We start from the raw sequence: 72,089 nt of genomic DNA, 5'->3' as shown, positions 1-72,089 counted from the left end.
GTTGACAAACCAATGGGCACCAAAGTTGCAAATCCCACGGATTGCTCGTGGTTCTTTATCTGCATCAACGGAGAACCGTTCCCTTCGCCCTGTCCCGAAGGCATGGAGTTTGACGCACCGCTACGCCAGTGTGTTCCTGCCGGCGAAGCCGAATGCTCTGACTCGGTGACCACCCCGGCAACTCCGCATCCATGCTTCGAAGAGGAGGACTACACGCTGGTGAGGAGTCCGTACAGCTGCGCTGGATACTACGAGTGCATCGGAGGCTACGGCCGGCCCTCGTTCTGTACGGAGGGTGAGTACTTTAGCGAGGAGCTGCAACGCTGTGATGCTGCGGAAAATGTGGACTGCAGCGTGGAGGATTCGTCGTCGGAGGAAGATTAATTAATTGGAATTGACGAAAGCTCAAGCGGTTTGAATGATGTGAATGCTGTTCAATAAACAATTAATGATCAAAATAAGCTTGAATTTAGCTTACTCCATAATTTAATCCCACTTCAAATCTACCAAAGTGTTCAATCAATTCCCTTCTGATATCAATTATGTACAATAGTCACTCAAAGCATGCCAATTAAAAAAAAAGTTGCTCTTCTGTCGGCCATCGGGGGAGCAAACTCGTGCAGCCACAGCTGGGCGAGACCACAATTGAAGATATAATATGCGATGACCACGAAATGGCACCTCCTCTGGCACCACAGCTTTGTGGTTGCTAATTGAAGACAATCACCTGATTCTTGCTGTTTAAAGTTGGCGAACAATCGATGCCAATTGGACGGAATGTGTCGTGTCGCCAGATGGTCACAGTCAATGACTTTTTGAAAAGACTGTTTGACAATCCATCGATGCACAGAAAATGTGAATGCAGATATAATTTCAACTAGAGAGTGACGATTCTCGAGATTTTCAATTTCCCGGGAATTGAGAGTAGAATTTGGACATTTCCCGGGAATTCCAGGGACACGGGAGTTTTTTTTTGACTATGCCAATAGTGCCAAAAATTTAAAATGAAAAGTAATAAATTTGTTTGTTTTCAATGAATTCAGTTACAATTAATTCATACTAATTCTATGAAACGTTAATTTAAGTAGCCTCATTATTTTGAGGAACTATAAAACTTTTTGTAAACTTCTGCAAATAAACATCGTTTCTTGAGCTTTTTAAGGCTCGAAACTGTAGTTTAAAATATTTACGAATCCTCATTTCAAAATTTGCACAAACTTGTTATTAGATTTTTATAAAAAGTTACTAATACAGCTTATATACAGCTTATATATAATTTCCCAGTATCGGGAATTCGGCAATATGATAAACAACGCCTCAAAACAACAAATTAAGCTGTTTTTTTTTGCAATTTTAAGGTTAACTGTAAATATTCATTGAAGAAATATTTCAGTTATCAGGAAAACCCAAATGTTCACAAAAAATAGATTATGAGGATTGATATGCTCGAGAGATGATATGGAAATCGAACTTAACTTGAAAAAGCTTTTCCCTCTTAGAAATAATTTAAAAAAATAATATTTGAAAATAAAACATTTGATTTCATTTCTGGGTGTAACTGCTTAATATTTTTAAGGTAAATTTTGGGGTCCACATTTTTTTTTGGCTTCTCTCAATTAGAGTTATTGGAATTTTTGACAAGTTAAAATTTACACTTTCTGAATAAGAAGATTAGAGAAGCATTGGTTTATTCGAACTTGAACATCGAACATTGAACATTCAATGTTCTAAACAATTTTGAATTTTTCAAATGTTTTTCTGATTAGTTTATATAATTTTGCTTCGATGTTTATAAGTTTAAAATTTCCCGGGAATCTCGACCGAATTTCTAGGGAATCGATGGGTCCAATAATTGTCGATTTCTCGGGAAATTTTTCCCGGGAATTCCCGCTCGTCACCCTCTTATTTCAACGTTCTTTAAATTCTATCTAGAATTGCCATATTATCAATGTATATGTCTCAACTAACAAAAACTATACTTAGTCCAATGCAAATTTATTTCAAGTTTATGTCTCCCCATCTTAAAAAATTGGACAAAAATGTTTTTTTTTACTTATTTAATAAATTATAAACTTTATAGAACATATTTTATAGCGTTTATTTATAGAAATTATTTATAGAAATTTTTAAAATAAAACTCATGATCTGATTTTTTGACACTACAGGATTTTTTTTCTCACAAACACTGTAGCATCGAAATTTCCCGACCTTTTCGAAATAGTAGTTTATGCAACAAGTTGCAAAAAGAAGATTTTTTCAGCACGAGTTGTACATTTATCCAACGAGGTTTACCGAGTTGGATAAATACGACGAGTGCTGAAAAAATCAAGTTTTGCAACGAGTTGCTTACAACATTTTTTGCAATTCCGAAAAACGCTTATTTAATGGAATTTTATGTCAAACACACATGTGTTTAGTTAATTCATCGTTCAAAACAAAACAATATTGAAAAATGTTACTTTTCGATACTAGTGCTGAAAAGTTCAACTTTTCAGCACCCATTTCAGTGCTGAAAAGTAGAACTTTTCAGCACTGTTATTGAAAGGTATTAATTTTCTTAAATATTTTATGTTTTGTTCGTTTGAGAGTGCATGGAAGAAGTTTATATCAATGTAAAAATTACAAAAAACAAATCTAAAAAAAAAAAATGCGAAATTCTATAAAAAATCTCAAGCGGATTTATGATTGAGATTGCTCTATTTCGATCAAATTCATAAGCATTACTTGGAGAAAACGCCCAAAGTATTTCATAACTGGTTGTCGAAGTTTATGAAAAACACATTTCTTTTAAATTCAATGTTAAATGTTGAGTTCATTTTAATATTTTACTCAAATAAACTAAATTAATAAATCGAGCGTTAGGTATTTCCCAAAAGAAAAAAAAAAAAATCGGTAAACATTCAATGTGGTGTTAATATCGTTAAAAAATGCAAAATCTGGAAACATCAAACAGCCTCTACTGGAATCAATACAGAACGAGAACAAACAGCCTGAAAAAAACAACAAAATAAATAAACGGAAGGGCAGCGACGAAACAAATAGATTGCTTAATTGATATCATGTAAATATTGCGGTTTAATGAATATGCAAAAATTTAATTCAATCAAATATTCATAGCAGCTTTTTGCCTTTGTGCTTCGGTGTCCGTGTCGATCCAACACTGCGTTGGAGCTTCGCTTTTTTGTGTGTTCTCGTTTTCTGGTCATAACTTTTTTCAAAGAGTGGAGAAGCGGGTGTGGTGGTGCTGCTGGAGATGGACATCAGTGAGATCTTGTCAGGGGGGTAGCTAACATTCCTCAATTTCCACTCTCTTTTCCCCGTTTGAACAACTGTGGAAAACTTTCGTTTCATTGTCGATCGAATTCTCGATGGCTCGAAAGGGATGAATTGGCGCTGTGATATACGTCACTTTACCCATTTTGGACGCAGTCCCTGTTATCTGTCTATGGGGGAGACAAAAACGATACTCTGGCAACACTGCCCTAATAATGATTGAACGGGAGTTTTTTTGTCCCGAACATTCTGGCAACACTGTTTTCGGTTTGAGCCTGGCAAACATGTAAATTTAAACCCGTCGAGTTGCAGATTCGAACGTAACTTATACGCCATATTTCAGCATGACATCTTGTCAATTTATTATTCATATTCGTTTCTCTGTCGGCGCTGGGATGGTGGTTGCACTCAATTTACAGCGTGGTGTGAAGGTATTGTCTATCCAAAGCTGGTTCTGGATCGGTGTAAATTTTCAATGATGCAGCGGCGCTCCGAACAGGTCCGACAGGTGATGGATCGGGCTGAAATTGAAAGTCTCTGTGGGCTAAAAGAGTCACGGTGGTTGATTTTGAGGTTTTTCCGGACGGTGAGTGGTGCCAGCCTGGAAAGAAGACTTTGGTTACATAATTAAGCCATTTAGAGCTGACGTTGACGAACACCGGAAATGTCGTAATTGATACTGGATGCTGTGTGGATATCGATTTGGTCTTACTCACTGAGGTAGACCACAAAATTGCTCAAAAAATGATCTGCATCATCATTCTTTCTCAGCTTTTAGGAAAACATACATACCTACTAAGAATCCGAAATTCTGGCAGACTCTGTTTAATTTTATGAGCATTCAAGTTATTTTTTTAATACCGGATGTTTTTACGTCTTTGATACCTTTCCGATGTTAGAAACTCTGAAGATTTGATAACCGTGTCATTTTATATCATCAGATAATAGATAAAATATTCATGGCTGATTGTCTCCATTTTCTCAAATCGACTTCGACTTTTTTGCTTCTTTTCTTTTATTTTTGCTCCATTTGATTAAAAATACAAAAACAAAACGTTTGTGACGTTTTTTAATTAGCTTATAATCAACTGTACATGTTTTCCAATGATAATTTTCAGCAATTTGTATTTGTTTAATGAAATATAAAATGGATTTCGCCGAATATTTTTTTCAGGGGTAGCTATCCTTCTTAAAATATATACCAAAAACGAAAATGTCAAATTTTCGAAAAAAATATAACCTAAAAGTAACTATAACTTTAAAACGGTGCATTTTAGAAAAAATTAGGCATGTTCTTTTTTTTTTTTTTTTATTATTATTATAGAGACTTTACACCATTGTGCATTCATCTCTTCAAGGTGGATAGTGAAAGAGGAAATATTACAGAGTTTAAAATCACTTCAATAATTATTACCATGCCTTTTTTCTAACGATTTCTCTCTATGTTTCAAATATTTAGCAGAATATTTAAAGAATGAATTATCAAGTTCTTCAAGTTTATCTTCGTCCTCTTCTTCCAGGGATTTAGAAGTTATCTCACAACACTTTTTCTTATAATATTTTGCTTTTATGACATCTTCATCTTCTTCATCTGTTTCTTCTGCAGCCATCTCTCTTCGTTTTTTTGTTAGTTCTTCTTCCGCGTCCAAATATGCCTGTAAGCGATTTCGGCGGCGGGTGTGCTTAGAAAGCACGGTCTCGAATCCATCGTTGTCTTCTTCGTCGATTTCACTTGTTTCCATTGCATTTTGTTCTGGTTTACTATTGTTGCTTTTACTGCTGCTGCTGCTTGGCTCGGGTTCAATCGGTTGTGTACTGCTTTTTTGGTTAACCTTTTTACTCGAATCCGCACATTTTTTGTTCTTTGCTTTGAGTTTGCAATGCGATTTTTTGCCTACAATCGTCACTGTTGCAGCAGCATTGTTTACAGTGATTAATTTCGGCGTTGGCTGTTTCAGCAACATCCGCAGGGTCCGAACTCCATTTGGGATCCCTGGGAAGAAGTTAATCCAGCGGTCGTTGGTGATGGTCAAAACTTCGCCGTATTTACTCATCACTTTGACTACGTCATCATTGCTTATGCCTAGAGGTAGGTCAAGCACACGAACTTCCGTAGCGTTGTTGTCCAGGTAAATCGGGATTTTGCAACCCTGATATACCAGAGGTTTGTCGATGATGGACGAGGCCATTGCTGAGTCGGCGAACTGCAACACGGCTATTTTTCTTCTATTGCATAATTGCAATGCTCGCAAGTTTTCTTGGTTTACTTGAAGGTCTGCGAGAAATTTTTTTACAAGCTTTGGGCTTGGTTGGTTTTGGAGTTGACAAAAGTCCAGAACCACACTGTTTTTGTCTACGGTGCACATTTTAAAAAAAGCGGCGACGCGCACACAAACTGCGGACTGGCGTTGAGAATGCGACTTGTAAGGTCGGCGGTTACTTTGCAACTGCATGTTCTTTTTGATTGCAAATTTCCGCAACCTTTTAAAAATATTTGTTTGTTTTGTTGTCACATTTTCGATATTTTTCGAAATCATAATTATTTTTTATAAAGAAATCGAAAATTTATAATATACGTATTTTGAGAATTCAACTTGTAGTTAAAAGTTAAATAAAACAATCGGACTATGTTTAGAGTATAACAAAATCGACCAGAAAATCTCATGGATGGAAAAACAACAACCTGATGGTAAAATTTGTTAAACTTTGTTGTAAATTATTGTTTAAGACATTATTTTAGGGCCTAAATAAAAAAATACCAATAGTTCCCGTAGTTTTGAAGATAAGAGAAGGTGGGGCAAGAGGAACAAACGCTCGTACGGCCGTAATTTTTTTACGATTTTGGTATTTTCAGTACCGTCAGTGGGGGTGACTATGGGTCAAAAAACGATACACCTCTCGTAATTTCTTAATAACAAAAACAATTTAAATAACATTGAAAATTTTTCAACGTTGATTTGTTCTTAGATAGTTCACTAACATTTTCCCAAAATATGGTGGATTTTGATGAACACTACCTTAAATGCCAATAGTTTGAAAATTGACCCAATGTCACCTTTTAGAGGGGGTCAAATGAAACTAAAATGATGCTCAAATACAACGATTTGGTAAAAACAATTCATCCAACAGTGTTTCGTGTTCGAGGGAATCGTATTGACATGCTACAATGTTTGAAGTGGAGATTTTCAAAAAATTGGGTAGTTTTTGAGCAATTCCAACAAAAATATTAGAAAAATGATTTTTCGAGAGGAAATTTTTGGCCAAAAACGTACCTCAACTTCAGACAGCTGCCAAAATAACAGGATTTGTTCTAGGAATGAGATTTTTTCAGCGAAGTCATCATAAGATGTCTCCTACACAACCCTTTTAACAGAATCCAGTTTCATTGAGAATAACCTGAGAAATGGTAAAATCCGTAAAAAATCAATTTGACCCAATCTCACCCCCACTGACGGTATGAGGAAATGTTGCTAGCAATGCAATTAGTTGATTCTACTACCACATAAACGACGTATACGCCACGGGACATAAGGTTGAATAAAGTTTTTTCAAAACCTTAGTTTTCTTATAACATTGCTTTCCACAAAATAAGGCAAAGAGTTTTTTTTTGTGTTATTTATATCAAAGTGATTTTTTTTCTTGATTAGTAGTGCCCCTTCCAATGACTTAAAACCATTTTAAAGTATGGTACTATATCATTTTGTAATTTTGTTTCATATAAAAAAAAATACGCCAATGGCAACAACACAATTTGGTGAGTAACAAATACATAAAATTGCCTCAAAACTGATAAAAAATTGTTTGAAGTTAAATTTTTGTGAAAAATTAGCATTTCTCAGTATCATCTAATTTTCCCTTTTTTTCAACTTGCGATATGTCGAAAACTATTGGTTCAATCTTTTTATGTTAAAAAGTTTGTGTGAAGTAATTCAAAAAAAGTATAACTAAATCGAGAGTTGGTTATGTGCAGTCCCTATTTTTCCTTATTTGTTGGCTTGTGATATTTTCAGATAACTAAGATTTGAATGCCTCAAATTGCATATTTAGTTGAACAATATATGAAATAACCAAATCAATTTGAAAAATAGTCCAGTTATTCGGCTCAATAAACTTAAAAAAAAGCTCTGCAATTATTTGCCAACATTTTCCTACAGAAAACAAAACCATAACCTTTAAATATTTGAGTAAATTCATTCAGTTTGATTAATTATTAAAAAAAAGTTGACTACCGAACCAACATGCTTTAACAGAACGTTTTTTTTGCCTTCCACACGCTAACTGATAAATAAATATTGAATTTTGATTCCAAATGAGAGTGTTTGAAATACCGTTCACATCGCTCAGTACATTCCAGTTTTTTTCAACTTTCCACAGCATTTTTTTGTTGTTTCCATCATTTTTCCAACCACCACTTTTGTTTTTCATCAGTTTCAGAGTTGCTACAACAGCAGCAGCCAGATAACACCAATGGCAGTCGGAGCGGGAGAAAAAGAGCAAAAACTTTTCGACCAAATAAATTTCAATAGTCAATGTTACCAAAAGGCGAACAACTATTGCTCAATTCAACCGGGCTGGGCCGGCAAACTGGCACTGAATGTAGTTCGACATGACGTTCCAGGCAATTGATTTCGAGTAGTGATGCTGCTGCTAGTGCTTCAGGCTGTCTGTGTGTATGTGAATGGGATGTGATGCTTCTGAATGGAAACAAGGGATTGCATTCATTGTTCAATTTATTTGGAAATTCATTTCACCAAAGTGGTACGCTGGAAACGAGTTGCAGCAAAAGCAGCAGAAAACTCATCGATTGGTCGACCAATTGGTTCGCCATATGGGGTTGCAGACAGATTGCAGAGTTCGGGGCAGCATCAACAAAAATAAATGTATGGCTTTCAATTTATTTCGTAGACAATCGAATCGACACATTTAAGCTATTTTCAATAAGGTCTCGAGAGTGCATCTAAATCATTCCTGTTTCGAAGGTCAGCTTTTATTATTTTATTGAAATTCAAAATTTCTTTGATGATTGGAAATGTTGCAAAGCTCTCCACTTCCCAGAAATTCCATCAAGCAAAACACCACCGATTGTCCAAATTTGTAATCAATCTCAAATAACATCTCTAATTCCCTGATTCGAGCCCACCTCCCGGGGGCGTCTCAAGTTGGCAGGAAATTTCCACCTCCCCCAAAGGCAACAAAAACAAGCCAGCAAAACAAAGCCCTGGATAAATCCTAAGCTGAGACGACGATGATTGAAGCGACTGTTTGTTGGTGGAAAATGGTTCGAGTTTTCCCGCCCGCCCAAGAGGCAAACAAAATCTAAAAGTCACTTTTCTCGGGCCATAAAATCTGTCAGGAGTGATGGCAGCAGAGAGAAAACCGAACAACCGTGAGTTATGCGATGACATTAAATTAATTAAAAGCCAATTTAAGTTCCATAAAACGCGCCAAAAGTGAGCGATGAAAGGAAAAAGTTTTCTTTTCCAATGAAGAGGGGTACTTAAGTGCAGCTTTTGCGCCGAAATTAAGTGACGATGGCAAAGTTTAAAGCTTCCGCGGCGCCATCTTTCGGCGGAGGAGAGGAAACCCCTCGAAGAAGGACCGACGACGAGACGTGATTATGAACGCTTCGGTTGGTTTAATCTATTGTGGCAGCTAATTTTAGCACGACGATGAAGGCGAAGGTGAAGGAAGGCAGCTCTAATATTAGCCAAGTGTAACAAATTGCCAGTCAATCGGAAGGATGCTTCTTGGATGGCTTTAGTGGAGTGGGGGAAGGTTAATGGAGTGCAGTTAAAAGTTTCGGTTATTGTTTTTGTGTTCGAAGGTTAATCGGGAAAATTGATTTGGTGCAAACAGGGTTCGAGAACGAAAACATTTTTGCATCTAATTAGTTGCAAGGTGGTGTCTCTATTTAATTACAATTCAAGCTTTTAATTTGAAAAAATATTGAAAAGATCAATTTTCGAAAATTGCTTAAAAAAAGAAGTTTCAATTTAAATCTTATACATGGTCAATTTCAAGAAAACGTAGTAAAGACTTGTAACACGTTAAGCTCCAAATTTGTCAGATGCATTGATAGTCAATCCGGAGTTAAAGTTAGAAATTTGTTTTGAATTATCATCAAAAGAACTATATAAGAAATTCCTACGATTCTGTAAATTGATTTTTGCAAATTTTGGCAGTTGAAACCTTAGAATTAAATTAATTATTTTACATCGGCATTTTATAAGCCATGTTGGGCAGTTGCAATTTTTTTTATAGTTTATGTCCCTCAATGTCAGAGTTGCCGGAAGCCGAGGAAAAAATAATGTTAAGCTATGGTTTCAACACTTGTTTATGCAAAAGTGTTTGCAATAATTGTTCTCAAAATATCAAAATATTGAAAACATTTTTATTTCGTGGAGTTTCTTTACTATGGTTTATGGATTAGTATGGAAAAACCTGAAGATTGAAACAATAAAAATTGAAGATTTTTAAGAGTCACTCAAACAGCACTCAGTTTGATACTGTCGATATCTCATAAAAAAAAAGAAAATTTATTTCAAGCTTTTATCCCTCCACTCCTCATAATTCATCAAAAAAAATCCGCTAAAAACGATTGCTAAAAACTCATATTGTTATTGAAAATAAATTTCAATCAAGTGTTAAGTATTTCAAACACATTGCAAAACATTCAACTAAGCATTAATAATCAAAAAAGAGATTTTTGAGTTTTATACAAATTTTTAAATCATCTTTTTTTTGTCTCTCCCTCATCCACGACCGGAACAAAAACTTAACCCTCTTGAACCCAACCCCACCTTTAGACGGGGTTCGATTTAAAAAATCGCCAAAAATCCATTTTTCAACCAATTTTTGATCTTTAAAAAGCATTGGAAAGAAGAACAATTAAAATTTAAGAAAGTTTTAGGGATAGAAGTTTAACTTGTTTTTTGTGGCTTTGTCAATGTATTTAAAAACGTAATTTTTTTGGGGTCAACTTTGGCTATTTTGACAAAGGACTTTGTCTTAAAGCTCTATCTGCGGTGTCAATGCAAAATTTTTCGAAAATGTAGCGTTACCGTCGCATGCCCTCGGCGTGACATTCTGTTTCTGTTGCGTGGATGCCGTGAAAACTATTTAAGCTAAAAGTTAGCCTCTGGAGGATTTAGTGTCCATCAGACTTTCATCAAAGAAGGACCTTACGTTGGGAATTTTAATGCTCACACACACACACGCACACGTTGAAAGAAACAGGTGGTGCATAAACTTGAGGGAGGTCCAAGAAGATATTGACGGTTGCCAGAACGGTCACCGGAATACCGAAATGATTTTGAACAAATTGGTAGGATATCGGCCACACCCGGAGTGGCCAGTGCCCTGGGGAAGGTTCTACCGGGAGGACATTTACGGAACCATGCAAATTGGGGCAATATGGGTATTAAAATTCATGGTTTTTGATACTGGTGATTAAAATGGCCATTTTGACACGATTGGCCACACCCGGAGTGGCCATGGCCCTGAGGGAAGGTTCTACCGGGGGGACATTTATCGAACCATACGACTTGGGACAATATGGGTATCAAAATTCATGGTTTTTGATACTGGTGATTAAAATGGCCATTTTGACAGGATTGGCCACACTCGGAGTGGCCATGGCCCTGAGGGAAGGTTCTACCGGGAGGACATTTATCGAACCATACGACTTGGGGCAATATGGGTATCAAAATTCATGGTTTTTGATACTGGTGATGAAAATGGCCATTTTGACAGGATTGGCTACACCCGGAGTGGCCATGGCCCTGAGGGAAGGATCTACCGGGGGGACATTTATCGAACCATACGACTTGGGACAATATGGGTATCAAAATTCATGGTTTTTGATACTGGTGATTAAAATGGCCATTTTGACAGGATTGGCCACACCCGGAGTGGCCATGGCCCTGAGGGAAGGTTCTACCGGGGGGACATTTATCGAACCATACGACTTGGGACAATATGGGTATTAAAATTCATGGTTTTTGATACTGGTGATTAAAATGGCCATTTTGACAGGATTGGCCACACTCGGAGTGGCCATGGCCCTGAGGGAAGGTTCTACCGGGGGGACATTTATCGAACCATACGACTTGGGACAATATGGGTATCAAAATTCATGGTTTTTGATACTGGTGATTAAAATGGCCATTTTGACAGGATTGGCCACACTCGGAGTGGCCATGGCCCTGAGGGAAGGTTCTACCGGGGGGACATTTATCGAACCATACGACTTTAGGCAATATGGGTATCAAAATTCATGGTTTTTGATACTGGTGATGAAAATGGCCATTTTGACAGGATTGGCCACACCCGGAGTGGCCATGGCCCTGAGGGAAGGTTCTACCGGGGGGACATTTATCGAACCATACGACTTTAGGCAATATGGGTATCAAAATTCATGGTTTTTGATACTGGTGATGAAAATGGCCATTTTGACAGGATTGGCCACATCCGGAGTGGCCATGGCCCTGAGGGAAGGTTCTACCGGGGGGACATTTATCGAACCATACGACTTGAGACAATATGGGTAGTAAAATTCATGGTTTTTGATACTGGTGATGAAAATGGCCATTTTGACAGGATTGGCCACACCCGGAGTGGCCATGGGCCTGAGGGAAGGTTCTACCGGGGGGACATTTATCGAACCATACGAATGGGAAAATATGGGTATCAAAATTCATGGTAGAATGGCCATTTTGACAGGTTTGGCCACACTCGGAATGACAATGGCCCTGAGGGAAGGTTCTACCGGGGGGGACATTTATCGAACCATAAGACTTGGGGCAATATGGGTATCAAAATTCATGGTTTTTGGTACCGTCCCAAGTCGTATGGTTCGATAAATGTCCCCGGTAGAACCTTCCCCAGGACCATAGTCACTTCGGTTGAGGCCAATCCTGCCAAAATGTCCATTTTCATTACCAGTATCAATATGGTTCGATAAATATCCCCCCGGTAAAACCTTCCCTCAGGGCAATTGAATAAATTGATTACTCCTTTATTTGACCTCTTAGCCAAATGGTGTCTTCGGAAGAGTTGTTGTACTTGATAAGGGCTATCTTTTGAAGATATTGACATACAGGGTGACGACCTTCCAGGGTGTCAACCATAATTAACTATGTTGGATGACGTTGTAGGGCTTTGGTGTATTGCGCAAAGTTGTAGAGGAGAAAATTTCATGAAAGTTTGTCAAAGGCGCCAAATTTGTAGCTCTTAATCTACTACGTCATTTTTGCAAAAATGGTAAAAAAGCACTTTTTTGTGATAACTTAAAATGTTAGCAATTTAGCGGCCTACTATGTTCTGAAGAGTTGTTTTTGACATAAAATTACACATCTTTGCCCAAGACAGCAAAATGTTTTGAGCCTTTATTGAGGAGTTATAACCATTTGTAAGTGATTTTGAGCATATTTTCAAGTTGCAATGTTTTCGAAATGGCGAATTTTGGCGCAAAACCGAACAATGCACATGAAAGTACACACTTTCAACTACATTTTCTGAAAATATCTCCGTGTCTATCGGTGTCGATTTAGAGATACAGTGGACTCTCTCGTTGTCGATCTTCTCGATATCAATATTACTCCAGCTGTTAATAAATTGTTCAGTCCCTCCAAATAGATTGCTTTGATTTTTTGTTCTATAATTTCATAACTCCTGCTCTCGACGGTCCCTTCAATATCGACAACGAGAGAGTCCACTGTATCTCAATTTGAATTTAACGGTTTTTATTAATCAATATATTTATAATTTTTAAGCGGAATCTTATTGAAACGTGGTAATAATCAGTAAATTGAAAGGGTAAATTGATCGATTTTAATATTGCTTATTGCGAGATAAAATCACGTTTCTCCTTCGCTGTGATTGACTGAAGATTATTGCCGCCTTATAAAAATCAGCAAGTTGAACTGAAATTCTGGTTGATTTGGCTGTCAACTTGGTTTGTTTTGAATATTTTCCAAAAAGTCAGCTCAAAACTCAAGGCAACCTTTGACAACAGCCAAAAATTTGTTCTGCGGTTGTCTTGCGGCTGTCATGCTACCATTATCTTGCGGTCGTATCACCGCGCGTGAACTCTAATTATTGACGCCCTCAGTAAAACATTGTTCATGCTTAAAACTATGATACACATTTTAAAATTATGAATAAATACATGTTTTTCCCAAAAATAATGTAAGTGATAATTTTAAATAATTGTTCGTATTTAAAATTAAGTATTTCCTTTCATATGTGGTCACTCTGGAAAGGTTGTCGTATTTTTTCATAGACAATGTAATTTCCATAAAAATCGATCAATTTACCCTTCAATTTACCGATTTTCACCTTGTATTCATTATGATTTCGAATAACATTTATAAATAAATTGATTAAAAATCGGCAAATTCAAATTGAGATATCTAAAAATATATACACGGAGATATTTTCAGGAAATGTAGTTGAAAGTGTGTACTTTCAGGTGCATTGTTCGGTTTTGCGCCAAAATGCGCCATTTTGAAAACATTGCAACTTGAAAATAGGCTCAAAATCACTTACAAATGGTTATAACTCCTCAATAAAGGCTCAAAACATTTTGCTGTTTTCGGCAAAGATATGAAATTTTATGTCATAAACAACTCTTCAGAACATAGTAGGCCGCTAAAACGCTAACATTTTAAGTTATCACAAAAAAGTGCTTTTTGGACCATTTTTGCAAAACTGGCGTATATCTCGAGTAGATTAAGAGCTACAAATTTGACGCCTTGGACCAACCTTCGTGAATTTTTCTCCTCTACAACTTTGCCCAAGACACCAAAGCCATACAACGTCATCCAACATAGTTAATTATGGTTGACACCCTGGAAGGTCGTCACCCTGTATGTCAATATCTTCAAAAGATAGCCCTTATCAAGTACAACAACTCTTCCGAAGACACCATTTGGCTAGGACGTCAAATAAAAGAGTTATCAATTTATTCCACTTAATTTTGCCATTCCGAACACTGTGCAATGGCCACTCCGGGTGTGGCCAATCCTGTCAAAATGGTCATTTTCATCACCAGTATCAAAAACCATGAATTTTGATACCCATATTGCCCCAAGTCGTATGGTTCGATAAATGTCCCCCCGGTAGAACCTTCCCTCAGGGCCATGGCCACCCCGGTAGAACCTTCCCTCAGGGCCATGGCCACTCTGGGTGTGGCCAATCCTGTCAAAATAGCCATTTTCATTACCAGTATCAAAAACCATGAATTTTGATACCCATATTGCCTTAAGTCGTATGGTTCAATAAATGTCCCCCCCCTAGAACCTTCCCTCAGGGCCATGGCCACTACGGTTGTGGCCAATATCCTACCAGTTTGGTCCCAACCCCATTGCCTTGAATCATTCTGGTTTCCGAGTGACCGTTCTAACAATGTTCTTTAGAACAGAATTCCTCCCAAGTTGGTGCACAACCTGTGTCTTTCAATGTGTGTATGTGTGTGTGAGCAATAAAATTACCACCGTCGATCCGTCTCTGACGGATTTTCAGTCAGAACTAAATTGTTCAGAGGCTATCTGTTAGCTTATATAGTCCGCATGAAATGTGGCAACAATGGTGCAACATTCTCGCGTGACAGTTCCAAGAAAGCAGGAGACGAGGCAAAATTTGCACCATGTTGCCACATTTCATGCGGACTATATAAGCTAACAGATAGCCTCTGAACAATTTAGTTTTGACTGAAAATCCGTCAGAGACGGATCGACGGTGGTAATTTTATTGCTCACACACACATACACACATTGAAAGACACAGGTTGTGCACCAAATTGGGAGGAATTCTGTTCTAAAGAACATTGTTAGAACGGTCACTCGGAAACCAGAATGATTCAAGGCAATGGGGTTGGGACCAAACTGGTAGGATATTGGCCACACCCGGAGTGGCCATGGCCCGTAGGGAAGGTTCTACCGGGGGGACATTTATCGAACCATACGACTTGGGGCAATATGGGTATCAAAATTCATGGTTTTTGATACTGGTGATTTAACTGGCCATTTTGACAGGATTGGCCACACCCGAAGTGGCCATGGCCCTGAGGGAAGGTTCTACCGGGGGGACATTTATCGAACCATACGACTTGGGGCAATATGGGTATCAAAATTCATGGTTTTTGATACTGGTGATTAAAATGCCCATTTTGACAGGATTGGCCACACCCGGAGTGGCCATGGCCCTGAGGGAAGGTTCTACCGAGGGGACATTTATCGAACCATACGACTTGGGACAATATGGGTATCAAAATTCATGGTTTTTGATACTGGTGATGAAAATGGCCATTTTGACAGGATTGGCCACACCCGAAGTGGCCATGGGCCTGAGGGAAGGTTCTACCGGGGGGACATTTATCGAACCATACGACTTGGGGCAATATGGGTATCAAAATTCATGGTTTTTGATACTGGTGATTAAAATGCCCATTTTGACAGGATTGGCCACACCCGGAGTGGCCATGGCCCGTAGGGAAGGTTCTACCGGGGGGACATTTATCGAACCATACGACTTGGGGCAATATGGGTATCAAAATTCATGGTTTTTGATACTGGTGATTAAAATGGCCATTTTGACAGGATTGGCCACACCCGGAGTGGCCATGGCCCTGAGGGAAGGTTCTACCGGGGGAGATTTATCGAACCATACGACTTGGGACAATATGGGTATCAAAATTCATGGTTTTTGATACTTGTGATGAAAATGGCCATTTTGACAGGATTGGCCACACCCGGAGTGGCCATGGCCCGTAGGGAAGGTTCTACCGGGGGAACATTTATCGAACCATACGACTTGGGGCAATATGGGTATCAAAATTCATGGTTTTTGATACTGGTGATTAAAATGGCCATTTTGACAGGATTGGCCACACCCGGAGTGGCCATGGCCCGTAGGGAAGGTTCTACCGGGGGGACATTTATCGAACCATACGACTTGGGCAATATGGGTATAAAAAATCATGGTTTTTGATACTGGTGATTAAAATGGCCATTTTGACAGGATTGGCCACACCCGGAGTGGCCATGGCCCGTAGGGAAGGTTCTACCGGGGGGACATTTATCGAACCATACGACTTGGGGCAATATGGGTATCAAAATTCATGGTTTTTGATACTGGTGATGAAAATGGCCATTTTGACAGGATTGGCCACACCCGAAGTGGCCATGGGCCTGAGGGAAGGTTCTACCGGGGGGACATTTATCGAACCATACGACTTGGGACAATATGGGTATCAAAATTCATGGTTTTTGATACTGGTGATGAAAATGGCCATTTTGACAGGATTGGCCACACCCGAAGTGGCCATGGGCCTGAGGGAAGGTTCTACCGGGGGGACATTTATCGAACCATACGACTTGGGGCAATATGGGTATCAAAATTCATGGTTTTTGATACTGGTGATTAAAATGCCCATTTTGACAGGATTGGCCACACCCGGAGTGGCCATGGCCCTGAGGGAAGGTTCTACCGAGGGGACATTTATCGAACCATACGACTTGGGACAATATGGGTATCAAAATTCATGGTTTTTGATACTGGTGATGAAAATGGCCATTTTGACAGGATTGGCCACACCCGAAGTGGCCATGGGCCTGAGGGAAGGTTCTACCGGGGGGACATTTATCGAACCATACGACTTGGGGCAATATGGGTATCAAAATTCATGGTTTTTGATACTGGTGATTAAAATGGCCATTTTGACAGGATTGGCCACACCCGAAGTGGCCATGGCCCTGAGGGAAGGTTCTACCGGGGGGACATTTATCGAACCATACGACTTGGGGCAATATGGGTATCAAAATTCATGGTTTTTGATACTGGTGATTAAAATGCCCATTTTGACAGGATTGGCCACACCCGGAGTGGCCATGGCCCTGAGGGAAGGTTCTACCGAGGGGACATTTATCGAACCATACGACTTGGGACAATATGGGTATCAAAATTCATGGTTTTTGATACTGGTGATTTAACTGGCCATTTTGACAGGATTGGCCACACCCGAAGTGGCCATGGCCCTGAGGGAAGGTTCTACCGGGGGGACATTTATCGAACCATACGACTTGGGGCAATATGGGTATCAAAATTCATGGTTTTTGATACTGGTGATTAAAATGCCCATTTTGACAGGATTGGCCACACCCGGAGTGGCCATGGCCCTGAGGGAAGGTTCTACCGAGGGGACATTTATCGAACCATACAACTTGGGACAATATGGGTATCAAAATTCATGGTTTTTGATACTGGTGATGAAAATGGCCATTTTGACAGGATTGGCCACACCCGAAGTGGCCATGGGCCTGAGGGAAGGTTCTACCGGGGGAGATTTATCGAACCATACGACTTGGGACAATATGGGTATCAAAATTCATGGTTTTTGATACTGGTGATTAAAATGGCCATTTTGACAGGATTGGCCACACCCGAAGTGGCCATGGCCCTGAGGGAAGGTTCTACCGGGGGGACATTTATCGAACCATACGACTTGGGGCAATATGGGTATCAAAATTCATGGTTTTTGATACTGGTGATTTAACTGGCCATTTTGACAGGATTGGCCACACCCGAAGTGGCCATGGCCCTGAGGGAAGGTTCTACCGGGGGGACATTTATCGAACCATACGACTTGGGGCAATATGGGTATCAAAATTCATGGTTTTTGATACTGGTGATTAAAATGCCCATTTTGACAGGATTGGCCACACCCGGAGTGGCCATGGCCCGTAGGGAAGGTTCTACCGGGGGGACATTTATCGAACCATACGACTTGGGGCAATATGGGTATAAAAATTCATGGTTTTTGATACTGGTGATTAAAATGGCCATTTTGACAGGATTGGCCACACCCGGAGTGGCCATGGCCCTGAGGGAAGGTTCTACCGGGGGGACATTTATCGAACCATACGACTTGGGACAATATGGGTATCAAAATTCATGGTTTTTGATACTGGTGATGAAAATGGCCATTTTGACAGGATTGGCCACACCCGAAGTGGCCATGGCCCTGAGGGAAGGTTCTACCGGGGGGACATTTATCGAACCATACGACTTGGGGCAATATGGGTATAAAAATTCATGGTTTTTGATACTGGTGATTAAAATGGCCATTTTGACAGGATTGGCCACACCCGGAGTGGCCATGGCCTGTAGGAAAGGTTCTACCGGGGGGACATTTATCGAACCATACGACTTGGGGCAATATGGGTATCAAAATTCATGGTTTTTGATACTGGTGATTAAAATGGCCATTTTTACAGGATTGGCCACACCCGGAGTGGCCATGGCCCTGAGGGAAGGTTCTACCGGGGGGACATTTATCGAACCATACGACTTGGGACAATATGGGTATAAAAATTCATGGTTTTTGATACTGGTGATTAAAATGGCTATTTTGACAGGACTGGCCACACCCGGAGTGGCCATGGCCCTGAGGGAAGGTTCTACCGGGGGAGATTTATCGAACCATACGACTTGGGACAATATGGGTATCAAAATTCATGGTTTTTGATACTTGTGATGAAAATGGCCATTTTGACAGGATTGGCCACACCCGGAGTGGCCATGACCCTGAGAGAAGGTTCTACCGGGGGGACATTTATCGAACCATACGACTTGGGGCAATATGGGTATAAAAATTCATGGTTTTTGATACTGGTGATGAAAATGGCCATTTTGACAGGATTGGCCACACCCGAAGTGGCCATGGCCCTGAGGGAAGGTTCTACCGGGGGGACATTTATCGAACCATACGACTTGGGGCAATATGGGTATAAAAATTCATGGTTTTTGATACTGGTGATTAAAATGGCTATTTTGACAGGACTGGCCACACCCGGAGTGGCCATGGCCCTGAGGGAAGGTTCTACCGGGGGAGATTTATCGAACCATACGACTTGGGACAATATGGGTATCAAAATTCATGGTTTTTGATACTTGTGATGAAAATGGCCATTTTGACAGGATTGGCCACACCCGGAGTGGCCATGACCCTGAGAGAAGGTTCTACCGGGGGGACATTTATCGAACCATACGACTTGGGGCAATATGGGTATAAAAATTCATGGTTTTTGATACTTGTGATGAAAATGGCCATTTTGACAGGATTGGCCACACCCGGAGTGGCCATGACCCTGAGAGAAGGTTCTACCGGGGGGACATTTATCGAACCATACGACTTGGGGCAATATGGGTATAAAAATTCATGGTTTTTGATACTGGTGATGAAAATGGCCATTTTGACAGGATTGGCCACACCCGGAGTGGCCATGGCCCTGAGGGAAGGTTCTACCGGGGGGACATTTATCGAACCATACGACTTGGGGCAATATGGGTATAAAAATTCATGGTTTTTGATACTGGTGATTAAAATGGCTATTTTGACAGGACTGGCCACACCCGGAGTGGCCATGACCCTGAGAGAAGGTTCTACCGGGGGGACATTTATCGAACCATACGACTTGGGACAATATGGGTATCAAAATTCATGGTTTTTGATACTTGTGATGAAAATGGCCATTTTGACAGGATTGGCCACACCCGGAGTGGCCATGACCCTGAGAGAAGGTTCTACCGGGGGGACATTTATCGAACCATACGACTTGGGGCAATATGGGTATCAAAATTCATGGTTTTTGATACTGGTGATTAAAATGGCCATTTTTACAGGATTGGCCACACCCGGAGTGGTCATGGCTCTGAGGGAAGGTTCTACCGGGGGAGATTTATCGAACCATACGACTTGGGACAATATGGGTATCAAAATTCATGGTTTTTGATACTTGTGATGAAAATGGCCATTTTGACAGGATTGGCCACACCCGGAGTGGCCATGGCCCGTAGGGAAGGTTCTACCGGGGGGACATTTATCGAACCATACGACTTGGGACAATATGGGTATCAAAATTCATGGTTTTTGATACTGGTGATGAAAATGGCCATTTTGACAGGATTGGCCACACCCGAAGTGGCCATGGCCCTGAGGGAAGGTTCTACCGGGGGGACATTTATCGAACCATACGACTTGGGGCAATATGGGTATCAAAATTCATGGTTTTTGATACTGGTGATTAAAATGCCCATTTTGACAGGATTGGCCACACCCGGAGTGGCCATGGCCCTGAGGGAAGGTTCTACCGGGGGAGATTTATCGAACCATACGACTTGGGACAATATGGGTACCAAAATTCATGGTTTTTGATACTTGTGATGAAAATGGCCATTTTGACAGGATTGGCCACACCCGGAGTGGCCATGACCCTGAGAGAAGGTTTTACCGGTGCCATTGATTGAATAAATTTAATTAGAATTAATTATTCAGGATTACATAAATAGGCAAAGAATTAAAAAATATAAATAAAAATAGCATGATTTTTTGAGTTTTGTACAAAGTTCTTTGTCATATTGGTCATGTAGAACATAACCACCTGCACCTTTTTTACTAACATTTCCTATATTTGTAGTAAAAAGAAGTATGCAGTAATTTTTGTAGTGTATCAAACTAGGGGAAATATACCCATTCTAATCACTCTAAGCCGTTTGACCAATTCTCATCACTTTTCCGTTTTCCGCTATTAAATCAACATTTTCAGATGTTTCAACAATGGAGAGTTGCTTGCTCACTTTTATTTGAGCTATTCATTACTTTGGAACAGTCAAAAACACTTTATGAAAGCTGTAATTCATGATCAAAGTGCTGATAGGCCGATAATAGAAATAGGCTGAGAAAGGGTATAGTTCCCCTATGCCTCTACGCAATGTTTTACAATTTAAATGATAATGGTGCCATTTTATAGCAGTAAATGTGAAAAACAAGCTAAAAATTGAAAAAAGTAGCTGTAAAAAACATGAAAAAATTAGATAGGCAAAATGCAATGATAGGAGGTGGTAGACTAGGCCAAATACTACCAAAAACAAACATAAACTAAACAAGATAAATGCAAATTCAAATACTAAAAATGTAACAAGAAAAACATAAAACAAGAGAAGTAAAGTTTTTTGTAGAACAAAAGTTGCTCAAAGGGAAAAATAAATATTTTCGAAAAAAATTGGGCAGGGTTAAAATAAAATTTGTACTTGCCTCGGTCCAACAGCGATTTTTAATGCTGAAAAATTACACTACACTTTTCCATAATTGCTCAGCCAGTCTAAAGGTATTGGCATACATACACAAAAAAATTAACCTTCCATCAAAATTGCCGGATCCTTTCAGACATTTGAGCCTCATATTGAAAATGTTGTCCTAATAATTTTTATTTTGTTAACATAAAAAAATCAAATCATAAGTTGAAAAATTCTGTAAAAATCAGAAGATTTCCATTTTGTTGTTGATTTTTTTTTCTAAACTCTTTCAAACAAATTTTGGATAATGATTGCGATCTTTTTGATTAAAAAAATTTTTTTTTTGAAAAATCATATTTCGAGAGGTAGTTTTAGTCTCATATGATAAAAGATAAAAGATAAAAGATAAAAGATAAAAGATAAAAGATAAAAGATAAAAGATAAAAGATAAAAGATAAAAGATAAAAGATAAAAGATAAAAGATAAAAGATAAAAGATAAAAGATAAAAGATAAAAGATAAAAGATAAAAGATAAAAGATAAAAGATAAAAGATAAAAGATAAAAGATAAAAGATAAAAGATAAAAGATAAAAGATAAAAGATAAAAGATAAAAGATAAAAGATAAAAGATAAAAGATAAAAGATAAAAGATAAAAGATAAAAGATAAAAGATAAAAGATAAAAGATAAAAGATAAAAGATAAAAGATAAAAGATAAAAGATAAAAGATAAAAGATAAAAGATAAAAGATAAAAGATAAAAGATAAAAGATAAAAGATAAAAGATAAAAGATAAAAGATAAAAGATAAAAGATAAAAGATAAAAGATAAAAGATAAAAGATAAAAGATAAAAGATAAAAGATAAAAGATAAAAGATAAATTATTCCATCGTCCTATGAGTGTGTGTCCCCACGTGGTCTCAACAGCATCCCGCTCTGGTTTCGCTGCGATAAACAAAATATAATACGATAACGAGATTTTGACTTGATGTTTATCGAAGGGAGTTAGTTCCATTCCATTCCACGAGGTTTGCTCTATCTTCACTGTTTTTCGAGGATGCTCTTCTGCCCTGAGCTCCGTTTGCATGCCGAAAGGACCAACCGAAATCGTGACAGTGATGTCTGCCTGCTGGTGGTGCGCTGCTGGTTGCTCTGCTCGATTTTCCCGATATTCAATTTTCACCACCTCCATCGGTTCGGTGGTGGTTACAAGTGGAAACTTCAGTATAGAGTGACGGTTCAAGGGGGATGAGGGAATTCGTTTTGTTTTCCCACGCTGTCAACCACGTGGTGGGAGGTTCGATGGTTTGGAGTTACGATACGTTTGCTGTTGTGGATTGCGGGAAGTTTCATTTTTTTTTGAACAGAAAGTTTAAAATTTATTATTAAAAATATTGTAATCAGGAAAATAAATTTACGATTTTTTTACTTTATAATTTTATCGGAAAATATTGTTTTTGTTTTTTTTTAATTGGTTCCACAAATTGCGTCGTCACTGTATCGATCGGTCGATGAAGCAATTTGATTCTGGCGTGGCGCACATATTTGCGTAAGATATTGAAATCTCTCCACGTCTGTCACAACACAACCGGTGTGTTGGATGATACTTTCCGCTTTCAGTTTTTTGAAGAGTTATTCGTGTGACAGCCGCGTGACACCGGTGTGACGCGTTGGTTATTTCTGGAATTATGTTACTTTCAAGGAGATTTCTCTTAAACAAAAATTAAAGCCAACTCGGTAGGTTCAAGCGGAAATTTTATTCTAGTAATTATTCCCAGCTAACTTTTATGTACAAAATTAGTAAATTTACAATCACTCTGTTGATCTTTCAACGTCCTACTGCGAAAATTGCCCCTAGTTGTATGTACAGTGCAGTTTTAATTCACAATTTTCTACAGAGCTTCCCTCGACACTTTTGAAGCTTCTGCTGCTGCTGCTACAAAAACGGAACAAAAACTTAATCACAAAACTAAACTTGGAAGAAGCTATTTTCCTTCGCTGTCAACGGTCTCGGCTATAAATACAATCAAGTAAATCACTGCCATCTCTCTTTCGTTCGTGGCGTTTTTCGCTCTAGCTCGTTAAATACAATATTTATACTTTCTCAAGTGTCTCCCCTTAGCTTTATATTTCGCTCTCGCTCTTTCTCTTTCACTCACCCGTCCTACTAACACTACTTTTGATATAGTTTCGCAAAACTTTCGTCCTTTCGTTTTTTGTCGCGGGCTTCCCTGCGTCACCGGAGAGTGTCTCATAATTTCAACTCTAGCACTGGAATTGCTGGCTGGCTGGTGTTCGTTGCTCAAGTTGGCGCCGTCCTCTTGGTGTCATGGCCGCGCTACTGCAGGACCATCAGCTGAAGAAGGTGGTGGCGGTGGCGGTGTCCCTGACTGATGATGGTTGCGAGGGAACCACCGACGGTGCAAAGAACCAGCAGTGTCATGCTGACCAGGCAGCTAGGTGAGCCACTTTTCACTGGGTTGGGGAAATGAGAGAAGAAGAAAGAAGTTTTATAAAAATCAATTTTGAAAAAGCATGACGAGCGAGAGAATCGGTTTTGTTTTACTGGGTTTGAGTTGGTTTTGATTGGAGAATGAAATCATCTTGGCCATCGTATTGCTATCATATCATAGTACAGATGGGAGAGGTCTCAAGAGATAAACAAGATTATTAGTTCGGAGAAAACTATCGATACAGAATACTCTCTACTAGAGAGTCCCTAGTCAATCTAAAAACATAAATGTGATAAAATCATTGATTGCACGGATAAATTTTATTACAAATATATGCTTTAAATTATTTAAAAAAACTGGTTGATTTTGACTTTTTAATTCCAGTATTAGATGATGACATCTAAAATTTCGACTTTTTGAGATTTTGCTCAACATATTCTGAGAAAATCGCAGAAACTCTGTTGATCTGAAAAAAGCAACAATTCATCATTCCGGACAACTTAGCTAAAACATTTCAAAGTCATTTCATAATACATGGTGCAAAACTAAATTTTCAGCACTCGTCCTATTTATTTAGGAAAGCTTCGTAGAGTAAATGTACGAATCGTGTTGAAAAAATCAACATTCTGAAACTAGTTGCACAAGCTTCTTTGAACCCTTTTAAATCCGAGTTTTCTTTGAAATATTTTGGAATTGTTGACTTCTTTTATGTATTTTGATCGATGTCTGTAAAGGTTAAATTTACAGAACAGGAAAATGTCAAGGATTGATCTAAATTCCTTTTGAATTTTGGATTTGTTACTTTCTTTGGTTCTACTGAGCCTTGTATTTATTGAGAGTTATCATAACCAGTACAGCAGCAAAAAATTTCGGTATTTTCTTTTTAAAGATGTTTTGTGGAATGTTTCTTTAATTGCTTTTATGTTTTTAAAGAATAGAATGACAATCATAAATATTACATCAAAAATTGTGTAACATTCGAGCTACATTTAATTTATCGCTCCATACAAAATAGTTTCAGGGTTCAAAATTTCCTTAAAACGTGATTTACTCTTCCAATAAGGTGCCTATATTTGCCTTCTTTAAAAAGATATATTTTTGAAGAGTTATAAAATTCTCTATATTTTGCTCTATTGCTTTGCTGAGATATTGCCATGCAAAAATTTAAAAACAGGAAAATTGATATTTTCTTAGTCTCACCCAAACAGCCTTCAATTTTTTTCAGATCGGAATATTTCACGAATGTTTCATATTTTAACATTGAAAATCAGACCATTAGTTGCTGAGATATTGAATATCGATACATTAGAAAATTATGGGTTGTTTGGGTGAGACTAAGAAAACATAAATTTTCCTGTTTTTTTAATTTTTGCATTGCAGTATCTCAGCAAATATGGGTCGTATCAACAGAGCTCAAGGCACTAACTTAAAAAATAAATAATTGCGACTGTTATTAAAAAAGTTACCTAAAAATGGCTATAACTTGAAAACGGTGCACTTTATCAAAAAATTTTGCGATCAATATTTCAATTTTTTTGTAAAAAATCAGTATTGATTCAAAAATTCATAACTCGGTTAAAGATTTTTTGCCCAATTTTTTAAATTTCTGAAATGTTGGCATTTGATGTCCCCTAAAAAAAAATAGTGTTTTTTTTGCAAATCAAGTTTAAGCGACAAAAAGTGAAATTAAAAATCATCAAAAAATTTTTTTATCGTGTATCATTTTTTTCAGTGTAGTCCTTATCCATACCTACAGCTTTGCCGAAGACACCAAATAGATCAAAACATTACTTCAAAAGATACAGATTTTTGAATTTTCACACATCATTTTTGTATGGAAAATTATGAGCATGAGCATGAGCATGAGAGACCACCCATGGTTGCCCCTCCGTTGCTGAACAGAACCGTAATATCCTTTCAGCACTACTGATCATAGGCTTCGACGATCTAGTGGTGTTTCCCTTATTAACAGCATGTATGAATGAACCGAAAAGATAAAACACCATGATTGCTAAAACTAGATCAGTTGCGAATAGGTAACAGTCATTGAGAAATTGCTTCTTTGGGCATACCGAAGGAACCAAAAAAGTTTCAGCAGGATTAAAAAATACAAAAATAAAAATAAAAGACCGATTCCGTAGAGATTTGCTCATAAACAATTAAGGTTGCCCAGCAAAAAAAAATAAAAAAATAAGATAAGAATGCGGGAGTTGATGGTCAGAGAAAATGTAAAACTCATAAATTTTTCTTAAATTTACACATTTTTACTGCTAATATCCTGGATGTTATATTTTCTAGATTTATTAACAGTCAGGACCCGAAGCCTGATTTTTCTGTTACATTCTTATTGGAATTCCATATAAACTGTAACGGGGATTGCAGGCACCGGGTCCTGACTATTAATACAACAATTCCCCACGAAAACAGCATGAAAAAAAAACAAAATGCTCGGATCGGGCTCAAAATTTTTCTGGGGGTTCCCTGGCCGAAATAATTAGACCCGTATTTTTTTGTTTGGCCATTAGGGTGACCTACGCCGTGTTAGGGTGGTCTGAAAAATGGCCATTTTCGTCGATTTTCCCAAAAAACCAAAAAAAAAACAAAAAATCATATCTCCACGTCATTTCATCCGATTTTAGCTGTCTTAAACGCAAAAGAAAGGTGATAAGTTGGTCTTTCAAAGAAAAATAAAATGAAGTTTCAAAAATCTAGCCTAACATATGAAAAGGGTGTATGAAACATTAAAATGCCGTTTTGACGGTGTCTGGACCAAAGAGCCTATGTCTGTAAATATTTGGAAAAGTTCATTAACAGGATTCCGAGATATGATTTTATAAAAATAAAATCCGTGTTTTTCGACGCGCCGCGCGCAAAAACCGGAAATAACGAAATTGGCAAAAAATCAACTTTTTTCACTAAAACTGCGATAACTTTAAAATTTCAGCGATGACTTATACATATCTGGGTACCAAAAGTTAATTACGAAAATTTTGGTACCCAAACATATGTTAGGCTAGATTTTTGAAACTTCATTTTATTTTTCTTTGAAAGACCAACTTATCACCTTTCTTTTGCGTTTAAGACAGCCAAAATCGGATGAAATGACGTGGAGATATGATTTTTTGTTTTTTTTTGGTTTTTTGGGAAAATCGACGAAAATGGCCATTTTTCAGACCACCCTAAGACGGCGTAGGTCACCCTAATGGCCAAACAAAAAAATATGGGTCCAATTATTTCGGCCAGGGAACCCCCAGAAAATTTTGAGCCCGATCCGAGCACTTTAGTATTTTTCAATGCTGTTTTCGTGGGGAATTGCTGAATAATGTGTTGTACAGTGCTCCTTATAACCCATTTTACAATTGAATTTTGATAGTAGATACCATCGCTTTTAATTCAAATGAGGTTCGACTGTGGTCAGATTTGAAGTGTATAATGTTAACATATTATTTTCTACGACTTTATTAAACATTGATGAAAAATCAAAAATATAAAGTAAATTACGAGTTTTTAAAATTGTCTACTTGAAACCTTCAATATTTACAGCCATAAATGACAACCATATCGTTTAGTTCCAAATAATCCAGCACATTTGAATCGCTCTTCTCCAACTTTGCACAGAGCTCAACCAATCAATAACCTAATTAAAAGCAATAATTCACGGCAAAAGCAACTCACCGAGCAGCATGGCCACTCGATTATCGAGGCCGGGTTGTTCCCACTGGACGATGCTTTCCTTGCCGTTCCGCCACAGCACCGGCGACAGACTGGCCACGCATTTGATCCGCATCAGGCCGTCGATGTAGTGCTGGGGCTGGACCACCATGCTGAGCCCGAGGTAGCTCGTAATCAACCCGTGCTGATTGACCACCCGCGGGTACTGCACGATGCTGGCCGGGTCCGTGACGGGCTGGTCGTTGAGGTGCCACTGGAGCGTCGACGCCGGATAGGACCGGCCGGAGGTACAGTTGAGTTCTATCGTTTCGCCGATGTGGTACGACCGCCGCTCGCTGCCGTTGATGTGCGGCCCTTCCCGGGGGACATCTGGAATGCGTTCAACATTGTAGTCACACCGCGGCGGTGGAATGTACTCATCACACACTTACATATCACATCCATTCGGCCTTCACCTTGGACCGAGTCGAAGTTGGGCGCCTCGGCCGATATCTCGCACCGGTACACGCCGGACGATTTGAGGGTCAACCCCCGCAGCTGGACCTTCGAGCCGTCCGAGTGGTTCGGATCGACCCGAATGCCGTCGATTTTGTAGCTCTTGATGGGCTGCACGGCCGACGGCACGTACCGGTAAAACTCCTCGTTGTCCTTGTACCACTTGATGGAGTACAACCGCTCTTCAGTGCCGCCGCCGCCGCCGTCGGTGTCTGCGTAATAATCGTCGTGGTACGCGTACTTGAAACCCCCGAAGGAGTCGTTCCGTGTGCGGCCACGTGACGATTGGTGATGTTGGTTGTGGCCGCCGCCGCTGTGGTGACCACGACCGCTGCTGTGGGACTGCTGGCGAGCGTTGAGTTCGTACTGGCACTCGAGCAGGGCAGATTCTCCGCGCATCTTGTACGTTGGGATGCGGACCGTGGTTAGACGCAGCGCTAGGGATTCTGTGAAGGGATGGAGAAGGAGAATAAACATTGATTAAAACAAAAAACGTGTGCGTTATTTATTTATAAGTGAATCAACGATTTCGATACAGTAAAAAAAAAGGTGCAGGTGGTTATGTTCTACATGACCAATATGACAAAGAACTTTGTACAAAACTCAAAAAATCATGCTATTTTTATTTATATTTTTTAATTCTTTGCCTATTTATGTAATCCTGAATAATTAATTCTAATTAAATTTATTCAATCAATGGCACCGGTAAAACCTTCTCTCAGGGTCATGGCCACTCCGGGTGTGGCCAATCCTGTCAAAATGGCCATTTTCATCACAAGTATCAAAAACCATGAATTTTGGTACCCATATTGTCCCAAGTCGTATGGTTCGATAAATCTCCCCCGGTAGAACCTTCCCTCAGGGCCATGGCCACTCCGGGTGTGGCCAATCCTGTCAAAATGGGCATTTTAATCACCAGTATCAAAAACCATGAATTTTGATACCCATATTGCCCCAAGTCGTATGGTTCGATAAATGTCCCCCCGGTAGAACCTTCCCTCAGGGCCATGGCCACTTCGGGTGTGGCCAATCCTGTCAAAATGGCCATTTTCATCACCAGTATCAAAAACCATGAATTTTGATACCCATATTGTCCCAAGTCGTATGGTTCGATAAATGTCCCCCCGGTAGAACCTTCCCTACGGGCCATGGCCACTCCGGGTGTGGCCAATCCTGTCAAAATGGCCATTTTCATCACAAGTATCAAAAACCATGAATTTTGATACCCATATTGTCCCAAGTCGTATGGTTCGATAAATCTCCCCCGGTAGAACCTTCCCTCAGAGCCATGACCACTCCGGGTGTGGCCAATCCTGTAAAAATGGCCATTTTAATCACCAGTATCAAAAACCATGAATTTTGATACCCATATTGCCCCAAGTCGTATGGTTCGATAAATGTCCCCCCGGTAGAACCTTCTCTCAGGGTCATGGCCACTCCGGGTGTGGCCAATCCTGTCAAAATGGCCATTTTCATCACAAGTATCAAAAACCATGAATTTTGATACCCATATTGTCCCAAGTCGTATGGTTCGATAAATGTCCCCCCGGTAGAACCTTCTCTCAGGGTCATGGCCACTCCGGGTGTGGCCAGTCCTGTCAAAATAGCCATTTTAATCACCAGTATCAAAAACCATGAATTTTTATACCCATATTGCCCCAAGTCGTATGGTTCGATAAATGTCCCCCCGGTAGAACCTTCCCTCAGGGCCATGGCTACTTCGGGTGTGGCCAATCCTGTCAAAATGGCCATTTTCATCACCAGTATCAAAAACCATGAATTTTTATACCCATATTGCCCCAAGTCGTATGGTTCGATAAATGTCCCCCCGGTAGAACCTTCTCTCAGGGTCATGGCCACTCCGGGTGTGGCCAATCCTGTCAAAATGGCCATTTTCATCACAAGTATCAAAAACCATGAATTTTTATACCCATATTGCCCCAAGTCGTATGGTTCGATAAATGTCCCCCCGGTAGAACCTTCTCTCAGGGTCATGGCCACTCCGGGTGTGGCCAATCCTGTCAAAATGGCCATTTTCATCACAAGTATCAAAAACCATGAATTTTGATACCCATATTGTCCCAAGTCGTATGGTTCGATAAATCTCCCCCGGTAGAACCTTCCCTCAGGGCCATGGCCACTCCGGGTGTGGCCAGTCCTGTCAAAATAGCCATTTTAATCACCAGTATCAAAAACCATGAATTTTTATACCCATATTGCCCCAAGTCGTATGGTTCGATAAATGTCCCCCCGGTAGAACCTTCCCTCAGGGCCATGGCCACTTCGGGTGTGGCCAATCCTGTCAAAATGGCCATTTTCATCACCAGTATCAAAAACCATGAATTTTTATACCCATATTGCCCCAAGTCGTATGGTTCGATAAATGTCCCCCCGGTAGAACCTTCTCTCAGGGTCATGGCCACTCCGGGTGTGGCCAATCCTGTCAAAATGGCCATTTTCATCACAAGTATCAAAAACCATGAATTTTGATACCCATATTGTCCCAAGTCGTATGGTTCGATAAATCTCCCCCGGTAGAACCTTCCCTCAGGGCCATGGCCACTCCGGGTGTGGCCAGTCCTGTCAAAATAGCCATTTTAATCACCAGTATCAAAAACCATGAATTTTTATACCCATATTGTCCCAAGTCGTATGGTTCGATAAATGTCCCCCCGGTAGAACCTTCCCTCAGGGCCATGGCCACTCCGGGTGTGGCCAATCCTGTAAAAATGGCCATTTTAATCACCAGTATCAAAAACCATGAATTTTGATACCCATATTGCCCCAAGTCGTATGGTTCGATAAATGTCCCCCCGGTAGAACCTTTCCTACAGGCCATGGCCACTCCGGGTGTGGCCAATCCTGTCAAAATGGCCATTTTAATCACCAGTATCAAAAACCATGAATTTTTATACCCATATTGCCCCAAGTCGTATGGTTCGATAAATGTCCCCCCGGTAGAACCTTCCCTCAGGGCCATGGCCACTTCGGGTGTGGCCAATCCTGTCAAAATGGCCATTTTCATCACCAGTATCAAAAACCATGAATTTTGATACCCATATTGTCCCAAGTCGTATGGTTCGATAAATGTCCCCCCGGTAGAACCTTCCCTCAGGGCCATGGCCACTCCGGGTGTGGCCAATCCTGTCAAAATGGCCATTTTAATCACCAGTATCAAAAACCATGAATTTTTATACCCATATTGCCCCAAGTCGTATGGTTCGATAAATGTCCCCCCGGTAGAACCTTCCCTACGGGCCATGGCCACTCCGGGTGTGGCCAATCCTGTCAAAATGGCCAGTTAAATCACCAGTATCAAAAACCATGAATTTTGATACCCATATTGCCCCAAGTCGTATGGTTCGATAAATGTCCCCCCGGTAGAACCTTCCCTCAGGGCCATGGCCACTTCGGGTGTGGCCAATCCTGTCAAAATGGGCATTTTAATCACCAGTATCAAAAACCATGAATTTTGATACCCATATTGCCCCAAGTCGTATGGTTCGATAAATGTCCCCCGGTAGAACCTTCCCTCAGGGCCATGGCCACTTCGGGTGTGGCCAATCCTGTCAAAATGGCCAGTTAAATCACCAGTATCAAAAACCATGAATTTTGATACCCATATTGCCCCAAGTCGTATGGTTCGATAAATGTCCCCCGGTAGAACCTTCCCTCAGGGCCATGGCCACTTCGGGTGTGGCCAATCCTGTCAAAATGGCCATTTTAATCACCAGTATCAAAAACCATGAATTTTGATACCCATATTGTCCCAAGTCGTATGGTTCGATAAATCTCCCCCGGTAGAACCTTCCCTCAGGCCCATGGCCACTTCGGGTGTGGCCAATCCTGTCAAAATGGCCATTTTCATCACCAGTATCAAAAACCATGAATTTTGATACCCATATTGTCCCAAGTTGTATGGTTCGATAAATGTCCCCTCGGTAGAACCTTCCCTCAGGGCCATGGCCACTCCGGGTGTGGCCAATCCTGTCAAAATGGGCATTTTAATCACCAGTATCAAAAACCATGAATTTTGATACCCATATTGCCCCAAGTCGTATGGTTCGATAAATGTCCCCCCGGTAGAACCTTCCCTCAGGGCCATGGCCACTTCGGGTGTGGCCAATCCTGTCAAAATGGCCAGTTAAATCACCAGTATCAAAAACCATGAATTTTGATACCCATATTGTCCCAAGTCGTATGGTTCGATAAATGTCCCCTCGGTAGAACCTTCCCTCAGGGCCATGGCCACTCCGGGTGTGGCCAATCCTGTCAAAATGGGCATTTTAATCACCAGTATCAAAAACCATGAATTTTGATACCCATATTGCCCCAAGTCGTATGGTTCGATAAATGTCCCCCGGTAGAACCTTCCCTCAGGGCCATGGCCACTTCGGGTGTGGCCAATCCTGTCAAAATGGCCATTTTAATCACCAGTATCAAAAACCATGAATTTTGATACCCATATTGCCCCAAGTCGTATGGTTCGATAAATGTCCCCCCGGTAGAACCTTCCCTCAGGCCCATGGCCACTTCGGGTGTGGCCAATCCTGTCAAAATGGCCATTTTCATCACCAGTATCAAAAACCATGAATTTTGATACCCATATTGTCCCAAGTCGTATGGTTCGATAAATGTCCCCTCGGTAGAACCTTCCCTCAGGGCCATGGCCACTCCGGGTGTGGCCAATCCTGTCAAAATGGGCATTTTAATCACCAGTATCAAAAACCATGAATTTTGATACCCATATTGCCCCAAGTCGTATGGTTCGATAAATGTCCCCCCGGTAGAACCTTCCCTCAGGCCCATGGCCACTTCGGGTGTGGCCAATCCTGTCAAAATGGCCATTTTCATCACCAGTATCAAAAACCATGAATTTTGATACCCATATTGTCCCAAGTCGTATGGTTCGATAAATGTCCCCCCGGTAGAACCTTCCCTCAGGCCCATGGCCACTTCGGGTGTGGCCAATCCTGTCAAAATGGCCATTTTCATCACCAGTATCAAAAACCATGAATTTTGATACCCATATTGCCCCAAGTCGTATGGTTCGATAAATGTCCCCCCGGTAGAACCTTCCCTCAGGGCCATGGCCACTCCGGGTGTGGCCAATCCTGTCAAAATGGCCATTTTAATCACCAGTATCAAAAACCATGATTTTTTATACCCATATTGCCCAAGTCGTATGGTTCGATAAATGTCCCCCCGGTAGAACCTTCCCTACGGGCCATGGCCACTCCGGGTGTGGCCAATCCTGTCAAAATGGCCATTTTAATCACCAGTATCAAAAACCATGAATTTTGATACCCATATTGCCCCAAGTCGTATGGTTCGATAAATGTTCCCCCGGTAGAACCTTCCCTACGGGCCATGGCCACTCCGGGTGTGGCCAATCCTGTCAAAATGGCCATTTTCATCACAAGTATCAAAAACCATGAATTTTGATACCCATATTGTCCCAAGTCGTATGGTTCGATAAATCTCCCCCGGTAGAACCTTCCCTCAGGGCCATGGCCACTCCGGGTGTGGCCAATCCTGTCAAAATGGCCATTTTAATCACCAGTATCAAAAACCATGAATTTTGATACCCATATTGCCCCAAGTCGTATGGTTCGATAAATGTCCCCCCGGTAGAACCTTCCCTACGGGCCATGGCCACTCCGGGTGTGGCCAATCCTGTCAAAATGGGCATTTTAATCACCAGTATCAAAAACCATGAATTTTGATACCCATATTGCCCCAAGTCGTATGGTTCGATAAATGTCCCCCCGGTAGAACCTTCCCTCAGGCCCATGGCCACTTCGGGTGTGGCCAATCCTGTCAAAATGGCCATTTTCATCACCAGTATCAAAAACCATGAATTTTGATACCCATATTGTCCCAAGTCGTATGGTTCGATAAATGTCCCCTCGGTAGAACCTTCCCTCAGGGCCATGGCCACTCCGGGTGTGGCCAATCCTGTCAAAATGGGCATTTTAATCACCAGTATCAAAAACCATGAATTTTGATACCCATATTGCCCCAAGTCGTATGGTTCGATAAATGTCCCCCCGGTAGAACCTTCCCTCAGGGCCATGGCCACTTCGGGTGTGGCCAATCCTGTCAAAATGGCCAGTTAAATCACCAGTATCAAAAACCATGAATTTTGATACCCATATTGCCCCAAGTCGTATGGTTCGATAAATGTCCCCCCGGTAGAACCTTCCCTACGGGCCATGGCCACTCCGGGTGTGGCCAATATCCTACCAGTTTGGTCCCAACCCCATTGCCTTGAATCATTCTGGTTTCCGAGTGACCGTTCTAACAATGTTCTTTAGAACAGAATTCCTCCCAATTTGGTGCACAACCTGTGTCTTTCAATGTGTGTATGTGTGTGTGAGCAATAAAATTACCACCGTCGATCCGTCTCTGACGGATTTTCAGTCAAAACTAAATTGTTCAGAGGCTATCTGTTAGCTTATATAGTCCGCATGAAATGTGGCAACATGGTGCAAATTTTGCCTCGTCTCCTGCTTTCTTGGAACTGTCACGCGAGAATGTTGCACCATTGTTGCCACATTTCATGCGGACTATATAAGCTAACAGATAGCCTCTGAACAATTTAGTTCTGACTGAAAATCCGTCAGAGACGGATCGACGGTGGTAATTTTATTGCTCACACACACATACACACATTGAAAGACACAGGTTGTGCACCAACTTGGGAGGAATTCTGTTCTAAAGAACATTGTTAGAACGGTCACTCGGAAACCAGAATGATTCAAGGCAATGGGGTTGGGACCAAACTGGTAGGATATTGGCCACAACCGTAGTGGCCATGGCCCTGAGGGAAGGTTCTAGGGGGGGGACATTTATTGAACCATACGACTTAAGGCAATATGGGTATCAAAATTCATGGTTTTTGATACTGGTAATGAAAATGGCTATTTTGACAGGATTGGCCACACCCAGAGTGGCCATGGCCCTGAGGGAAGGTTCTACCGGGGTGGCCATGGCCCTGAGGGAAGGTTCTACCGGGGGGACATTTATCGAACCATACGACTTGGGGCAATATGGGTATCAAAATTCATGGTTTTTGATACTGGTGATGAAAATGACCATTTTGACAGGATTGGCCACACCCGGAGTGGCCATTGCACAGTGTTCGGAATGGCAAAATTAAGTGGAATAAATTGATAACTCTTTTATTTGACGTCCTAGCCAAATGGTGTCTTCGGAAGAGTTGTTGTACTTGATAAGGGCTATCTTTTGAAGATATTGACATACAGGGTGACGACCTTCCAGGGTGTCAACCATAATTAACTATGTTGGATGACGTTGTACACGCAGAAAAATCCGATAGTACATCCAGCAAAATGTTGGGGTTTCCCCACAAACATGATTGTCATCTCAGGGCCAGCAAACATGTTTATCAAATTCAACCCAACAAGTTTGTGGGTTTGATAAACAAGATAGTTGCCATTCAAATGTAGCTTGTTTGTAATTCCAATAATCATTATGGTCAGTGTAACAAACATGTTTGTTGAATCTACAAACATGTGGGGTTAAATGAAACATCACGATTTTAGATTCAATAAATCCTTTTAACTATTTTTCTTATCTAGCCAATCAATCAATACAAACAATAAAAAAGTTGGATTTAGTTGTTTTATTTTCAGTTAATGCTCTCATTCAAGTTACAATATAGAAAGTACAGTTTTCCGTAAGTAAGGGGTTTGGATTTGGCAGTCTTGCCGAACGGATGTTTGCACGATAAAAAGTGATTCGGCAGCGATAGCACGGTGACATTTTAAATATCTGAAATGGAGAACTGTACATATTTGTTCTTTTCGGGTTCAAAACTTGGTTCAAAATGATACTATTTACCTTCAGAGAAATTGCCGTCTAGTGAAGTTAGACGCCTTTTCTTCTGAGAATCTGGATAAGAGCACTGAAGAAACTTTTCGAACTTGGTCCGGCAACCGGTAGTAGAACTTGACCATAGCAATGTTTGTAACCGCAATTTGGTTCTTCCGGGTTAGAAACATCTGTTCCGATGAGTTGTAATGATCGATGCCTCTTAAGAAGTTCGTAAGCAGGTAAGTGGCCGTGCACTGCTCTCGATAGACGACGGTTTGTGCCGTCGTCTCCGGATCGACCGCTGGAAGGAACGCTTCGGTCGTCAACGCTTGGAGACCCTGGAATGAAATTTTCCGGATTATTGTTCATGAAAAAGCAGACAACCATCGTTTCACCATCCTCTAAGAAAAGAAAGGTGGCTGGACCAAGACTTCCACTTCCGATCGCTCGATAATCTGTTGAGTAGAAAGAGTGTAACGATGTTTTACAAAAAATCCTTCCTAATCCTTCCAATAAAAAACAAAAACTTACTTTTGAACGCTGAAATCACCTCTACCTGCACTAGTATCTCACTTTACAAATTGAATACTTGTACTTCCTCTGGACTCAGCCATTTAAACACAAATTCTCCCATAACTTCCACTCCGTCTTTGAAGTCGCTTTCGTCCGCCATATTGATCTGAGCAGCGAAAAGTTTTCACAAGTACACTGTAAAATTTTGCTACACGCTAGAAAAAAGAAACGCGCAAATGGCAAACCGGTTTGTTAAACCAATAAAAATCATGGTAGTGTTGATAAAATATGTTTATTAAACTGGTAAATATGGTTTGTTCGCTTAATAAAACATGATTGCTGGTGTTAAGAAACATGTTTGTTGTTTCAAACTTACACAATTTCTGTGCGTGTATGGCTTTGGTGTCTTGGGCAAAGTTGTAGAGGAGAAAAATTCACGAAGGTTGGTCCAAGGCGTCAAATTTGTAGCTCTTAATCTACTCGAGATATACGCCAGTTTTGCAAAAATGGTCCAAAAAGCACTTTTTTGTGATAACTTAAAATGTTAGCGTTTTAGCGGCCTACTATGTTCTGAAGAGTTGTTTATGACATAAAATTTCATATCTTTGCCGAAAACAGCAAAATGTTTTGAGCCTTTATTGAGGAGTTATAACCATTTGTAAGTGATTTTGAGCCTATTTTCAAGTTGCAATGTTTTCAAAATGGCGCATTTTGGCGCAAAACCGAACAATGCACCTGAAAGTACACACTTTCAACTACATTTCCTGAAAATATCTCCGTGTATATATTTTTAGATATCTCAATTTGAATTTGCCGATTTTTAATCAATTTATTTATAAATGTTATTCGAAATCATAATGAATACAAGGTGAAAATCGGTAAATTGAAGGGTAAATTGATCGATTTTTATGGAAATTACATTGTCTATGAAAAAATACGACAACCTTTCCAGAGTGACCACATATGAAAGGAAATACTTAATTTTAAATACGAACAATTATTTAAAATTTTCACTTACATTATTTTTGGGAAAAACATGTATTTATTCATAATTTTAAAATGTGTATCATAGTTTTAAGCATGAACAATGTTTTACTGAGGGCGTCAATAATTAGAGTTCACGCGCGGTGATACGACCGCAAGATAATGGTAGCATGACAGCCGCAAGACAACCGCAGAACAAATTTTTGGCTGTTGTCAAAGGTTGCCTTGAGTTTTGAGCTGACTTTTTGGAAAATATTCAAAACAAACCAAGTTGACAGCCAAATCAACCAGAATTTCAGTTCAACTTGCTGATTTTTATAAGGCGGCAATAATCTTCAGTCAATCACAGCGAAGGAGAAACGTGATTTTATCTCGCAATAAGCAATATTAAAATCGATCAATTTACCCTTTCAATTTACTGATTATTACCACGTTTCAATAAGATTCCGCTTAAAAATTATAAATATATTGATTAATAAAAACCGTTAAATTCAAATTGAGATACAGTGGACTCTCTCGTTGTCGATATTGAAGGGACCGTCGAGAGCAGGAGTTATGAAATTATAGAACAAAAAATCAAAGCAATCTATTTGGAGGGACTGAACAATTTATTAACAGCTGGAGTAATATTGATATCGAGAAGATCGACAACGAGAGAGTCCACTGTATCTCTAAATCGACACCGATAGACACGGAGATATTTTCAGAAAATGTAGTTGAAAGTGTGTACTTTCATGTGCATTGTTCGGTTTTGCGCCAAAATTCGCCATTTCGAAAACATTGCAACTTGAAAATATGCTCAAAATCACTTACAAATGGTTATAACTCCTCAATAAAGGCTCAAAACATTTTGCTGTCTTGGGCAAAGATGTGTAATTTTATGTCAAAAACAACTCTTCAGAACATAGTAGGCCGCTAAATTGCTAACATTTTAAGTTATCACAAAAAAGTGCTTTTTTACCATTTTTGCAAAAATGACGTAGTAGATTAAGAGCTACAAATTTGGCGCCTTTGACAAACTTTCATGAAATTTTCTCCTCTACAACTTTGCGCAATACACCAAAGCCCTACAACGTCATCCAACAGAGTTAGTTTTTGGTTGACACCCTGGAAGGTCGTCACCCTGTATGTCAATATCTTCAAAAGATAGCCCTTATCAAGTACAACAACTCTTCCGAAGACACCATTTGGCTAAGAGGTCAAATAAAGGAGTAATCAATTTATTCAATTGCCCTGAGGGAAGGTTTTACCGGGGGGATATTTATCGAACCATATTGATACTGGTAATGAAAATGGACATTTTGGCAGGATTGGCCTCAACCGAAGTGACTATGGCCCTGGGGAAGGTTCTACCGGGGACATTTATCGAACCATACGACTTGGGACGGTACCAAAAACCATGAATTTTGATACCCATATTGCCCCAAGTCTTATGGTTCGATAAATGTCCCCCCCGGTAGAACCTTCCCTCAGGGCCATGGCCATTCCGAGTGTGGCCAAACCTGTCAAAATGGCCATTCTACCATGAATTTTGATACCCATATTTTCCCATTCGTATGGTTCGATAAATGTCCCCCCGGTAGAACCTTCCCTCAGGCCCATGGCCACTCCGGGTGTGGCCAATCCTGTCAAAATGGCCATTTTCATCACCAGTATCAAAAACCATGAATTTTACTACCCATATTGTCTCAAGTCGTATGGTTCGATAAATGTCCCCCCGGTAGAACCTTCCCTCAGGGCCATGGCCACTCCGGATGTGGCCAATCCTGTCAAAATGGCCATTTTCATCACCAGTATCAAAAACCATGAATTTTGATACCCATATTGCCCCAAGTCGTATGGTTCGATAAATGTCCCCCCGGTAGAACCTTCCCTCAGGGCCATGGCCACTCCGGGTGTGGCCAATCCTGTCAAAATGGCCATTTTCATCACCAGTATCAAAAACCATGAATTTTGATACCCATATTGCCCAAAGTCGTATGGTTCGATAAATGTCCCCCCGGTAGAACCTTCCCTCAGGGCCATGGCCACTCCGAGTGTGGCCAATCCTGTCAAAATGGCCATTTTAATCACCAGTATCAAAAACCATGAATTTTGATACCCATATTGTCCCAAGTCGTATGGTTCGATAAATGTCCCCCCGGTAGAACCTTCCCTCAGGGCCATGGCCACTCCGAGTGTGGCCAATCCTGTCAAAATGGCCATTTTAATCACCAGTATCAAAAACCATGAATTTTAATACCCATATTGTCCCAAGTCGTATGGTTCGATAAATGTCCCCCCGGTAGAACCTTCCCTCAGGGCCATGGCCACTCCGGGTGTGGCCAATCCTGTCAAAATGGCCATTTTAATCACCAGTATCAAAAACCATGAATTTTGATACCCATATTGTCCCAAGTCGTATGGTTCGATAAATGTCCCCCCGGTAGATCCTTCCCTCAGGGCCATGGCCACTCCGGGTGTAGCCAATCCTGTCAAAATGGCCATTTTCATCACCAGTATCAAAAACCATGAATTTTGATACCCATATTGCCCCAAGTCGTATGGTTCGATAAATGTCCTCCCGGTAGAACCTTCCCTCAGGGCCATGGCCACTCCGAGTGTGGCCAATCCTGTCAAAATGGCCATTTTAATCACCAGTATCAAAAACCATGAATTTTGATACCCATATTGTCCCAAGTCGTATGGTTCGATAAATGTCCCCCCGGTAGAACCTTCCCTCAGGGCCATGGCCACTCCGGGTGTGGCCAATCGTGTCAAAATGGCCATTTTAATCACCAGTATCAAAAACCATGAATTTTAATACCCATATTGCCCCAATTTGCATGGTTCCGTAAATGTCCTCCCGGTAGAACCTTCCCCAGGGCACTGGCCACTCCGGGTGTGGCCGATATCCTACCAATTTGTTCAAAATCATTTCGGTATTCCGGTGACCGTTCTGGCAACCGTCAATATCTTCTTGGACCTCCCTCAAGTTTATGCACCACCTGTTTCTTTCAACGTGTGCGTGTGTGTGTGAGCATTAAAATTCCCAACGTAAGGTCCTTCTTTGATGAAAGTCTGATGGACACTAAATCCTCCAGAGGCTAACTTTTAGCTTAAATAGTTTTCACGGCATCCACGCAACAGAAACAGAATGTCACGCCGAGGGCATGCGACGGTAACGCTACATTTTCGAAAAATTTTGCATTGACACCGCAGATAGAGCTTTAAGACAAAGTCCTTTGTCAAAAAGCAAAGCAATCCACTTTAACGACCCCCGGGTCTTTTGTGGTCTCTGTTGCAAGTTTCTGCTCATTTCTAGGCGTCCGAAGGTTATGTGTGGTGAGTCACTCAAAACCTCTTTTACGCTAATGGACCGACGTTTACTTCCCCATCCGATAGAAGGCGTGGTCAGGCAAATCTCGTCTCGAAAAATGCCACCGGGTCCGTCTGGGATTGAACCCAGGCCATACTGGGGTTTGGAGGCTACCACGCTAACCACTAAACCACCGGACCCGGCGATACAGTCTAGCCCCGGTTTTGCACGCCTCGGATTTACACTGCCCCGGTTTTGATTCGTTCAGCTGCCTCGGTTAAGCACGGTCCAGTGCTTAACTGAAGCACAGAGCTTATTGGATTTTGGCTATATGGGAGACATTGGCTTTATTCGCATGAAAAATCATGCAAACATTAAAATCTTATAGTGTTTTGGAATCGGGATGATGTCAGCTATCCATTAAAATTATTATTTCATGAAAATTTTCACAAAAATACGTATTTTTCCTGTATTTTGGAAATACAATGTTTCTCAAAAAATACTCAAAATTATTGTTATTGCAATATGGGTATTAAATGATTGAAATTTTTTCATACATTTCGAATGTAAAATATTTTTTTTGAAATCACTCAAAATTTTCACAAAATTACGTATTTTCGAAAAAATACTCAAAATTCATTTTTTACAATATGGGTATCGAACGATTAGGATTTTTTTTATACATTTCGAATGTTACAACAACATATTTTGAAAACACTCAAAATTTTCACAAATCTACGATTTTTCGAAAAAAATCTAAAAATTTCTGGTTGGGTATCAAACGATCAAGAAATTTTGTGTATTTAAAAAAAAAATGCTCAAAATTTCTGTGTTTACAATATGGGTATCAAACGATCAGGACTTTTTCATACATTTCGAATGTAATAACAATTTTTTTGTAATACTCAAAATTTTCTCAAAACTATGAATTTTCGAAAAAATACTCCAATTTTCAGTTTTTTACAATATGGGTATCAAACGATCGGTATTTTTTCATACATTTCGAATGTGATAACAACATATTTTGAAAATACTCAAAATTTTCACAAATCTACGATTTTTCGAAAAAAATCTCAAAATATCGAACGATCAGGAAATTTTGCGTATTTTTTCGAAAATACGTAGTTTTGTGAAAATTTTGAGAATTTCCAAAAAATTTTGTTACTACATTCGAAATGTATGAAAAATCCTGATCGTTTTATACCCATATTGTTAAAACTGAAATTTTGAGTATTTTTTCAAAAATACGTTGTTTTTTGATTTTTTTAAAGTATTTAAAAAAAAAAATTTGTTTTATTCGAAATGTATAAAAAAAAATCAAAATCGTTTGATACCCATATTGTAACAACTGAAATTTTGAGTAATATTTTTTTCGAAAAAACGTAGTTTTGTAAAAATTTTGAGCATTTTCAAAAAAATGATTTAACATTCGAAATGTATGAAAAAAAATCTGATCATTTGATACCCATATTGCAATAACAATCCTTCTATCGGATGGGGAAGTAAAACGTCGGTCCATTAGCGTAAAAGAGGTTTTGAGTGACTCACCACACATAACCTTCGGACGCCTAGAAATGAGCAGAAACTAGACCACAAAACAGAGACCACAAAAGACCCGGGGGTCGTTAAAGTGGATTGCTTTGCTTTTATTTGCAATAACAATATACTTTTTTTGGTTTCTTTAGAGAAAAAAAAAATGCATTTTCAAAATACAGGAAAATACGTTTTTTGTGAAAATTTTCATGAAATAATAATTTTAATGGATAGCTGACATCATCCCGATTCCAAAACACTATATTTTTTTGATTTTTGCATGATTTTTCATACGATTATAGCCAATGTCTCCCATATAGCCAAAATCCCATAAGCTCTGTGCTTCAGTTATGCACGCCTCGGTTTTGCATCCCCCATATGCGGTGCTAAACCGAGGTACGACTCCGATTATCCGAAGTTTCAATTATCCGAAGTTCGATTTTCCGAAGGTTTGTATGGGGATTCGGATATTTTTTTTTCGTAATTTCGTCTGTTGTGTGCTATCTTGTGACAACGACCGTTTAGTACTTTTCGAGAAAATCGATTTTTAAAGTTTGATGGTAAATAATTTCAAAACAATGAATGATGGAGTCAAACTTTTTGAAGCAATCGGTTCGTATACTATCGCTAAACAAACGCTCCAAGTTTGAATTAATTTGGTAACACCAGTTAAAAGATATAGGATACAGTAAATTATGTAAACAAAAATCTGAAAAGCACGTGTCACAAGTGTGTTTTGAATGTAAAATTGTACTACGTGTCACAAGTGTGCACAGAATTACCTTACAAACAAAAATAATCTCAAATCAATGGTTTAATCGACTTTATCAGTATATTTTTAAAAACAAAAGATGGAATTGCTTTAAAAAAATAAGTATCAACACAAATTTTTGAAAAATTAGAAAAAATTCCACATTTTCCAATAACATGTATGACGTGTCACAAGTGTGCACGATCATTTTGATGATAAAATGGTCCATGTCACAAGTGTGTTTTGCGATAGCCGGGAAACGGAAGCGAATTTCCAAAATCGGATTAAAGCATCTTATAGTGTTTGTTAAGTATAACAAAACGTCATCATTAACTCATTTTCGACTAAAATGGTCGTTGTCACAAGATATCACACAACAGACGATTTTTTATTTTCTTGTTTTTAACATAAAATTTGAGTTCTATGACCCCAATTCAGTCAAATTTGAATGGTTGGTTGCGTATTAAATTGAAAAATGCATTTTTTCAATATTACATCACCGCCATTTTGGTCGCCATCTTGGATTTAAAAATTCTAAATCACCTTAGTTTAATGGTCATACTAAAGCTCGATTATCCGAAGTGAAATTTTGCCAAGGTCATTATCCGAAGGACTGTATCAAACAAAAATCGTCTCAAAATAACTTATTTTCATAGAAAGGAGCAGAAATTTCCTTTTTTCTCCTCTCTTCAACATAAAACTTGCAACATAGTTTTTCTAGAGAGTGCCACAAAGTTGTGCGGCGCCCATCAAAAACGCTCGACCACGGCGCGGTCGTAAATTATATAATGAAGCCAATCAGAGCATTTCATCAAGCGCGAGGTGGAGGAGCGCAGCTCGTTAAATCCCATCATCTACCATCACCCTCTTAAGGGAGGGCAGGCCAAGAAAAAGTTGCAAAACTTTCGCACCCAGAGCGCAATAGAAGTGCCAATCTCCTAGTGCCATCTTCAAATATCGTTTCACAGCACGCTTTTCTACCTGCGCTACCTTTATGGCGACGACCACGAAGCAGCGAAGAACAAACTCGCGCCCGAATGAGAGTTATGCTGCATCAAAGGTGTCATAAAGAGACTTCGCCCAATCCTACCTCCACTGATTTTGCTTGGAAAAGTGGGAGTGTGTGGTTGATAACTCGTTTAGCACGAGTGCATTAAAGTTTTTTTTTATCGTAATTCCCACATGTGAGAATAAAGGGGTAAATCACCAAATTACAAGCAATTATTCGCCTAATAATAAATTTTAAACACTTTATTTAAAAAGTGAAATCAAATTGCCAAATTACCCTCCGGTTTCATACGTGTTTGGGCGAATATTACCCATAATTGGGTAGCCGAGCAGATATTATGGTGGGAATCTGCCGAGGGCTGCATAAATTGTGACTACAGCGCACAGCAGACAGGATTTCAGGAAGATACTTCCACGTAACAATATCGTCACACACCCATAACCATCACCATAATCGTCACCAGCATCTAGTGGGAGTATGTGAGACACTTGAGAGAGATGTTGACAATGTTGTGATGACGACGGTAGGAGTTCACTTACACGTGTAATAATTAAATTTTATCCTGTCGAAAGACGAATTAAATTTTAGTACAAATCTAGGGTTTTATTCGAAAAGGTCTTAAAAAATAAGGCACCCCATAGCTTACCATATTTGGAACATTAAAAAAAACCAGTAATGTACCATGCGTCTCCTCTGAAGTGATGAGGCATTCATTCGTTCAAAGGAAACGCGTGGTCATCAGATCATTATTAGGCATGTTTTGAATTTTTGACAATTTTGGTGAAAAAATTGACTAATTGACACTGGGTGAGTCCAGAAGTCGCTGGTTTGAATCCCGCAGCGGGCGCTCTAAAATTCTTTGTGTAAATATGGGGTTTTCGGCGCCGTCGCTCCGTGCCATACCTTCATACACTTAGGAGCCCAGGGCGGCGAAGTCCTTGTAGATTAAAAGGAAGACACTACACGGAAAGGAGTTCCATCGTGAATTTAACAATCGCAATTAGCTGGCTCGTTTTTGGCTAAAACACAACTTTTTTAGTTGTACCAGCTAATTATTTAGTAAAAATTCAGGACCCATTGTTGTTGAAATTTAGGAACACCGATTGCTATTCTGCTGACAGCAACTGACTGCCTGCATTCCACTGACAGTAAAATTTTTGCTAAAAGAGCTCCTATTTTAGCTAAATTTTATCTAAATTTTAAGGACAAATTAGGTAGAAATGACAGCTCACGGATTCGCTTGTCAGTTCATGTTTGCCTTGAATCCTGAGTGGTTGTATGTTTTATAAATTAACGCAAAAAGAATTAAACAGTGAGGTGCTGTGACGCGAAGTGAAATTAAGTGATTCTGTAAAGTGTTTTGCAGTGATTGTTGTCATTTACGACTGTAATGTAAGTAAATTTAACAGCCACCAAAGTTGCAACTGTCGGGAACGAATCGACGCACGACGCTTCGAAAAGATCGCACGGAACATCCATGGTCCATTCGGGCCAACCAGCTTTCCTCTATCGGCGCCCTTAGCAACACCACCGGTTGGACGTGTTTACCGAAACCCGTCGCATCTTTTTCGACCGGCAGAGCTTAAAGTTCCAGCATTTCTACGGTGTCCAGTTCTAGGTCGTGATAATGTTCTCTTTCGCTCCATTTAAATACATGGAAGGCTGTAAGAAAGTACTGTTGAAAAGGGTTAAAAGTTTTTTAAAATTCTAATCATAATTTTGATAATTTCAGAAAAAACAATGGGTTTGTTTGGCAACTGGCAAAAACAGGTGGAATCGGGCTAACAATCTGGTGACATTGTATGGCGAGTTTTACTACTCCGAGGGCACTTTACGATGTTGAGCTAGGATCGGCCACCCGGGCGACAAAAAATCAACGAGTAAGTCTGGATTTTTTTTTTAAATTATCACTATGGTTCTTCCTTAACAAGTTCCCAGAATCTCATTTCATAAAAAAAAACTCGAGAAATGATTCCTTACCCCAACAAACATCAATCACACAATGATTATTTACAAACTACCTTACCTGATGATGATATTTATGTTATTTATGTTATGTATGTTATTGTGGTAATATTCCTCAAAATTGTCAAAATTGTCAAAATTGTCAAAATTGTCAAAATTGTCAAAATTGTCAAAATTGTCAAAATTGTCAAAATTGTCAAAATTGTCAAAATTGTCAAAATTGTCAAAATTGTCAAAATTGTCAAAATTGTCAAAATTGTCAAAATTGTCAAAATTGTCAAAATTGTCAAAATTGTCAAAATTGTCAAAATTGTCAAAATTGTCAAAATTGTCAAAATTGTCAAAATTGTCAAAATTGTTAAAATTGTCAAAATTGTCAAAATTGTCAAAATTGTCAAAATTGTCAAAATTGTCAAAATTGTCAAAATTGTCAAAATTGTCAAAATTGTCAAAATTGTCAAAATTGTCAAAATTGTCAAAATTGTCAAAATTGTCAAAATTGTCAAAATTGTCAAAATTGTCAAAATTGTCAAAATTGTCAAAATTGTCAAAATTGTCAAAATTGTCAAAATTGTCAAAATTGTCAAAATTGTCAAAATTGTCAAAATTGTCAAAATTGTCAAAATTGTCAAAATTGTCAAAATTGTCAAAATTGTCAAAATTGTCAAAATTGTCAAAATTGTCAAAATTGTCAAAATTGTCAAAATTGTCAAAATTGTCAAAATTGTCAAAATTGTCAAAATTGTCAAAATTGTCAAAATTGTCAAAATTGTCAAAATTGTCAAAATTGTCAAAATTGTCAAAATTGTCAAAATTGTCAAAATTGTCAAAATTGTCAAAATTGTCAAAATTGTCAAAATTGTCAAAATTGTCAAAATTGTCAAAATTGTCAAAATTGTCAAAATTGTCAAAATTGTCAAAATTGTCAAAATTGTCAAAATTGTCAAAATTGTCAAAATTGTCAAAATTGTCAAAATTGTCAAAATTGTCAAAATTGTCAAAATTGTCAAAATTGTCAAAATTGTCAAAATTGTCAAAATTGTCAAAATTGTCAAAATTGTCAAAATTGAGGCATTCATTCGTTCAAAGGAAACGCGTGGTCATCAGATCATTATTAGGCATGTTTTGAATTTTTGACAATTTTGGTGAAAAAATTGACTAATTGACACTGGGTGAGTCCAGAAGTCGCTGGTTTGAATCCCGCAGCGGGCGCTCTAAAATTCTTTGTGTAAATATGGGGTTTTCGGCGCCGTCGCTCCGTGCCATACCTTCATACACTTAGGAGCCCAGGGCGGCGAAGTCCTTGTAGATTAAAAGGAAGACACTACACGGAAAGGAGTTCCATCGTGAATTTAACAATCGCAATTAGCTGGCTCGTTTTTGGCTAAAACACAACTTTTTTAGTTGTACCAGCTAATTATTTAGTAAAAATTCAGGACCCATTGTTGTTGAAATTTAGGAACACCGATTGCTATTCTGCTGACAGCAACTGACTGCCTGCATTCCACTGACAGTAAAATTTTTGCTAAAAGAGCTCCTATTTTAGCTAAATTTTATCTAAATTTTAAGGACAAATTAGGTAGAAATGACAGCTCACGGATTCGCTTGTCAGTTCATGTTTGCCTTGAATCCTGAGTGGTTGTATGTTTTATAAATTAACGCAAAAAGAATTAAACAGTGAGGTGCTGTGACGCGAAGTGAAATTAAGTGATTCTGTAAAGTGTTTTGCAGTGATTGTTGTCATTTACGACTGTAATGTAAGTAAATTTAACAGCCACCAAAGTTGCAACTGTCGGGAACGAATCGACGCACGACGCTTCGAAAAGATCGCACGGAACATCCATGGTCCATTCGGGCCAACCAGCTTTCCTCTATCGGCGCCCTTAGCAACACCACCGGTTGGACGTGTTTACCGAAACCCGTCGCATCTTTTTCGACCGGCAGAGCTTAAAGTTCCAGCATTTCTACGGTGTCCAGTTCTAGGTCGTGATAATGTTCTCTTTCGCTCCATTTAAATACATGGAAGGCTGTAAGAAAGTACTGTTGAAAAGGGTTAAAAGTTTTTTAAAATTCTAATCATAATTTTGATAATTTCAGAAAAAACAATGGGTTTGTTTGGCAACTGGCAAAAACAGGTGGAATCGGGCTAACAATCTGGTGACATTGTATGGCGAGTTTTACTACTCCGAGGGCACTTTACGATGTTGAGCTAGGATCGGCCACCCGGGCGACAAAAAATCAACGAGTAAGTCTGGATTTTTTTTTAAAATTATCACTATGGTTCTTCCTTAACAAGTTCCCAGAATCTCATTTCTTAAAAAAAAACTCGAGAGATGATTCCTTACCCCAATAAACATCAATCACACAATGATTATTTACAAACTACCTTACCTGATGATGATATTTATGTTATTTATGTTATGTATGTTATTGTGGTAATATTCCTCAAAATTGTCAAAATTGTCAAAATTGTCAAAATTGTCAAAATTGTCAAAATTGTCAAAATTGTCAAAATTGTCAAAATTGTCAAAATTGTCAAAATTGTCAAAATTGTCAAAATTGTCAAAATTGTCAAAATTGTCAAAATTGTCAAAATTGTCAAAATTGTCAAAATTGTCAAAATTGTCAAAATTGTCAAAATTGTCAAAATTGTCAAAATTGTCAAAATTGTCAAAATTGTCAAAATTGTCAAAATTGTCAAAATTGTCAAAATTGTCAAAATTGTCAAAATTGTTAAAATTGTCAAAATTGTCAAAATTGTCAAAATTGTCAAAATTGTCAAAATTGTCAAAATTGTCAAAATTGTCAAAATTGTCAAAATTGTCAAAATTGTCAAAATTGTCAAAATTGTCAAAATTGTCAAAATTGTCAAAATTGTCAAAATTGTCAAAATTGTCAAAATTGTCAAAATTGTCAAAATTGTCAAAATTGTCAAAATTGTCAAAATTGTCAAAATTGTCAAAATTGTCAAAATTGTCAAAATTGTCAAAATTGTCAAAATTGTCAAAATTGTCAAAATTGTCAAAATTGTCAAAATTGTCAAAATTGTCAAAATTGTCAAAATTGTCAAAATTGTCAAAATTGTCAAAATTGTCAAAATTGTCAAAATTGTCAAAATTGTCAAAATTGTCAAAATTGTCAAAATTGTCAAAATTGTCAAAATTGTCAAAATTGTCAAAATTGTCAAAATTGTCAAAATTGTCAAAATTGTCAAAATTGTCAAAATTGTCAAAATTGTCAAAATTGTCAAAATTGTCAAAATTGTCAAAATTGTCAAAATTGTCAAAATTGTCAAAATTGTCAAAATTGTCAAAATTGTCAAAATTGTCAAAATTGTCAAAATTGTCAAAATTGTCAAAATTGTCAAAATTGTCAAAATTGTCAAAATTGTCAAAATTGTCAAAATTGTCAAAATTGTCAAAATTGTCAAAATTGTCAAAATTGTCAAAATTGTCAAAATTGTCAAAATTGTCAAAATTGTCAAAATTGTCAAAATTGTCAAAATTGTCAAAATTGTCAAAATTGTCAAAATTGTCAAAATTGTCAAAATTGTCAAAATTGTCAAAATTGTCAAAATTGTCAAAATTGTCAGCTTTTTGGGCAAAAATGATTTTTTTTTGAAATCTTGCTAAAAAAACTAGTAAGACTAACCAAAATTCATGCAAAAACAGCAAAAAAGCTAGCTATACCAGCCAAGAGGCTGGGTAAAAGGTTTCCGCTGTGGTGGCATTAATGGAAAATTTTGAAAATTATTCCAAAGAAAATGGTTGAAACAGTAAAAAAAATTGCTGGACTAACTAGAAAACGCGCAAGAATACCATAAAATCTAGCTAAAATAGCTAACAGACCTTCTCAAAACATACAGCTTTTGAGACTGACAGCATTTTTCCAGCTTGCAAATTAGTAAAATTTACTAAAAATTTAGCTAGATTTATCATTTTTAGGACCTGGATCCAGCTGTCAAATCCAGGAATTTTTTTTAGGATTTCCAGCTAAAAAAAATCGTGGTTGGAAAAACAACCAATTTTTTTAGGGTTTTTAACCGAAAATTAGTAAGATTCACGATAAACCTTCTTTCCGTGTAGTGGTTGGTACTAGCAATAGTGACCGACAGCTATAAATTCAACTTCGTTTCAAATTTCAACCCTGTAAGTATCCCAAAACGCTTAATATATCATTACAGTTAGGCCGTTTATTGATGATGAAATGATTTTCAAAGTTTCTTTAGATTTTATTGTTAATTCTCAGATATTTTGAAAATAAGTAAGGCTGTTGCAAATATTTTTCAAAGTTTATGTCGCCCCTTCAAAATCGGTCCTCTTGGGGGCAAAAAAATATGTTTTCAAAACACTTTAAAATTTTAACGGAATTGTGAGTGTAATCAACTTTAAACATTTTAAAATGCTTTCCCCTGTGTTTATTATCATTTTTAACAAATCAAGTTTATGAGCTAGTGTAAAATGAAATGTAATTTTAATTTTCATTTTTTGTATTTTTTTTGCCTCCTTTTGACTTTGGTCCATTTAAACTTTTAAAATATGTGTAACTGCCTTATGCTGCTATTACAAATTAGCAAAATCTCAATTAATTCATGAAAATATTTTTTACGTTTTTAGATCGGTGGTCCTAAAATTGAAAAAAAAAATAAAATAAATAAAAGTCTTCGCAAACATTTTTTTCAGTTTGTTTCGCATCCCCTTCACAATTGGCCCTTAAAATCAGGGACAAAAAAATCCAAATCTTTTTTTTTATGAAATTCCTAAATTTGAAAATAAGATTTAGACACAGTTTTGATAAAGTGTACCGTTTTCAAAATTCAGGCAATTTAGAGAGATATTTGACAAAAAATGTTCATTTTGCAAACTTGCCAATAAAAAAATTGTTTGCTTAATGCTGATAAAAATTGCTACAATTTTCTTGTTTTGAATTTGCTTTTCAGAATGGCATCCAGCCTTAATACAGCCTTAGAAACTTTGAATTTTGTGAAAAAATAGATTTTTTCCGTGTTATCTAATAGACCCTTTTTTCAACTAGCAATAACTCGGAAACTTTTGGAATGATTGACAATTTTGAAAATTGAAATTTGTGTAAAATTTTCTGCTCTTTTCAATAAAAATAATTTGGAATTTTGAGGATAAAATTTAAAAGGAAAGAATTAAATGCACTCAGTTTAGATTTTTTTAAATACGGGTCATACAAAAATGCTGAAATTTATATGACCCAATCTCACCCCCCAGACCCAATGCCCTGATGACGGTTTTGAGTATTTTCCAACATTTTTTTTTCAATCAATCCTCGACCCACTTGTATTTTGAAAACGGTGCACTCTTCGAAAAGTTTGTTGAGTCATTTTTGATTGCAAATTTTGTTTAACATTTCGCAAAAAAATTGTCTCACGATATTTGTTTTTGATTTTTCAAAAAAACTTTTTTTTATGTAATTCATATCTCCAGTTCAGGATTTTGCACTATCTCAAATTCTTGGGCAAAAAAAAATCTTTTTTGGTCTTGTATGGCCCATAAAAAATGCGACATTGTTATTAGGTGGAAATCGGGCCTATTTTGACTATTTACGATGTATGTAGCATGTGTACATGTTAAATAGGATCCAAACAAACAAATAATACATTGAAAACCTTTTCCTTAGCTTTAAAAAATGTCACAGCTCATTTAAACTTAAAATTCTCCAATTTGCTCCCAGCCCAGGCCATATAAAGGAAAAATTACTTTTCTTTGTTGGTCGATCTGTAGAGCCACTTGTGAATTTTTGTATGGATTTAGAAGTAAACAGCCTTCAAGGTTACTGTTTTTGAGACGTGTAACAATTAATTTCATCGATTTTTTCGCATTCTATTAACCAGTTCTACTAAAACAGTGAACTTTTTAAAAATATCCCGATTCTGAAAATGCTTCAATTTCTACAATGATTCAAGGGAAAAAATAATGCTTGTATGGTAATTGACTCTAACAGATGCCCTGATATGACTTTTAACAGTATAGAGCCGTTGGGTACTCTTTAGAGCCATCGAGATAGGTTTTAAGTTATTTATTTATTTAGACCGAATCACTCAAGATGATGACCCAAATTGCATTTTTCTCTAGAATGACTAATTCTTTCAAAATTTATGAACTTTTCCGATTGGGCGTATTTAAGAGGGACTTCGTACGATGCTTTTGGCACAGGGTTGGATATTTTAAACAGTTTCGTTTTTAAGATATAATGTACGAAATTAAGGTAAATTTTGTACCAAAAATACATCCATTATTGTAGCCCACCAATACCAAATTTTGGTGAACTGCAAAAAACTGTCACAAAAATATCTTCAAAACATACTAAACTAACACCATAATACATAACTAAATCAGTTTGTTAAATATATTTTAGTATGGAACGATTTTGCTGTGAAAACATGCACATGTCGCATTTTTTTATGGGCCATACTGTAAATTATATCAATAAACTTTTAAAATCTTAATATGTATTTTTGGAATTCAACTTTTTGTGGTAAATAATTAAATAAAAAAATCTTTTTTTACTTTCAATTATTTTTTTGTCTGAAAAGTCCTAATCATATCTAATAACTTTGCCAAAGACACGACATTAATTATCAAAAATGTTTTAGATCTTTAAGGGTTAGATTTTTGTTTAACAAAATATCGTCATTTAGGAAAATGTTTTAAAAAAATCATTATTTGCGAAGTCAAATTCGATATTGATTTTCACTGTATCTAACATTTTACTAATAATTTGATTTATGAGTATTAAACGCCGGAATTTTTTAACAGATGTTATCTACATTATAAATTATTCTTTAAAAAAATAATTATTATTTTATTAATAAACACTCACATTATCAGAATTCGTAAATTGTTAAAAAAGGGGTGGTGGCCCTGTGCTGGCGATATTAATGACGTCGCTGAAATCTTCGGGCGGCGAATACCGCAAAATTTAATACAGTAAAAATCTGTACATAATTTCGTGCTGTGATATTTCAAGCAATGAACAATAAGTGTTTTGTGAAAAATTGTGAGTCCTCATACTTTTAACTAGATACATTATCAACAAATATTTGATGAAAGTAAAAGCTTTCAAATAATGAGAGCTCTTTTGGAAAAATTACTTTTAAGTCCGAACGATAAAGATGAAAGTATAATTGACATTCTGCTGCTGAAAACTTTTGGGTGGGTGGTCCAAGTTTTTAACACTTATGGCTAATCGATAAGGAAGGTCTTTTTAAATTTATTTTAGAGTCCATTTATCAAAGAGGTAGGCAAAACATGCATTTTTGCTTTGGGTGAGTTATTAAAACACAAATATGTAACCTATTTGGAATCGTGAAATATACTATATTTTCTTGGTTTTTCAATTCGTACCATTGTTACATTAAACTCGTGATTTTTTTATATTTTCTTTAACTTTATTCTCAGAAACGTATTTTTAATTATTTAATTGCATTCTTTTTCACTTTCAATCACAAAAAAAAAACAACAAAGGGAAATGTTCAAATTCACATCCCAAACTATTGCGTTCCACAATTGAACCTGATACTTCCATCACACGATCAAAGATTAATCCACCCCACTCCTTCCTCCACCACCACCGGAAGAAACCCTCTCTCCTCCAATAATCCCACTTGAAGCCGGCGTCGCAATCGTCCCACGTGTTCCGCATCCACTTGAAAGCTACCGCGTCTCGACGGTGGCTTTCGAGAGCGTGCTATCAGCTAACAAATTAGTCTTCCAATTTCAATTCCACCGGGACTTTTGACTCTCGTAGAGCCTTGCAAAAGGAGGCACAAGACGGAGGCATCGGATTCGTCATTCCCCTTTGCCCTTTCCACTGACTTTTCCCTGCCTCGTGGTTTTAATGGAACAGACCTCGGAAAACCCCTTTTATTGTGCTCCGAATTTCCAGGTAAACCCTGCGTGCAGATCGCAAGCTGGGGGACTTATGAGGGTTCGCTGTGTCTCTGTGTGACGCTCACCTTCGATGTGCTGTGCCCTCCGAAATTACGCCACGAATTGTCTACGTGCTTTTGGGTTTAATTTGCGGTGAGTCAGAAGTTGCTTACTTTGATGTTGAATTTTTCAGATAAATGATTTTTTATTCGTCAAATTTCTGGAAAAATTACGTTTTTTTAATTTTTAGCTTATACAATCATATTCTAGCACACCGTGCTCACCTTCCAAGAGAAATGAGAGGTGGATCTGTTTTGCCCCCCCCCTCCCTTTCCCTGTTATGTCCCCAGAGGACCACCCCCTGCCCGTATTCCAAAAGACAAAAGCATTCTCAAATTACCTGATATTGTAAGTAATCCCAAAAGCATTCCGATGAAGTTCCTCATCGTTATTCCTCGACTCCTTCTGCTGCTGATCCAGCTGTTTCTGGCCGTACTCGTTGCTCGCGGTGCTTTGTTCGGTATTAAATTAAATTTTGCATCCACCAGCACCGGCGTCGTCGTCCTCTCTGTTGTTCTCGATTTGCTTCTTCGCCGCCGTCCGTTTCTTTCTCCTCCTCTGGTGCTGCCCTTAACAACCAACCCCGACCAGTCATTGCAGGCCACACTAAAGCTTTGGTTCTCTTTCGTTGGCACCACCCTGGCGTACATTTGTCTGGTTCGGATGCTATTATTTTGCTGTTATGTCGGGGGTGGTGTTGTTTACTACTGTGTGTTGGATTTGGGGGGTAGTTCACGCGCGGTGGTTATTCGGTGGGTTGAAACCTCTAGCTACCGTGGGGTGGGGTAGGTTTGCTGAGTTTGGTGCACATGTTTACTTTTGTTGTCACTGTGTCTTCTTCACTGCTGTGATTGGATTATACGTTTTTTATGGTATTTTTTTTGCCGTTAATGATTGTCTTTCAATAGATAATATCAGGAATCTTTTTCAAGTTAAACAAAAAAAAAACATTTTTTTATCTTTTAATTATGCTGCAATATAACCGAAATAAAGCTTGAAACATAATAAAACTCCAAATTCGTCCATTTTCAGAAGAAAAAAAAACGTTTGAGAACGCTCAAAAAGCCGAAAACTGTTCTCTGTGTTATTATAAGCGTAGCTCGGTCAACATTAACCCATTATAATTCAAAGGAATTTGAATTTTATTGAAAAAATGTACTGATAAGCTCCCTTTACTTCTAATTTCATGGGTTTGATTCTTGTGGAAAATGTATTACCTTACATCTTTGTTTAAGGAGCAAAAGCGCTACGATTCGAATCTTCATAATTTTGAGGTTAGGTTTGGTTGGCTTTCGGTCTTTTGGGGGAAAATGTTAATGGACGATAACTCATTTTTAAAATCTTACTAAAATCGACTAAATTCAACCATATTATGTTAAATTTTCCCAAAGATTTTTTTTTTAAAAGTCTTGTTAGTTTCAAAGTAAAATATGTAATCAACATTGTTCACAAAATAGCATATTTTGGTTTGCTTTTTCAAATTAAAAGTTTTTTTGAAAATACTAAAATATTCCCAAAATATCGTATTTTTTCGAAAACACTCAAATTTTCATAATGTGCAATACGGGTATCAACCGAAGCAAAATTTGGTATGCTTTGTCACTTTATTTAAGCTTTTTTTTTGTAAAATATTTAGTTTTTCACAAAATACCGTACTTTCCGAAAATTCTCAAATTTTCAATTTTTGCAATATGGGTAATAAACGAAGCGAAATGTGGTTTGCTTTTTCACTTTATTGGAGTTTTTTTTGTAAAAGACTAAAATTTTCTCAAAATACCGTATTTTTTTAAAAGCACTCAAATTTTTTAAATTCGCAAAAAAAAATTCAAATGACGCAAATTTATGTGTTAAGCATACCCAATTTGAATGTATGTATGAAGCATGCAAAATTTCGCTCTGTTTGATACCCATATCGCATAATTGAAAATTTAAGTATTTCCGAAAAAAATACTGTATTTTTTGAAAAAAGCAGTATTGTCCAAACTTCTAATAAAGTGAAAAAGCATAAACAATTTTGCATATTTTAAAAAATTGAGTAATTTGGAAAAAATACCGTTGAGAAAATTTTAGAGTTTTCCAAAAAAAATTCTAATAAATTGAAAAAGCATTCACAATTCCAATTCGTTTGAAACTCATTTTGCAAGCCTTACAAATTTGAGTATTTGCGAAAAAACACGGTAATTTGTAAAAATTTTAGTGTTTTCCAAAAGAAAAAAAACTCTAACAAATTGAAAATGCATACACAATTTCAATTCGTTTGAAACCCATTTTGTAAATAATGAAAATTTGAGTATTTTCGAAAAAATACGGTATTTTGTGAAAAGTTTAGTATTTTACATAAAAAACCTTAATAAGTAAAAAAACATATAAAATTTCGCTTCGTTGATCATATGGCAAATTATGAAAATTTTAGTATTTTCGGAAAAAACGGTATTTTGTGAACAATTTTGAGTACATATTTTTACTTTGAAACTTACTACATCTTCAAAAAATATATTTTTAGTAAAAGCATTGAAAACATAACATAATATGGTTGAATTAATCGATTTTAGAAATATTTTAAAAATGAGTTATCGCCGATAGAATTATTGAAATAACGATAACGATAACGATAACCATTATCGTTATCGCCAGATGATAATATTATCGACGATAATTTTATCGATTGACAACCTTGCACAAATCTATTGATCACTACTCACTAAAGCCACAAGGAAAAAAAATCGGTAATATTACAACTTTGAATGTTGGCCAATTTAGTGTCAGAAAAATGTGTAATATTACCTCTTAAAATGTGTATGTAATTTTATTGTTTAAAATTACTTGTGTTTTTATGTTTAATTTTACTTATTCTGCTTAAATTGATGTTATGTACATCGGAAAAAAAGTAATATTCAGTTATCAATTTTCCTTTCAAAATTTAACATTTTTTTAATTGTGAGTTAGTAAGTGAGCTCTAAAGGTTTTCCGAACATTATAATTAACAAGACTCAAACCCGAATAGCTTCTTTCAAATAAATAATTTTTGACAGAAGATTTTTTCTGGAAAAATTGTTGCGTTCGAAATGGAATTCGTATACGATTCGAATGGACAATTTCTAGAAGTTAAAAAAACTCGATTAAATTATCCCTTAAAAGTTCATTTTTTAAAATAGCTGAAACATTAGCCACCCTAATATATAACCTTTCCATTTTTTACCTTTTTTTGTGAACTAGATCGCTGTTCAATGACAAAATTTACAGCTTGAAAACAGATCACTTCAAAATAATAGCATCTATGTGTTACAATATTTCAATCTTTGTGAGTTATTGTTTGACAACATCAGTTTCAAGTTAAAGCTTCAATCCATAAATCTTCATTCAATTTCAACCGAGGGTCCTGATTTTCGGCTCAGAGATCAGAAATCACTCACTCATCGCCGAACGAATCTTTTCCGACTGGAGCGCGCAACCATTCGCGAGCGAACACGACCGGCTAGCTGCCAGCGCTTTGGCCAACCGCTTCACACAGCGAATGTGAAAACGAATATGTTCACGACGAAATGTTCAGAGAGGAGCGAATTTAACAAAATACCAGTGAGGCGCTCACTTGGCCTGCACTACCACAGTTTGCCATCAATTCATATTTGGCATGGTGGAAATTGCTGTCAAATGTGTCATTGATGGTGTGTTATCAACAAAATTGCAAATCATTTTCGATAACATTGATTTTAAGCAGTTTGATAAATGATCAGGACAAAGCCAATCGCAAACTATTTCGAGTTAGCTTTGAGCGACATAGCGCAATCAGCTGCTCGGAGCCATTCGCTGTACTACCCGATTGGAGTGAGATGGAGAGCAAAGAGAGAAAGTATTCAGTAGCGAGTGGTGTGGAAGTGACAACGGTCAGAGCAGGTTTTCGTCGCGTTCGATTTGTGATCGCGAGTGAATTAGTGAAATAAAATAATTCTGATTTTTTTATTCAGATGAAAGCGGACGGAAATTTCAGAAAGTTTTTTTGATTTCTGGTACATCTTATAGAGAAGCGTTTTTTGCTTGAAAAGCTAGAGCAAACTCAGGATTTCTAAGCATATTTTTCAAAATTCATTATATGGTCAGCTTTTTGATTTTTTTTGTTCAAACCTGCCATAAAAAGTTATTTCAAACTTCCATAAATGGTACGCTCCTGTAACAAATGACCGCGCTGCTGTTGCACAGCCGGATCAGTTGCTCCTCCTAACCTTAAAAGTGGTTTAGTATTCTTTACACTCCACTGGCACCAACAACGGTTAAGGTTGGTTCCCTCACCGGAGCGTACGGTGTCTAGTTCAATCCGTTCCACTTTCGTCCCAGGCAGCGAAAGTCCTGCTCTCGTGTTCACTCTCAGCACGAGCACAAGGACGACGGCGAAAGGATGTTATAACAATAAAAGTAATCATAATATCCGCTGTTTCGCTCGGTAAAGGATCGCTTTTCCTTTCATCCTGGGACGCGCGCCCACGGAACGCTCTTCCCGGGTGATGGAGGATTCTTTCTTAGTTTTTTTTTGCGCTTTTCAGACACAATCGCAGGATGATGCACCTACCCCGTAGTTATAGCCACTTTGCGTTGGCCATTACATAGTTCCTCCCACTACCTTTTCGACATAAGGACGAAGAGGAGGATCATCCTCGTTGCATCTACCCGGCATTCAAATCTGCACCGGAGGACGGAATTTTAGCCATGGGTTTGAATTTGCCGGATGTTTTCCACTCTTGCTTGCACTATTCATTGTGTACTATTGGGAAGAACCGTTGAGTGAATCTATCCTGGAGGACAAAACGAGCTTCGGAAAGGATCCTTCCTCTTGAAGCTCTCTTCCGTGAGGCGGAAATTGCTACTTGGAAGAGGGATAAAGATTACTGTTTAAGGTAATGGACACTCTATTGAACGAAATTGACCAGAAATTCATCGAAATTATTTTTTGTTTCATTTTCCTTCCTGAATCTAAAAAAATCAAAAGAAGCAGTTACAGATTTGCATCACCTCTTGTAGAAAACCAAAATTGCCAGAATCTATCTAATCCAGTTTGCTGAACCTTTACAAATCGCAAGGCCTATGAACGAAAAAGTGAACCTCTCCGAAACACACCTTAACCCAGGTCGAAAATCAGCAAACTTTGGCCCTTCCCAGAACGCCTAAACTCCCCATCCTCCTCCTCCTCCGGAAAAGCGTCTGAGTAAATGTTAATCTTTAATAGCGGCTAGGTACTTTTCCGAGCCCCCTTCCCCAAACAGCTGGTTGTTACGAGAGGAGCTTTTCAGCAAGGTTTTAGAACATCTCCCCGTCTCCGTCAGTCTACCACCAGAAGGTGGCAATGAATGGCCAACAGGGGGATTTGCAAATTAAATTTTCTCTTTCGGGCACCTCTCTGAGGGAAAATGCTTTGTGCGTTGAAATTCACTGGCCAGACGTCATCGCCATCACCAGCTTGTGCTAGGTACTACGATGTCTGCTTCAGCTATGTGGCAGGCAAAGCCACTGCTGACCACGGAAGGAAGGTCGGAAGTTGCAGAATGGTCAAAGACTTGAGACTGGGATTTTGCGGAATGTATGGTTGGTGATGTTATTCGAAAAAGCTTGTAGAGAAGCTTTTGGTTGAATCCAATGTGACAATTTACAAATAAAACAGGCGCTGAGTTGGAAGAGCGATAGTGAATTACATATTGTCAGTTAATTCAAAACATTTCAATTAATTGATTCGTGGAAGGAAATTTTACCTTTTGCTGCTGAAGCCGCAAAAACGATCAGTAATGAAAATAATTTTCGTTTCTAAATGAATCGTGTTTGCAAATAACACCACAAATTCACTGGAAAAATCATTTGAATAAATTATTTCCATGTGTGGACGTGAAGGGTAGGTATTAAGTTTCAGTGAAAATGATAATGAGAAATGGACTGTGAAACGGAATATTTGATTATAGCTAAAAAGGGATCATTGGAATTTCTCTAGAAATTTTTTTTTCAATGCTGGGTTTTCGTCTGTTTTTTAAAAGAGAAAAACTTGTTAAAAGTGTATTTATTTACATAAGGTTTTGAAATGAAAAATCATAGCACATTTTCAATAAACGATGAAAAAAATGCTCTGTTGGTAAAATCAAGTATTTTAAAAATGGCCCTTTTTCAAAAATCTCCGAAATTGCAGCCAAAATAGTTTAAACATAGAAAAATAATTTGAATTTCATGTTTCTGCTATGATGTTCGGGGCTTGTCATTGACAGGACTGAATGGTAATAATCTTTTAAAAATATTTTCATCGGCAAAAGGCTTGTTAAAAAAAACTGAAACATGAACTGAATTGTGGTATGAAATAAAAGTTTGTGCAACAAGTTGCAAAAAGAGGATTTTTTCAGCACAAGTCGTACATTTATCCAACGAGGTTCACCGAGTTGGAGAAATACGACGAATGCTGAAAAATCCTCTTTTTGCAACGAGTTCCATACAACATTTTGTGCAATTCCGAAAAACACCCTTTGAGTGAAATTATAAGTCAAATGTTCATGTATTTTGTCAATAAATCGTTTCAAAAAATTGTTGAAAAGTTACTTTTCGAAACAAGTGCTGAAAAGTTCATGGACTTTGACTTAAAATTCTGTTTAAACACATAAAAATCAAAAAATGTTTGCAACTTTTTCCAAAAAAAAAAACATCAAGGCTTGGATTTTTTTTTTCGAAAAATAGGCCCTTTTCAGCACTGAAATGGATGCTAAAAAGTTGAACTTTTCAGCACTTGTTTGGAAAAGTTGTCCTTTTCAACATTTTTTTTTATTTAAACGATTCATTGACTCAATGCATGCACATTTGTCCTATAATTCTGTTCAAAGGGTGTTTTTCCTAGTTGCAAAAATCGTTGTATGTAACTCGTTGCAAAACTTGATTTTTTATCACTCGTCCTATTTATCCAACTCGGTGAACCTCGTTGGATAAATGTACGACTCGTGCTGAAAAAATCCTCGTTTTGCAACTTGTTGCATAAACTACTATTTTGCAACTCCATTGTAAAATTACATACTTTTCCTGTTATGTTCTCGAATGAAAAAACGGCCTACTTTTCTTCAACAGAAATAACAGAATCGAAAAGTAATAGTTTTCTACTTTTTAGCACTAAAATGGTTGCTATAAAGTTGGACTTTTCAGCACTGGCATTGAAAAGTAATATTTTGCAATACCATTTTAATTTGAACGATGAATTGATTAAACAAATGGACGTTTGACTTACAATCCTAAAAATGTTCGCAACTTTTAGCAAAAAAAATACATCAAAATTAGTTTATAAAGACCACGCAAATCTCCTTTCCTCTAACTATACCACATCTATTAGCTATTTCGAAGGAAATTTTTAAATTTGTTTGCTTCTCTGTTTAATTCGTTTTCCTTAGTACCAGTAAACTCTCTCCCTACTTCGAACAAATCAGCTGTTGAAAGGTAGTCCATATCTCAGCGCAGGATAACAACTGCACCAATGTAATTGTTAAATCAACCTAATAAATGAAACGAGACCACCCAAATCTTAGTTCATGTTATTGTCTTCCTTCGTTCAAAATGTCCCTAAATTTCAGAAGGCAAAATAAAAATTATTGCTTAAATTATACATTGTCTGCGAAAATACTTGTTCAATAGGGTGACAGTAAAAAAAAAATCGACATCAGAGATACCTCCTTACGCAAAAATTAGTAACTGTGAGAATTTTGAGTGAAATCGGTAAAGGTTTAAGGGTCGCTTTAGATCGTTAAAGTTTGTGAAAACACATTTCATACAAAATCGTCTTCTTTAAATCGCTAATAACTCTTTCGGGTTAACTCTGATCGTTTTTTGGTTTTCGACAAAGTTGTTTGTCATAAAATTTTACATAAGAATCTCACACTTTACAATTTTTGCTTTTCCCCATATTTTTTTTCGAATTTTCCCATTCAAACTTCAACGGTCAAAAGCGACCATTAACCCTTAACTGATTTGGCAGTTACTTATTTTAACCTAAAGAATCGAACCAGGGGGTATCTCTTACGATTTTTAAAAGTTTTAATTTTTCTTGTCACTCTATTGTACAATCGATAGTAAACTATTGGAACAACAATCTTTAAAAAATTGACAATATTTTCAGTGTAATATCATATAGAGTTTTTTGTGAAACTTTTTTATTAAACATTTAGAAAATTAGGTTTATCAGTTTTGAACTATCTTTGTCTCTGATCGAGGGTCGAGGGACAAAAACTTAAAGTTGAATTTTTACTAGCCTAAGTCTATCAAAAATACAATTTTGCTAGAAAATCATCAAAAAATTGATGATCTTAAAATATTGATCTTTTATTGCTTTTAAGGGTACAAAAAAAGGTGTTTTTTCCCTAAAATATTGATCTTTTATTGGAGAGGGTACATAGGAAGCAACCAAGGAAGTTGTCCTGAAATAATTTGATTATAAATATTGACAACCAAGGAAGTTGTTGTCTACAGACCTAATCCTGAAATAATTTAATTATAAATATTGACAAATTTGGTTGTAAATCTTTATGGGAATAGTAGCTTAGGGGATGAATAAAAGATTATATCGATAGTTCCCGTGGTTTTGAAGATACTAAAATGTCTGTAATAATAATCTGGGTGCAAAAGCCATTTTGTCCAGGAAATTTCGACACTAAGGGAGTGCTAAAATAATTACATAAATCAAAGTTTTCTGTACTAACTTAATTTTAAAACTTTTTCAAATAGCTTAAAAATTTCTTTTTGAGATATTTCTGATTTTTTTTTAAAAAGATTTGAAGGGTGAAATTGGGGTGACGAATATCAATTTTAATGAAATGTTTTGGTCTCAGAGTCGTAAAAATACTAGGAGGTAACAAAAATGAGTGGGCATACTGATCCCAAATCCCAAATTTGAGCTTGATTGGACGTAACAGGAGCCGGCGCTTTGCATTTGAAATTTAAATGTGATGTAACCGGCAAAAAAAAGTTTTTTTCAAAAATGTATTTTTTGAGGCACTTTGGCCACCAATGCGTTTACCAAAAACATCACTGGCGGAAATTCTTACACGTAGCCTTATGGGCGGGACAAAATTTCGTACGTTTTTCTCGGCTTGCTGTTTTAACATATGGGACGGACTAGATTATAGCGGCAGTACACGTCATGGGCTATCTACAATCACTTAGCTTAGAACATCTAAGTAAAGTAGTTACTTAGGAAAGTACGCAACTTACGGCCGTCATCCACAATCAACTTAGAAATTTTGCTGGGCTGATATACGTTGCTATGCAGTTGTTTGTTTACCTTTGATATTGAAACGTCAACTTACCGTAGATTTTGAAATTTTTCAAACCATACGTCAGTTTCTAATTTGATTACTTTTCCATTGTAGAAGCTCGGCTTCATTTCCATTGATTCAAATTCCTAAGCTAAGTAAAATTTTCTAAGCTAAGTGATTGTAGATAGGCCATCATAATTTTTTTTTGGTAAACGCATTGGTGGCCAAAGTGCCTCAAAAATATACATTTTTGAAAAAATGTATTTTTACGGATTGAATCCCATTTAAAATTGAAGGGCGGAGCGCCAGCTCCTGTTACGTCCAATCAAGCTCATATTTGGGATTTGGACTCAGTACGCCCACCGGAACCAGCCTCTGAATGCCCGCCAAAAAGTCATTTTTGTTACACTCTAATAAATTCATCTGTGTTTTTATTTCTATTCTATTTTACATAGCGATCTGCTAGTTGGAAAAATATTTGATTTTTTGAAATTTTTATCCTTATTTCAAAAAGCTTTTCTCCCCTTGAATAATCTAAAAAAAAATCAGGGTAAATCATTCTTAAAATTTGGGTTTACAGCACAGACATCCCACATATTCCGAACAGTTTACAGATCGGCCAAAGTTCAAAAAACCATAGAAAATCGATAATTTAACATGATGATTTGCTTTAACCTTCATGTGAATGTTTTTGTTGTGATCTTTCTATTGATATATCGACCGACTGTGAAGTTTTACATTTTATGTCGAGGTTTTTAAAGAAAAACATTGACTCTTGAAATCAAAAAAATCTGAACTCATTTTTCTTACGGTTGTAAACAAACTTTTCTCCCCAGAAGTACTTTTTTTTACAAAATAATCACTTCACACACTAAAATCAATTAAACTCAAGCATAGTCAAGTTTTAAGAATGATCTGCGTGAAAATATCAGTTAAATTCAGGTGTTTCACAATTCGATGCCTCTGTGCTCTCTTATGCTAACTAGATAGGAAAAACCAGCAAGCTAAGAACAAGAGAGCACAGAGGCATCGAATTGTGGGAGGAACAATAACATCCCACAACTATAGAACAGGCAATTTTGAGGCAGTGATTTGCTGCTCTGGGTAAAATAGCCTTGAAATGCAGTTTTTTTTTGTTTAAAAAGAACTACATTTACTGGTGAATGTCCAAATAAAGAACTTTCCTAAAAAAAGTAGGGTCAACAGAAAAGATGCATTTGGCATGCTACAAATTATCAAATTATTTCCAAAAGTGTTCCGAGTTTGTAGGTGTTCCGATTATGTGGGAAGACTTTCCAAAATTTTCAAAGATGGAGTAAATTTTCATTTTGTTATTTAGACGTGTTTTAGAGTTCGGATGCTTTGTATGCTATATTTAAGTATTTTTATTGTTAGTATTTAAAAAAAGGACATGCAAACGCCTTCAATTTGATATTAGGCAAGCTACTGGCAATGGGTCATCAATTATGTTCACAAATTTCCTTGTCCTTTCACGATCCTTGTCCTTTCACGAACTGTGTCCGTTTCATCTCAAGTCACCTGCCAGCCAGCCTTGTCACCCGGAATACATTGAGCATTCAGGTTGTTATCACTTTTTAATTTAAATTCCTTTCTCGCAGCTCTTTTTTTTCCTCCTCCTGCTCTTCATGAGCATTCAATTTCCCTTTGGCGTGTGTGTGCGAAGGGGAAAAACTGCTCTCGATTAAAATCGATTCAATGGCTCGATTCGATTGTTCCAGACGAGACTCCACAACGCGATGCACCAAAAATAGAATCCTGGAAACTGTCGCACTGTCCCAAAAGGGAAAACCCAACAAAGATTCACACACACACACTATAGTTTTCCTCTTTTCCTTCGATCACTTTTCCCCAACCCAAAAAGGGAGGGGGTTCTTCCTTTACCTTTTCCAACACCGTTTACCGGAGAGCAGCGGTTATTTGTTGTGTTGATGTGTGGCCCCACCGATTTGGGACGATACAAAATCACATACAATTGTACAGACCCAAACACGCGACGTCCAGGTCAAAGTGCGTGAATGTCCAGCCGGATGGGACAGGGCGAAAAATCGGAACACCGTGTGTGTGACCGGTCCGGAGCGCGACATCAACCAAACTGGCTCGATAAAATATGAATGACGAACGGGGAACCACCGACCGCCGCTGGTTCGGGTTCGGGTCAATGGGAGCTTTACTGGGATGAGAATGGGAGAGAGTTTTCCTGCGAAGAGCGCGAGAGAGATTCTTTTAAGAGAATGTTTAGAGGAAAACATAAAGCAGGTGATTCATTGAACCGAAGGAATCGTGAGTTGGTGAATCCTTCCAGTGAGATGACTAGTGAGAGAGGGAGTATTGGGAGAATGAGTGACTTTTCTTGGAATTGCATCGGAAGGTTGAATTCGTGGTGAATAAATTGTGTGTGTTGTTGCTGTTGCAAGTTGATTGCAATACTTATGTTTCGATAGTTTTGTCTCAACATATAAATTATATCTTTTGTATTTTTGTTTTTTTTTTTTCTATGAACATGAACTCATGCCAAATATGAGCCCTCTATGACAAAGGGAAGTGGGGTAAAACGGGCTTTGAAGTTTGAGGTCCAAAAAACATAAAAAATCATAAAATTGCTCGCATTTCCGTAAAACTTCATCAATTCCAACTCTCTTCGATGCATTCAAAAGGTTTTTTGAAGCACTTCAAAATGTGCTATAGACATCCAGGATTGGTATGACTTTTTCTCATAGCTTTTTCAAATTACTGTTAAAAATTGATTTTTTTAAAGCCTTAATATCTTTTTGCAACAGCCTCCAACACCCATACTCCTATAGGTCATAAGTTAGGTTATTTCATGGACTATTGGCCTACGGTATTAGATTTTTGGCAAATCGCAGTTTATCTCATAGTTTTTCGATTTTTCTAGAACAAACATTTTACAACGTTAGTTTTTGCCCTGTACGCTTCCATACCGGCACTTTTTGGTCTCAATTTTGACATATTCGGAATCCTTCGAGTTGTAAATTTGATTAGGAAAATGCCATTTAAGAGCGAGTCCACGAGCAAAGCATACCCATCTCGCATCGACCTCACCAATCTGCCTGAATTTTTCAGGGGTTGTTTGTACATACAAAACTATCATCTGGCCAAAATATGAGCACTCTAGGTCAACGGGAAGTGGGGCAAATCGGGACACAAAGTTTGAAGGCTCAAAATAGTCAAAAATCTTGAAAAGGCTGTTACTTAGGCAAAATTCAATTTACTTTCAAAATTTAAAATGCATCTGAAAGGGCTTGAAAAATGCAAAAAATGCAGGGTAGAGCGTCACAATTGGTTAAATCTAAAGGGAGTTATTGGCATTTTAGTGAAAAAATAGCATAATTTTCAAACTCAAATAAAAAAGTGTTCCATCCAGATATCAACTCGGTTCGACCTGCAGCTTGTAGGGGACATCTGGGACTACCATCTGAGATTGAGAACACTTTGGGTAAGGCAGTTTAACATATTAAATAGACACTTTTACTTTTAGTGAATTTTTTGGTTGTAAAGTTTTGCTCGAGGGACCCCTTAGATCCCATTTTCTGATGATAATTTTATCATATTCGTGTTTCTGAGACAATTTCACAATAGAAACATGCAAAGAAATGTTTATTTTGATCCATTTTAACCCTTTAAAAAATAAAACTTAAAAATAATCTTTGATTCACATTTATAGAAAATCAAGTTCGTTTCCATGGATACTAGATGACACCAGAAAAAAGCAGCTTCTTAATTTTTTTAACTTTCATTTTTTAAAGGGTTAAAATGGATCAAAATAAACATTTCTATGCATGTTTCTATTGTGAAATTGTCTCAGAAACACGAATATGATAAAATTATCATCAGAAAATGGGATCCAAGGGGTCCCTCGAGCAAAACTTTACAACCAAAAAATTCACTAAAAGTAAAAGTGTCTATTTACTATGTTAAACTGCCTTACCCAAAGCGTTCTCAGTCTTAGATGGTAGTCCCAGATGTCCTCTACAAGCTGCAGGTCAAACCGAGTTGATATCTGGATGGAACACTTTTTTATTTGAGTTTGAAAATTATGCTATTTTTTCACTAAAATGCCAATAACTCCCTTTAGATTTAACCAATTGGGACGCTCTACCCTGCATTTTGTTGCATTTTTCAAGCCCTTTTAGATGCATTTTGAATTTTGAAAATAAATTGAATTTTGCCTAAGTTATAGCCTTTTTAAGATTTTTGACGTTTTTGAACCTTCAAACTTTGTGTCCCGATTTGCCCCACTTCCCGTTGACCTAGAGGGCTCATATGTTGGCCAGATGCTAGTTTTATATGTACAAACAACCTCTGAAAATTTCAGGCAGATTTGTGAGGTCCAAACGACGTCCCATACAAAGGGGTATGCCTAAGGCTACCAACTCTTGCTGAGCTAAAATCCGTATACACTCAAACCCCGATGGTTTGACACCAACTGTTGTCAAACGAACTTGGTCACTTTTTAGTTTGACACCCCTTTAAGACGGAGTTCACACACACTACCAAACGTTTGTTTTGATAGTGTGCGTGATCGCCGTGTAAAAAGTGACAGTTCGTCACTTTTTAGTTTGACTTTGACCAACCAACGGGGTACAAACAAACAAAAAAGTGTCAAGCGAAAAAGTGACCAACCACCGGGGGTTGAGTGTACTTTACCGATATGACATCATGGTATAACAAAAACTGTCAAGGAATTATTTAGATAAGTTTGGAATTTGGGAATTAACAATATTTTTGTTAAACGTTTAAAAGTTTACGAAATGTCAAGTTTGCTTTTACGAATAATATCGCTGTTAGTGTTTTCACGAAAACATTTCTAGAGATCCTATAAATACAAGCCCAACACAAGGTTTTCACAAGCCAAAATTTGATCTTTAATTTAATAAATATGTTTTGTAAGGATTTTGAAAAGAACAATCATTGTCAATCAAGTTTGAACTGAGGAAAACCCGGAAAATTATGCAAGTTATCCCTTTAAAATCAAACTGACAGTTAAATAAAAAAAATCTAATTAGAGAAAGCTTTGGCCCAATCAAAAAAGCAATAAATTTTTTTAAAGTTGTTAAAATTCCGTACAAATCCGTATTATGCTAAAAATTCCGTACAAAAATTCCAGCCTGTTAAAAATCCGCGGAGAATGTCGAAAATCCGTACGGTAAGGAAAAAATCCGTACAGTTGGTAGCCTTAGGTATGCCCTGTTCGTGGACTCGCTCTTAAAATTAATCAAAATATGTTTTTACAATTTGTCGGATTAGGGGTGAAACGGGTATTCGCCTACTTGATACAGTATTCGACAAATTGATCACAGGGTAAGTAAGGTCTATTTCTTTTTTCAAAAATGTTTTATTTAATTATTTTTTAAATCAAATTTACAACTCTAACACTTCTTACTTACGTGAAAAGAAATACTTTCAATAAAACTGGTAATAAATTTCCGATTTTCGAATAAAGTCACCTAAATCCAATAACACCCATTTGTGAAATTTTTCATTTTTGATTTTTCTGGAGTATAAAGAAAACTGTCAAGTCACGATCTCCTAGCAAGCGCAAGCAATATTTGGAAATGTTGCCATTTTTTTGGTAGGAAAAATATGTTTTTGAAAGCTTTAAAACACTGTCAAATTATAAATATCTTTGTTTTACATGTGAAATCAGATTTGAAATAAAAATAATTTTCAAAAATGTTGATAAATGCAAATAATCAAATATGATGAATTGAATTATAATATTTGAAAAAAAAAGGCCTGATCGTGCTTCTTAATCCTTCTTCAAATGTCTTGAATTTAAAATTTTAATGAGGGCTGTGCAAATTATGTTTCATGTTGTCCCAAAAAAAGACACAAATAGTTTTTCTCAAAAATGTAATTTGAAATGAAAATACTAGAACAATCTACTGTATAATTTTCTGAAATCAAAGTATAATTTTAATTATTTTAATTAATGAAAAAAGGTGCTTCTGGAGCCTATTTTTAATTTTGGGACAAGGTTTGGGAAAAGGTATAATTTCAGGAAAAATATTTTTTGTTTAAATTCATTGCAAAAAAATCAATTCAATTCATTTATATAGAAAAGACAAAGCATACCTGACAAAAATAATATAAAAGTTAGTTAATGTTCAATAAGTAGTAGGATGTAACAAAACGGATCAATTTTGCAACATTTTAAATAGTGAACGAATCTTTCGCACTCTTCGGCAAATTTGTTCCCTAGAACACGGACTATGAGCTCATGAGGTTTTTGAGAAATGCAAAAATCGATAAGGGGCTCAAAACTGGCAAAAACCAAAACGTACCGATTTTAGAGGTTAAATACCATTTAAACCAATCAAGCTCATATTTGGGATACGGGCTCAGTACACGTAGGCGATCATGCTCTGAAATGCCCGCAAAATTGACTCATTTTGTTTCATCTTAATATGTTTGTATTTAATAATTAACATTACTGGATTTTTTTTAGTTTTAAGAACTTGAATTTAGGAATATAAAATTGTACTGCACGCCATGGCTGAAGGAGATTATTATTACAAATCAATGTAATTTAAAATTTTCTTCGTGAAAAGGACGCTTAGGGGGTCCTAGGAAGCCAGGAATTTGAATATATTTCAATTTTTAAATTGTCAAAGGAGGCGCTCGATACTTCTTAAATCTTCATGTTAAACGAAGCTTTGTGAATGATCGTGCGCCACCATCAAACTATATGAAAAAAAATGGAAGAAATAAAAAATACTTTTGAAAATTGAATTCAACTGAAACCAATTTATAATACATTTTCTATTTTTAGAATCATTTTTAGTTTGTTTGGGTTTTTCAAAAATCTTTTGAATTTGTTCTGAATTTTCGATGTACAAAACAGCAAAAGTTTGGTTTTTCCCAAAACCTTTGTTTTTTTTTGTCAAATTTTACATTTTTTTAACACTTATGATTACATATGAACTGTACGGGTTTACATTGCATTTTTCATTTTTTTTTTTCATTGAAATGTTGAAATGCTGGCCGTTAATTTCAATTATTATTTTTTTTTGCTCCCCCAAGACCTCGGCTAGAATCGAGGGTTGAAGACTTTGAAAAATATTTGCGTCGGCCTTATTAGTTTTGGATACTAACTCTAATAATAACAGACAGCTATTTAGTTTTTTAATGGAAAAATATTTGGAAAAGTTTCCAATTTTTTATAAAACTTTCAATTTGACTGAAAATATGAAGATAAGTGTTGCAGTATATATTAAGATCAGTTTTCAAACGTTTGTTAAAGTTTTGTCGATGAAAGTTTCATTAATTTGACTAATTTGTATTACGTTTAATTCGGCATTTACGACGATCCAAATATTTGGGGCAAACCTTGTTGGTTCTAATTTGTTGTTTTTTTTTATATTGTCTTAAAAGTTGCAGTTTATCTTTTAATTGATTTTATTACAGATCATTTTAAGCTTTTATTAATTTTTTACCTTTAATATTTAACAAAATATATTTCATAAAATTGTTGTCAAAAAGCAAAACTTGAAACATTCTGTAAAAACAAAAAAAAAACTAAAAGAATGAATATCACATTTCAAAAACTCTTCACCACAATGAACCCCTCATTACGTTCACAACAAGGAAAAACCACACTTTTCCACTCGACCAACAACTCTGGAGCAGCAGCAGCAAACAATAATCCAATCCAATTCAATCCATCCAGCTCATTTCAGCAGTGCCGTGAGAGTGAGCCCCACGCGAAACATAACATAAGCACTCCCACGGCGTGTTTTCTGGGCAACCTTAAGGAGAAAAAATAGTCATCGCTACTTTCAAAAGTGTCTTATAGGAAATTTTCTCAGCTTTCCAATGCTTCTGAGAGCGAAATGTTTCATCGGGAAATTCCTGAGATATCTCTATTTTAAGTCATTTGTTTTAAAATCCTTAATCATTTATTGAAAACTTTTAAATAACAGTCCAGGAAACTTGTCAAATGATGTGTTTCATGTGTAATTTACTCATCAAAAAGTGCAAAATAAGACAAGAAACAACTTTGTAGAAGGTTGCTAACCGCTAAACATTTTTAAAATGAAGTTTTAATCGAATTTTTGAATATGTGGGATTTATTCAGAAATTAAAATCATAAAACCGTATTAAAATATTATCTTTACAAGAACAAATAGCTTATTACATAATTGTTGTGTACAAATAACACCGGTCTGCTCTGATTCAGCTTGGAATTAGCTGCTACAACCGAATTTTTTACAGGTTTGAGATTGATAGGGTATTACAAGATTTTTATGAATAAATATCATATTTCCTTAATGAAACATTAACCAGTTGCATAGATACAAAACATGTTTAATACTCGAAATTAATCTGTAAACTACCGTTGCAAGCTTTATGAAAAATACTTTTCATTAGTATGAAATGATTGTTTTAGTTTTTTGTATTAATTGATCAAGGATTTACCAATATTTTAGAAGTTTATAAGACTCTTATCTTCAATCTCATCTTTAAAAAAAAATCTTGATTTTTGCTCAAATAGTTTCGAAAGAAAGTTTCTATTTATTTTTTATTTGTTAAAATAATATTTAAAAAAAGTTTGTGACGGTGTTTTCAGCATTCTGAATTGGAAGACTCGAGTTTTATTGCTACTTTTAAGTGCATTTTCAACAGAAAACATTTTATAAAATTTTATCTTTATTTTATACTCATGAAAATATGACTTTTGAAGGCTGCAACAGTAATATTTAGTACATTTTCGATTTTAAATCATATTTGAATTTATGTTCGCTTAAGAAAATATCAAAAATTTATTCATTAAAAATTCAATAATACCATTAACAATCACAAACCTGCCAAAGTTTCAATTGAACAAGCTAAATCAGAGCAGACACGAGATATTTGTACACAAAAAAATATGTAATAATCGAATAATTCTTGTAAAAAATATATTTTTACACTGTTTTTTGATTTTAATTTCTGAATAAATCCCATATATTCAAAAACTCAGACAAAACCTAATTTTCAA

General features: G+C 37.3%; 2 protein-coding genes and 1 long non-coding RNA gene across 4 annotated transcripts in view; 1 reads left to right on the top strand and 2 right to left on the bottom strand.

Annotated features, from left to right (window-relative positions):
- LOC120420625 (uncharacterized) overlaps positions 1-429 on the top strand; it is a 4,006-nt gene extending 3,577 nt beyond the window's left edge. The window contains exon 3 of the mRNA XM_039583700.2: positions 1-429. This exon is cut by the window's left edge and continues 556 nt beyond it. Within this exon, the coding sequence (XP_039439634.1) occupies positions 1-384 (384 nt within the window). The 3' untranslated portion in view covers positions 385-429.
- A 22,654-nt stretch (positions 430-23,083) lies between these two features.
- On the bottom strand, positions 23,084-54,693 carry LOC120420638 (uncharacterized). The gene is made up of 4 exons (XM_039583716.2): positions 54,157-54,693; positions 27,903-28,412; positions 27,475-27,840; positions 23,084-23,821 (listed from the first exon to the last, which is right to left on the bottom strand). Exons 1-4 carry the CDS (start codon positions 54,464-54,466, stop codon positions 23,685-23,687), a joined length of 1,323 nt encoding a protein of 440 aa, XP_039439650.1. The 5' UTR covers positions 54,467-54,693; the 3' UTR covers positions 23,084-23,684.
- LOC128093489 (uncharacterized) lies at positions 35,326-36,561 on the bottom strand. Of its 2 annotated transcripts, none has more exons than XR_008212523.1 (3): positions 36,337-36,561; positions 35,833-36,260; positions 35,326-35,763 (listed from the first exon to the last, which is right to left on the bottom strand). It is a non-coding gene; the product is annotated as an uncharacterized LOC128093489 (long non-coding RNA). The 2 variants fall into 2 exon arrangements; XR_008212524.1 differs by having other exon boundaries at positions 35,833-36,143.
- Positions 54,694-72,089: the final 17,396 nt, after the last annotated feature.

This window comes from Culex pipiens, chromosome 3 (assembly GCF_016801865.2).
Source record: "Culex pipiens pallens isolate TS chromosome 3, TS_CPP_V2, whole genome shotgun sequence".
Classification (NCBI taxonomy): Eukaryota; Metazoa; Arthropoda; class Insecta; order Diptera; family Culicidae; genus Culex; species Culex pipiens.
The sequence above is the reverse complement of the archived record's forward strand: the minus strand, read 5'-3'. Positions and strand labels throughout refer to the sequence as shown.

Bases quoted from the DNA above. Each gene is read 5' to 3' on its own strand.
- LOC120420638 (XM_039583716.2), bottom strand. From the start codon at position 54,466: ATGTACGCCAGGGTGGTGCCAACGAAAGAGAACCAAAGCTTTAGTGTG. The intron at 28,413-54,156 runs GTAATTTGAGAA...ATCCCTTCACAG, and splicing joins GGGATTACTTACAATATCAG to AATCCCTAGCGCTGCGTCTA. The intron at 27,841-27,902 runs GTAAGTGTGTGA...AACGCATTCCAG, and splicing joins AGGCCGAATGGATGTGATAT to ATGTCCCCCGGGAAGGGCCG.